General features: G+C 42.2%; 13 non-coding genes across 13 annotated transcripts; all 13 read left to right on the top strand.

The window, feature by feature from the left end:
* The first annotated feature begins 31,535 nt into the window (after nt 1-31,535).
* On the top strand, nt 31,536-31,632 carry LOC119296394. Its single transcript, XR_005145174.1, has one exon. It is a non-coding gene; the product is annotated as a small nucleolar RNA Z43 (small nucleolar RNA).
* A 202-nt stretch (nt 31,633-31,834) lies between these two features.
* Nucleotides 31,835-31,911, top strand: LOC119296899. The gene has a single exon (XR_005145445.1). It is a non-coding gene; the product is annotated as a small nucleolar RNA U83 (small nucleolar RNA).
* A 66-nt stretch (nt 31,912-31,977) lies between these two features.
* LOC119296169 lies at nt 31,978-32,071 on the top strand. The gene has a single exon (XR_005144959.1). It is a non-coding gene; the product is annotated as a small nucleolar RNA snR60/Z15/Z230/Z193/J17 (small nucleolar RNA).
* A 97-nt stretch (nt 32,072-32,168) lies between these two features.
* Nucleotides 32,169-32,264, top strand: LOC119296410. Its single transcript, XR_005145192.1, has one exon. It is a non-coding gene; the product is annotated as a small nucleolar RNA Z43 (small nucleolar RNA).
* An 89-nt stretch (nt 32,265-32,353) lies between these two features.
* LOC119297105 lies at nt 32,354-32,440 on the top strand. Its single transcript, XR_005145531.1, has one exon. It is a non-coding gene; the product is annotated as a small nucleolar RNA U31b (small nucleolar RNA).
* A 40-nt stretch (nt 32,441-32,480) lies between these two features.
* LOC119296727 lies at nt 32,481-32,584 on the top strand. Its single transcript, XR_005145362.1, has one exon. It is a non-coding gene; the product is annotated as a small nucleolar RNA Z107/R87 (small nucleolar RNA).
* Nucleotides 32,585-32,643: 59 nt separating this feature from the next.
* LOC119295879 lies at nt 32,644-32,739 on the top strand. Its single transcript, XR_005144444.1, has one exon. It is a non-coding gene; the product is annotated as a small nucleolar RNA R30/Z108 (small nucleolar RNA).
* A 59-nt stretch (nt 32,740-32,798) lies between these two features.
* LOC119297249 lies at nt 32,799-32,892 on the top strand. The gene has a single exon (XR_005145589.1). It is a non-coding gene; the product is annotated as a small nucleolar RNA snoR31 (small nucleolar RNA).
* Nucleotides 32,893-32,934: 42 nt separating this feature from the next.
* LOC119296616 lies at nt 32,935-33,031 on the top strand. The gene has a single exon (XR_005145343.1). It is a non-coding gene; the product is annotated as a small nucleolar RNA snoR31/Z110/Z27 (small nucleolar RNA).
* A 57-nt stretch (nt 33,032-33,088) lies between these two features.
* Nucleotides 33,089-33,169, top strand: LOC119296834. Its single transcript, XR_005145404.1, has one exon. It is a non-coding gene; the product is annotated as a small nucleolar RNA snoR77Y (small nucleolar RNA).
* Nucleotides 33,170-33,227: 58 nt separating this feature from the next.
* On the top strand, nt 33,228-33,408 carry LOC119296483. The gene has a single exon (XR_005145251.1). It is a non-coding gene; the product is annotated as a small nucleolar RNA Z112 (small nucleolar RNA).
* A 141-nt stretch (nt 33,409-33,549) lies between these two features.
* Nucleotides 33,550-33,670, top strand: LOC119295829. Its single transcript, XR_005144351.1, has one exon. It is a non-coding gene; the product is annotated as a small nucleolar RNA SNORD14 (small nucleolar RNA).
* Nucleotides 33,671-33,892: 222 nt separating this feature from the next.
* Nucleotides 33,893-33,979, top strand: LOC119297059. Its single transcript, XR_005145506.1, has one exon. It is a non-coding gene; the product is annotated as a small nucleolar RNA snoR8a (small nucleolar RNA).
* Nucleotides 33,980-72,089: the final 38,110 nt, after the last annotated feature.

Here is a 72,089-nt window from a genome sequence, read left to right as displayed (position 1 = left end):
GCATCCAGGTTCCGCTATTGGTTATTGACCGGAGATGTGTCTCGGTCATGTCTACATTGTTCTCGAACCCGTAGGGTCCGCACGCTTAAGGTTTCGATGACAGTTATATTATGAGTTTATGAGTTTTTATGTACCGAAGGAGTTCGAAGTCCCGGATGAGATCGAGGACATGAGGAGGAGTCTCGAAATGGTCGAGACGTAAAGATCGATATATTGGACGAGTATATTCGGACATCAGAATGGTTCCGAGTGATTCGGGTATTTTCGGAGGTACCGGGGAGTTACGGGAATACGAGGAAGAAGCAATGGGCCTTAATGGGCCTTAGTGGGAAGGACCAGGAGGTGGCGCGCGCCCCTCCCAAGCCCAGTCCAAATTGGACAAGGGGTTTGGGGCGCGGCCCCTCTCTCCCTTCCTTCCCCTCTTCCCCCCTTTCCCCCCTTCTCCTAGTTAGACTAGGAAAGGAGGAAACCTACTCCAGCTAGAAGTAGGAATCCTACTCCCTGGCGCGCCCCTCCTAGGGCCGGCCTCCTCCCCCTTGCTCCTTTATATACGGGGGCAGGGGGCACCCCTAGACACACAAGTTGATCCACGTGATCGTTTTCTTAGCCGTGTGCGGTGCCCCCTTCCACCATAATCCTCGATAATATTGTAGCGGTGCTTAGGCGAAGCCCTGCGATGGTAGAACATCAAGATCGTCACCACGCCGTCATGCTGACGGAACTCTTCCCCGACACTTTGCTGGATTGGAGTCCGGGGATCGTCATCGAGCTGAACGTGTGCTAAAACTCGGAGGTGCCGTAGTTTCGGTGCTTGATCGGTCGGGCCGTGAAGACGTACGACTACATCAACCGCGTTGTGTTAACGCTTCCACTGTCGGTCTACAAGGGTACGTAGATCACACTCTCCCCTCGTTCTATGCATCACCATGATCTTGCGTGTGCGTAGGAATTTTTTTGAAATTACTACGTTTCCAACAGTCCCACCTGTCAGTTCGCATAGGTAAAAGGTCAGGTAAACACAAATTTATGCAGGCGCGACAAGGATCCAACCTGTGTGCGGGAATCACCTGGTTGTGTATGTGTCTGTCAGGGCCTGATGTGTGCGCATGCACGTGTAGGTTGAGCACTTGAGCGTGAGAGTGTGTGTTGGTCGTGTGGTGTACTGGTGTGTGCATGCATGCGTGCGTGTGTGCGTGTGAGTGTTGCATGCGTGCGTGGCTGCGTGTGTACGTGTGAGTGTTGCGTGCGTGCGTGGGTGCATGTGTTTGTGTGAGTGTTGCGTGGATGCAGTTCGTGTGCATGCGTGCGTGTGTGTATAATCACCACACCAGCTCCTGTGTGTTAAAACAGACGGCTCAGCATACCAATACAAGGCTACCTTGTCCGCTGTGCCCACGGTCATGACTTCGAACCACCGTCCAAATATATTTTTTGTCGTTTGTTTTCATTCTTGCTAGCAAGATGCCCTTGCGTTGCACGTAACATCAAGATGCATTTGTATGACTTGTTTATCTTGTGAGAGAAAAGGATGAACGAGGGAAGGCCTTATTTGCAAATGTGGAGAGGTGTGTGGGTACCTTTTTGCAAAATTGCCATAGTTTCTTTCCTATCCATCAGATATAAATCGGACGGCCTATATTGCAGGATGGCAGGCACACCATCATCACCAACTCTGTTTTTTATAAGAGTGTATTTTATGTATTTTATAAGAGTGTAGATGTAGAGTAGATACAAGTCGACGGGTGGGCACGATGGTAGTGAGATAATGTGATGCAACACTAGAGGTGCCACATGGAGCGTTTAACTGGTCAACTAGTCATGTCATGAGAAAATACAGAGTTGTACGGTGAGCCCGTGACTGTATAATAACCACTAAACGTAAATGGCGACCGTAATGAGTGGATTCTGAACTCCAATGTACGTATCGTGCTTTCGCTTCAAATACAATGATCGTCATTGCATATATCGCGAGAGAAAGATGAAACATGCGTGAATTTTCTGGGGGCTTATTTTTAAAGGACCTAGAGATAGTTTTGTGTGCATACGTGAAAGGGGCGTACAGGGGGGGTATGCAAGGAGAGAGAGATGCTATTCGTTTCTCTTTATTATGACTAACTTTGTATATAGTATAAAAATATACAAATTCACAGTGCGGAATAAATATCATTGTGGGCACCATGCAATGCAAATTAGCGTTCATACTCCTCCATATAACTTTGTAATGTTGTATATATGTAGAAACTCTAAAATAATTTTTTAGCCACACTTTATTCAAAAGGAATGTTGTATGCGAAATAAACGTGAAGAGAGGGCTTTTTAGATCAATGGGGTACGTGATGTAACATGTGTGAATGTGTAGTTGATGCATTTGGCGAGGCCTAGAGAGGTATGTGCGTATTATGTATTTGAGAGAGGCATGGATAGAGGGGCCGACGGGGGGGGCGTGGGAGAGATAGCACGAGAAATGAGAGTGGTCTAGAGAGAGAGAGAGGAATATGACGTCACGACAAGAGATTCCATTCCCTTGAGTGTGTATATGCAAGGGGGGAGGGAACAGAGGCACCAGGAGAAATTTTCTGTGTGTGTGGTGTTTGTGTTGGTATGTGTGGGTGTGAGAAGATAATGAGACGTGGGGGCAGAGGGTGTTTCACCGCGTGAGGTCCGGTGGGTCGAGGTGAGGCCCTTGGTTCGGTTCCTTCCTGCGCCACATTGGTCGGCCCGTGACGCATTTAGGAAGACCCATGGATGACTAGTCGTACAAGACAAAGATAGCAGAATTATGAAGGACTCTGTGTCCACTGACAAAGCCAGCTAGGATTTGTGACCCTAGGTTCTCGGACTAAGGTAACCCCTTTATCTCTGATATTACTATTCATCCAACCTAACTTTAAGGGGCATCCTACAGAATGCTTTGCTAGAATCATACTTGTCGATTAGGAAGAGAGGTGTGAGACAATGCGTGAGAGACAGGCGTAAAGATAATGTGCGTACATGAGACACGTAGGCAGGTCCATGTATATAGAAAGGGTCGATGAGGATTGTGCGTGTGTATGTTTGCGAGAGGAAGAGTGCTTGTGATAAAGGTTAGTGGAAACAGTTGTAAATGGTTACGAGAGGGAGGGGGGTTATATCTAGAGCATGTGTGCAAGAAAGACACCTCGGGAGAGAGTGTGTGAGCATGTGTGAGAGACCACCTATGGAGAGTGAAACTACACATAAAAGACTGCTCTACACATTGATTAAAGATATAAATTGTATCCAAATATTAGGATGGGATCATGATATTTGCAATTCACATAAGGAGCGGTCATTGATCCATCAAACATCTAGATTCTATCGAATTTGAGCATGTCTATGTTATTATTCGACACAATTGATCCACATAGTTAGTATTTTGAACTCCAGACAATGCACCGCTTTAGCAATCGAATATAAACGTGAGTATAATTCATGTTGTGTGTGTAAAGCACATTATACATACGAAAGTTACACAATGGACATTATAAATAGATACCTATGAACTAGCATACATTTGAATTCAACTTAAGGTGGTTTAAAAAAATCGAATTCAACATGAAGTCCATTCAATTATTTGAATTTGATATCATGGCATTTGTAAACCATATCTAAATTATGGGGGCACCAATCTTTGCTCTGATTTTGTACATAATAGCATATGTAGTCGTGTACAAAATAGATTCAAATTTAGCTCCTCCATTCCAAAATAATCGTAGTTATAGGATTTTCAAGTGTCAAAATTTCAAAAAGAAGCGGATAATTTAATGAGGTTTTCAAACATACAAGGTCAAATATAACGTTGTCTATTTAGGTCAATCCTCATAGCTCAAGAGTACTCTAAACGTGAATGCTTGTGTTTCAAAATTTCGAACGAAGCGCCAAAAGAGTCTCTACTCGCCCGAAACCGCGTGAGACCAATGTTTGGTAGTACAAGGAAATTACTTTTCTAATAACTCCGACCCGTGAAACCTACCGGCCCGACGTCCAAAGGTCTAAACCGGGGTAGGTTTGTAGCTTCATCTAGACGCCACGCAACCGCATCCGAAAAACATTCATACACAATGGCCGCCTAAGCACACATGCACGCGGCTGAAATCGCTCCCGCCCACTATTTGGGACAACTGGGATTACCATCCTACCCCCGACCTGCAGTAGGTCCGAAATTTAAGAGGGGGGCAAAGTTTGTACTTTCCCCAAATTTCAAACAAGCGTGTCCCATCTTCTATTCAAAAAAGCCAAAAACAAGCGCGTCCCATCTTCTGTTCAAAAAAGCCAAAAACAAGCGCGTCCCAGACCGAAACATGGTCCCCCCCCACCCGTCTGATTCCCCATTCATACTCCGTGGGCGCCAAAACTACCTCTCCACCAGCCGCGAAACTCCGACGTCCTCCGTCCGCCACCCCATCCCACCCATCAACCGCCGCCCTCCTCCATCATGCCGGAGCCGATACCCCAACGTCGTCGTCCACCGCAACCTCAACCACAACGCCCTCCACGGCTAGTAGTTGAAGCCGAGGCCGAGCCGTCCGTATCCGAGCCAGTTCAACCACGCCGTCCTGCGCCTCACCCCTGCCGCTCCAACCTCGCCGCCCTCCACCGCACCGGAGTTGTTCCTGCTGCGCCGCCCTTCGCCGCCTCAGATCTGCTTCCCCCTGCCGACATACGGCCACGGCAACACAGTCAACAATTTGGCCATGGGTTCGTCCAAGCCTGCACCCTCCAGAAGATCGGTTTCCCCGGTAAAAAGAAGAAGACCGGCACGACATGTGGAGGTGACCACACCGGTAACCGAAAAAGGTACTCCTCTTCCCTTATTCGTGCAAATCTTACGTCTTTGCTTGCACGGTATTCATCCCACAGAAGGCACTAGTTGATCGCTTCTTCTTGATACTAGATGTTCCTAGTAACTCGCGATGCACAAGGTTTCTCCTCATATACTATTTCACCTTAGCTAGAGGTTCGTCGCCCCCCTGAATTTCAATTTTTGGCCAGTTGATTCCCAATTAACGGAAGCATTCCCCAGCGTAATAGGCGCTAGTACGCCTATTACGCCGGGGAAGCGGCGCCTTTGTGTTTATCTTAGGGGCGTGTGCGGCCTAGAGCTACTGGCGCCCGTCTGGAAGTCGGCCGGGATTAAAGGGATGGCCTGGGGGCGCTGCCAAGCACGGCGGTGGTGTGAGGTCGATGGGAGGGCGGGGCGACGGAGGCAGGGGTCTGGGCCGGTGGTCGCTGGCGGTTCGAGAAAGATCGTCAACAGTGACTGGCGGGAGGTAGGCAAAGGCCATCTGCCCATTCCTTATAGATCGGACGGTTCATTAAAAAAATTGACTGACCTATTTATTTTTAGTCGACTGTTATCTTAGATATGACCACATGTGGTGGTGTGCTAGAGGAGTACATGCATTTCCTGTGCTCATATATTACAAAATCATACGGAGTAGAATCTAATTTTGTTTGCCATGCAATGTTGTAGAGCTATCATATGTCTCCTGTCATTTATTTTTCAGCCACCTGCTATCTGCTACTTTTACAGTGCACTAGTTCTGCACAAACTTCACCCTTACTCTCACTATTGTGTTTTTATGCAAGGGTATTTCAGACTCTGCTGCCATGAGAGAAGCCAAAAAGAAAAGAGAGAAGTCGCTCCAGCTTCGTATGCGGGTAGGCAAGACACGTTACAGCGCTATAAAGGGTGCAGTGTCAGCAGATGGAGATGGTAAACGTAGCTCTAGAGTTGATGACCTCGCTCGCAATGAACCACCATCCCATGTGCTTGCTTTAACTTCGCGGTGTCATATGTGGTTGCATGTTCCATATGGTGTCTAGTTTGTATTCGAAAGGCCGAAGTCGGTAAGATAAGGAAAGCTATTTCTTTACATGAACCACCATCCCGTGAGCACCAAAAGACAAATAGCTAGTCAGGGCACTGGCCGAGCCAGTGACAAGCCCAGCAAAGATAGGCATCACCTAGAAGCCAACTAAAAAGCTGCGATGATGGCGAAGCAGCCCGCTTCCCACCAGGCTCTCAGGTCCTAGATGATCATGCTCACCACTCCAGCCGGATGTCTAGCTTGTATTGCTTCCAATTTGGTTAAATTGCATCTGCTTAGCTTACACATTATACCTTTGAATATGACATGCCTTTCTGTTTTTGGTACATACTAGTACATCTGTGTATTAACCATGTTCTTACCTCAAACTAATGTTCTTGTGTATCCCTCATCAAACACTTATGACGAGGCAGGCAGGCAAGGGGACTACTCATTTAAAGAATGTAGCGTCAGCCTCCCGACATGATTCTCAAGAAACAGAAATGCTAGATGAAGATAGTGAACGTAGCTCTATAGTTGATTACAGCATTTCCCCTACACTAGCATCGCAGGTGCTTGCTCTAACTTGGCAGCATGATATGTGGTTGCATGTTGCATATGGTGTCTAGATTGTAATTCTTCCAATCTGGTTAAACTGCATGTGCTAGTCTGCTTAGCTTATACATTATACATGTTAATGTGACATGCCTTCCTATATTTAGTACATAGTACAGCTATCTATTAAGCATGTCCTTACATAAAACTATTGTTTTTTTTGTATCCCACATCAATCAACATGACGAGACACCTTTAGTATATGCAATGCGATATTAGTTGCATCTTTCATATGATCTATAGCATATGCTGCTTCTAATTTGTTGAAATTCCATTTATGATGGGACGCTTTTAACTTGGAAGAGTCATATTGGTTACATCTTTCATGTGGTGTCTAGCTTGCATTGCTTCTTATTTGCTGGAATGGTTTCTGCTTAGTTTACACAAACAGTTGTGAACATGCCATGCCATCCTATTTTTCGTACATATATATTCCATCCTGGTATCATGTGTTTGCCTTACATCAAAGTAGTGATTATCAGTATCATGCATGAATGAGTTCTGAAGAGAGAATTTTATTGCTTTTTCTTGTCGGTTTTACTTGACAATTCAAAATCAATAAAGCGGAAGGAAGTTAGCAAGGCGGCGGATAAAGGTGCTCGTTCCGAAAGGAGGGCCTCTATAGTTTCTACTCCTCCACACCCCCAAGATGATTTCCAAGACAACACATGCATAGACACTCACCAAAGCTGTGTTTATGATGAGCACGTCTCCCCTAGTGCAGCATCACCAGTGCTCCCTCTAACTTGGCACTGTTATATGTGGTTGCATGTTATGTGTGATGTCTAGCTTGTATTGCTTCTAATTTTGTTGAATTCCAGCTGCTTACTTTACACATTATACTTGAATAAGACGTGTGTTCCTGTATCTAGAACATACAATATCTATCTATCACACCATGTTCTTACGTCAAATTACTATTGTTGTGTAACCTGCAACAATCACTTATCATAAGACACGTTTGACTTTGGAGTGTGATATAGGTTACATCTCACGTTCTTTTCTAGCTTGTACTACTAATTTGTTGAAATGACACTTATGACGAGACATTTTTAACTTGGTAGAGTGATATTCGTTGCATCTTTCATATGGTGTCTAGCTTTCATTGCTTCTAATTTGTTTAAATGTCTTCTCCTTAGTTTACACATCATAAGTTGTGAATATGCAATGCTGTGAATATGCAATGGCACTAATGACGAGAGACCTCTAACACGGTAGTGTGATGTTGTTTGCATCTTGCATATGATTTATTTCTTGTACTGCTTCACATTTGTTTAAACGTCATTTATGATGAGACATTGTTAACTTGGCAGAGCGATATTTGTAGCATCTTTCATATGGCGTCTACCTTCCATTGCATTGCTTCTAATTTGGTGAAATGTCTTCTTCTTAGTTTACACATCATAGTTCTGGTTATCTCTTCCATCCTGTTTTACATACATATTACATCCTCCTATCATGTGGTTGTCTAACATCAAAGTTCAGTTCATCTGCATGACGCATCAATTTGTTCTGAGGAACTAAATTGTTATTCATTTTTCTTGTTGGCTTGACTTAACATGGCACAGAGAAAGAGGAAGAAACATAGAATGGCAGGGAATGAGAAGCGGATGAATCTTGCAGATTCTGCTGGTACTGATGGTGCAATAGAAGGTCAAAGTCTAGCGGAAAATTCTACAAACACGGCACCCCATGCTACACGAGTTGCAAAAAAAGCCAAACATAAACAAATAGTTGCCACCAAACAAGTAGAGACAACCCTAGTTCTTGCAACACCTACCACAGTACTATCAGCTGCACGACTTACTCGTGCGTCAACTGAGCTAGTAGCACGTTCCCAAGCTCCCTTGCCACCTGACACTACTTCCCAAGCACTCTTGACACAAGACGAGTTGGCAATATCAGATGAACCTTGTGAGCTTCAACAGTAAGAAGGTAGTTGCTGGAGTCAAGTTATAGTTGCATGCTTCTTTATATGTAGTCTCACAGTTTGATGTACACTAACACTTCCTATGTTCGTTGTTGGACTAGCACGTAGGCGCAAGAGGAAACAAACATCAGGGATAATGCTCGATAGGTTAACTAAATCTAGAGGAGGAAGAATGGAGATCCGTTTTGAGGAAGGTTTAAAAAGGCCACGTGATGCTACAGAGTCAGCCAAGTTAGTATCAGAGGCAGCGGTTGCCGTTAGGTGTCATGTACGTATCCTCCCAACATGGATTCAGTACAAGAATGACAAAGACAAAACCCAGTTCAACACCTTCCTCGACCATTTATCTATAAGTATGGTTATGTATGGAAACTAGTAATATCGTCTTGCTCTGTCCATACTTTCTAGGTTGCTGATAATGAGACTCCCATAATTTTCAACAGATGAGCTTCAAGTTGGATAGCCAAGATGATGCAACCAGACAAGCTTGCACCCATGTTTTCAAGTCTGCTCTGCGACAGTATCGGTATAACTTGAGGAAAACTCACTTTGAAGGCAAGACTAACAATGAACTTTCCCAAACATCTCCAGTGGAAAACATATCGGATGAAGACTGGAGGGGCCTTGTTAAACACTGGTCTGATCCGAAGTATCAGGTACATTTTATATATATATATGTGATCAGATCACATGTTGAAGTCCTATTTACGCATGTGCCACACAAATCTATCTTCTTGTAGGTGAACTGTTCAAAGAACAAGGCCAACCGTACGAAAGTGAAATTCCAACAGATGACAGGATCTCGTAGCTATATTGCACACTGCGAGGCTCTTGTAATTAGCTGCAGTTTCACTCTTTTCGCTGTACCATATTATTAGATCTATATTGACTTCTTCGAAATGCATAGGAAAGCCCGCAAGGACCAAAAAGTACCTGAACCAAATGCTGTGGAAATCTTCAAGGGCTGTCACACCAGCAAGAATAAGGGCATGACTACACCAGTCAAAGCCGCTGTTGTAAGTCCTTAATCCTCATGCCTTTTAACTACTACTTACTCTGACTTGTGCCTTGAACTGCATGGTTTGCAGCCAATGTCTATTACTCTTTTCAATTTTATACACAATTGTCTTAGCGTATCATTGCACCTTACAAGGTTTAAAAGAGAGGAGTGATGTTACTTTGATCTTGACCCGTAATCTAGTTCCATGCTGGACTTGCCCACACAACGTTACAATTGCTTGTTTGTCTGTTCTCAGTTGTTTTGTGATATGAATGATGTCATACTATGCTTACTGTATTATAAACTTCGTCTCTTTATCCTTAGCCCTCAATACAATATGAAGAAATAGACAATACATTAGCGATGGTACATGGTCATATGTTCGGAACCTGGTTTTATTATGTACTTTGCAATAAAATACAACTAATATTTTACATGGGTTCACCAGAATAAGTTCTGTATATATACCAAAGCTATTTTGTTTGGTTTTGTTGCCTCCTTAATATCTTCTGTTCTGGTACTACTAATGTAAAACCTCAACTTTTCAGCGAGCTATGAAAAAATGATGGAACCGCCACCTTCTGAAGGTGGCGAGGCAACTATAACTGCAATGTCAGCTCTTGCTGCAGTGGGTCAGTACCTGTCCACTAACAGTGCCAAAAGCACGTTCCTGCGTAATATTGGGTTGGTTGTTAAGGCAATATCGTCCAAACTGCCTCATGATCAAGATATGCAAGCTCACAGCAATGTTGTATCTGCGCTCCAGACACAAGTCCATTCCCTAACAGAGACCCTTTGTGAAACAAGGAGAAACATTGCTCAATGTCGTCAAGATATGCATGGTTTTGAAACTAGACTATCAGACATTTGCTATGTTGTTCAGGAGCCTAGGGGAAATGAAGGCGAGGGTTATCATGCTCCATCAAACAATACAACATGAAAACATAACAGTCAGGTCAAATGAACTGAGCTTCTGAACTTCTGGTGGTGCATTTATCTGCTAGACTGTTAAGTTTTATGCCAACCTTCCTTTTGTTATATAGTTGTAAGTTGTTTTGGTGCGATACAAAATTTATTCTTAACATGCAGCCACCAGCTGAAGAAAACAGCAAGCCATTTTTGTATAGTGTAGGGTGTTCCCTATATTTGCATTGGTGGCGATCTTTGATGCCGAGTGGATGTAATCTGTGCAATCGCCTTAATAGCCTAGCGTTAGTTTTGGCCTTATTTATTTCCTAGTCTTCTTTTTCCCTGGTTTGCTAGTGGCCGCAACTACCATGGGCCATATACGGGCCGTAGGATCCATGGGTCTCCTACGGGCCATCGATAAATGGGCATGTAAACGGTGGGCCTTGGGTCGTCGGATAAATGGGTCTACATGGGCCGTAATCGGGCGTAATTGGTATCGGCCCAGCACGATAACAGGCCGTTTACAGGCCGTAGGATAGCAACGGCTTAATTCTGTCACAGGCATAACGGGTTGTTAATGGGCCAGAATATAGGACGGGCTGGAAACGGCACAACGGGTTAACAGGCCAGAAATGGGCCGACTCTTGCCATGGGCCGAATTTGGCCCATTAGGGTAACAGGCCAGTAACAAGTTGACTCTTGTCATGGGTCGAATTTGGCCCATTAGGGGAACAGGCCAATAACGGGCTGACTCTTGCCATGGGCCGAATTTGGTCCATTAGGGGAACATGCCAATAACGGGCCGAAAGTAATCGAGGGCCGAAAAGGAGCCCAAGAACGTATGGGCTGTCAATAGGTCAAAAGCTAACACGGGCTTGAAACAGCCCATGTAAATCACGGGCCGTTAACAGGTATAAAGAAAATTACTGTTCATTATGGGCTAGAGTCACCGTGGGCCTGTAAAGGGCCGAAAGATACGAAGGCCTCATATGGGCCGAAAGACGTCGTGGGCCATACATGGGCCAAAAGTGAAATGGGCTGGTGTTATATTCGACGGCCCACATGACATTGTTGGGCCGATTTCCTTTAGGGCCTAATGGGCCGTGAGTTAACGGGTCATAAAATGGGCTATTTACGAAGAGACCGTTAACAGGCTTTTCATGGGCCAGCCCGTTAACTTTTGACCAAGTCAAACGGGCCAGCTTTGTAAGCTAAATGGGCCAGTGGTGGGCCATGGCACGTGTCGACATATCATAGGCACCTATCTGACCCACTGACGAGCTGACACGTGTTTCGTCCGGCCAATAAGAATTTTACATGTGGAAATTTCCCATTGGTCGAGGCTGTTAACGGGTTATCGGATCCAAAACCCGGCCCGATAGCTTAACGGCGTTCCGTTACGGTGGATGCCACGTGTCGGTCACCCTTGACGAAAGCACTTCTGTGACGTGCGATTTATCGTCATGGAAGTGGACACTTCTGTGATGATAATTTTGGTAATGTCATGGAACACTTCTACGACAGCACAGGTATGACTATCTTGATGTTGTCATAAATTTGTCATGGATGTACATGCATGACAAAAAACGCGACCTACTGTGACAAACACGTATCATCACGGAAGTGTATTTTTTGTAGTGGGACGAGTAGCACATGCTAGGTACATCAGTGAACCAACCACTTCAGAGTATCTCAACTGATCTACAGTTGTGCCTTAGAACTTTCGAATCCGCACGCTAGGATCATATGGTGTTGCAGAAGTTTTGCAGTCTGAATATCCAAAACGGCTCAAAATCTTCTCAACATAGTGGGATTGCAAAAGTGTAATTCCACCCTCATAATTTCTCAGTAGCTTGATGTTCAGGATAACATCAGCCACACCCAGGTCCTTCTTCTCAAAGTTGTGAGATAGAAAAGACTGGACCTCCTCAATGACCTTGAGGTGGGTCCCAAATATCAGTATGTCATCGACATACAGACACAGTATAACACCTTCGCCCCCACCATAGCGATAGTATACACATTTGTCAGCTTTGTTCACAACAAAGCCAGCAGATGTGAGAGTAGTGTTGAACTTGTCATGCCATTGCTTAGGCGCTTGTTTCAGGCCATACAGAGATTTCACTAGCTTACACACCTTTCTTTCCTGACCATTTACTACAAAGCCATCAGGCTGTTGCATGTAAATTTCCTTGTCTAGCTCTCCGTTAAGGAAAGTCGTCTTAATGTCCATCTGATGAACGAGAAGACCATGCGAGGCAGCCAAAGCGAGTACCACTCGAATGGTTGTCAGTCTAGCCACAGGTGAATAAGTGTCAAAGAAATCCTCTTCTTCTTTCTGGGTATAACCCTTGGCCACAAGCCTAGCCTTGTAATTCTCAACAATACCATCGGGCCTAAGGGCATCTCTAGCCGCGCCCCCAACAGGCCCTCCCCAGGCGTTTTTGCCGCGCCGGCGCCAAAAAAACGGCCCAGTCGCGCCCCTAGAAGCCCGTTTTCCGCCGGCTCGGGCCCAAACTGGTGCCGGCGGACCCAGGCCAAACCCGGCGCCCTGGGGGTGCTTGGGGAGCCGGCATAAGCGAAAAAGGCGCGTGGGTCCGCCCTGGCGGCGACCCGAGGGCCTTTTCCCGCTGTTTCTTGATGCTTTTCCCTCGCATCCCTCCTGCTCGCTCGCCTTCCTCCCGCCATTCCCTCCCTTTCTCCCGCCAAACCCCCTCCCGCTCGCCTTCCAGTCGCCACCATGCCACCGAAGAAGTACGCCATGCCGCGCGCGGCGGCAACCACGACTGGCACCGTGGCCCAGCCGAAGCAGAGGAAGCCGAGGGTGCCGCCATTGAAGCCACCGGGCATGTCGAACGCCGAGTGGAGGGTGGAAGTTCAGTGACGTGACGCAGTCACCGCCGACCGGCGGAACAGGGCCATCGCCAAGAAGGCCCGTGACAACGCGGCGCGCGCGGCGGCGTCCTCCTCATTGGTCGACCACGCGGGGATGATGAATCCATCCGTCGTCAGCCACGCCCAGTACGCGCCCTGGGGACAGCAAGGCGTTGGATCTCCATGGGGATCATCGTCGCCCGGCTACACTGACGGCGACGCGCACGGTGGGTTCAACCCAAACATGACCTTCCCCAATGGCCACCCCGCGACGTGCACACCCTCGCCCGCCTTCATCGGCGTGCAGTACCCTCCATACAACTACTCGCCGCCCGCCTACGCGTCCACACCGACGCCCCATCTCCGCCGTGGACCGCTGCCCTTCTCGCACCTCGGCGACACTAACGACACAGGAGCCGACATGGACAACATCATCGCGACAAGATCGACCGTGGTCGCCTCGTCTCCCGGGTTCGCCACCCAGGACGAGGTAGTGGATCTCAACGGCGACATGGAGGCCGAGCTCGGCTACGTCTACAGCGAGGACGTGCACGAAGCGCAGGAACCCGAGGACGAGGAGGAGGAGGAGGAGGAGCCAGCTCCTGATCCGACGAAGGGCCGCCAGAAGAAGAAGCGGGCGGCTAGGCCAGGCGAACCGCGCATCAAGTGGATGTCCAAGGAGGAGGAATGCCTCGCCGAAGCATGGAAAGTCGTCTGCCTCGACCCGACCACCGGCACGAACCAGAGCTTCAAGACATACTGGGACCGCATCAAGGCCGAGTTCGACGAGCGGAAGCTCGTCGACCCCTACTTCAAAGGCGTCTACATGCAGCGCGGCTCCAAGGCGATGGCGAACCATTGGGGGCGTATCCAGGGGGCGTGCAACAAATGGCATGGAATCGTCGAGGAGGTCGCGGCTCGCTCGGAGAGCGGCGCCAGCATTGAGGATCCGGTACGCACGCCGTTCGCCCGCATCTCTACGTCATCTACGCCCGCCGCCTGCCAACTGTTTGTTCCTCCGCGCAGTTGTTGTGCATGTTCACCATGTATCGGCGCGACAACCTCGACGCCGACTTCAAGTTCCTCCACGTCTACAAGCGCATTGACAAGTGCGAGAAGTGGGCGGAAGTCTGACGTACCCTCGACAAGGCCAAGGAGACATACAAGCCGGACGCGACGACTCCGGGCGCGTCAGAGGGGCGGCCGGACGGCCACAAATTGGCAAAGAACGGGAAAAACGCCGACGCGGCAACCGCGCGAGTGCAGGAGTCCATCGAGCATTGCCTCGCCGACGCCCAGGCCCGGGCCGTCCTACGTGAAGAGAAGACCGAGGCGTGGTGGTTATCGCTGATGACGAACAGCGCCATCAAGCTCGACCTGCTCCGGACCAACGTCGACCTGCTCCGAGCGAACGTCGCCGCGAAGAAGAGGAACACCAACATGGCTTTTCTGATGGGCGGGGCGGACATGCTCCAGAGCAATGACGAGCAGCTCAGGGCGTGGTACATGGCGGAGCGCGGCCTCATCCTGAACCAGATGCAGACGGCAACGCCGACGACGCCAACGACGCCAACTCTCGCGCCCACAGCCACATGGACGCCAAGCCTGAACGATGCCTCTACATCGCCGTCTAGCAGTACCGAAGCCGCGCCGACACAGCCCAGCACCGAAGCAGCTCCGACACCGCCGAGCCCGCGCACGCCGACTCCGCCAACGCCTAGAGCCGACCCCGCCGAGTGATTCGTTGCGCACGCGAACTTGCGGCGTGCGGCGCTCTATTTTTTTGTAACGCCAGACTACGTCCGATCGCAGGATTTGTGGCGTCTTTTGTGAGCGGGAACGACCTAGTTCAAATTTCCCGCATCCTGGGGCCAGCGCTTGGGGGCGTGACTAGGAGCTAGGTCGCCCCCAGGGGCCGAACTAGCACCGGCACGGCCCCATGCCGCTCTATTTAGGCGCCCTGGGGGGCCGAACGGCTGGAGATGCCCTAAGCTTCCTTTTGAACACCCACTTACATCCTAATGGTCGATAACCATAAGGATGATCAGTGATCTCCCATGTCCCGTTTGCCAAGATGGAATCCATCTCACTACGGACCGCATCCTTCCAGTAGTCAGCATCCGGAGATGCATAAGCTTCTGAAATGGAGCTGGCAATATCATCATCCACGAGGTACATGAGGAAATCATCACCAAAGGACTTTGACAGTCCTCTGTCTCTTGCTCCTAACATGAGTTTCCTCGTCATCCTCCGTGGAACTCTTATCACTTTTATGTTCATAATATTCCATCGGAATAGCAGGTTCAGGAGTCTCATCAGATTCCCGTCTAGAATTGCTTTGCATATCTCTCATGGGGAAAATATCCTCAAAGAATGTAGCATCCCTAGACTCTATAATTGTACCGACCTTCTAGTCAGGTACCTCGGATTTCACCACTAGAAATCTATAGCCAATGCTATGCTTGGCATAGACAAGAAAAACACAGTCCACGATCTTTGGTCCCAACTTGAGCTTTTTGATTATCGGCATGTTGACTTTCGCCAAGCAGCCCCAAGTGCGCAAGTAAGAGAGTGTAGTTCTTTTCTTTTCCCATTGCTCATAGGGAGTAGTCTCATTATCCTTTGTGGGAACTTTATTTAGGACATGACAAGATGTCAATACAGCCTCCCCCCACCATGCCTTGGATAAACCCAATGTATCTAACATGGCGTTAACCAAATCAGTTAGAGTACGGTTTTTCCGTTCGGCAACCCCGTTTGACTGGGGTGAGTAGGGAGGCGTCGTCTCATGAATAATACCATGTTCCGCACAAAATAAATCAAACTCATTAGAAAAGTACTCTCCACCACGATCAGACAGGACTCGTTTTTATTTTCTTCTCAAGTTGGTTCTCAACTTTAGACTTATAGACTTTAAAGTAGTGTAGAGCCTCATCCTTAGTATTTAACAAATACACATAGCAGAATCTAGTGGAATCATCAATCAGAGTCATTAAGTATTTCTTTCCACCTTTAGTCAACACACCATTCATCTCACAGAGATCTGAATGTATGAGCTCTAGAGGTGCCAGGTGTCTCTCCTTCACGGGCTTGTGAGGCTTACGAGGTTGCTTAGCTTGTACACACGCATGGCACTTAGAGCCTTTGGCTAAAGTGAAACTCGAGATTAAATCCATCTTAGCTAGACGCGTCATACAACCAAAATTTATGTGACAAAGACGTGAGTGCCAAACCTCAAATTCGTTCACATTAGAATGAATTTGGTTCTCGGCTTTATTACAGAAATCCTCCAGGGAAAGGCGGAACAAACCACGACAATCATATCCTTTTCCAACAAATAGTCCATATCGAGATACGACTACTTTGTTAGACTCAAATACTAACTTAAACCCTTCTTTACATAGAAGGGAGCCACTAACGAGATTCTTTTTTATGGCGGGGACATGCTGCACGTTCTTCAGTTGCACGATCTTTCCCGAAGTAAACTTCAGATCTACCGTGCCAACACCATGAATAGAAGCATGCGAGCCATTCCCCATCAGGACGGAACAATCTCGTGTGACCTGGTAGGAAGAAAACAAAGACACATCAGCATATACATGAATATTGGCCCCAGTTTCAATCCACCAATCGGTGGACTGACAGGCTGAAAGTATGGTAAACAGATTACCATACCCAGATGCCGCATCATTGTTGCTCAGAGTGACATTCACAAACTTGGAGTCCTGCGCTGGCTTCTTGTACTTGTTTGGGCACTTGTTTGCCCAATGTTCATCTGAACCACAAGTAAAGCAGCCATCTCTCTTTTTGTCTTTCTTCTTACCCTTCTTCTTAAAGGTAGTATTCTGCTAGACAGAGTTCTTTCCCTTGAACTTGTGGAAGTTCTTCTGCACCACATTGGCGCTAGAAGAACCCTCTGCCCCTTTCACGTGTGAGTCCTTTGCTCTCGAGTTTTGCTTAACACTGAGATGACCAATGACATCCTCAACAGAGAATTCACGTCTCAAGTGCTTAAGAGAAGTAGCAAAGTTCCTCCAACTAGGAGGGAGTTTTGCAATAATGCAACCCGCGACAAACTTGTCCGGTAACTCACACTTCAGGAGCTCCAGCTCCTTAGCAATGCACTGTATCTCATGAGCCTAGTCCAATACAGAACGATTATCAACCATCCTGTAATCATGGAACTACTCCATGGCATACAGCTCACTGCCAGCATCAGTTGCGTCGAATTTGACTTCGAGCGCATCCCACAAGTTTTTGGCAATGCCCATATGAATATAGACGTCAACCAACTTGTCTCCAATCACACTCAGAACTGCTCCCAGAAAGATTGTGGTTGCCTCCCTAAACGCCTTCTCCTGTTTAGGAGCATTCGTTTCTGTGAGGAACACACCACCAACCCAGAACACATTCATCGTTGTGAGCCACAAGGTGGTCCTAGTCTACCAATGCTTAAAATGTGTCCCGGTAAACTTTTCCGATTTCAGAGTAGCAGCAAAGCCTTGAATTGAAAAGTGCCTAAAATAAGGTTTTTGGATTGTTGGAAATATTAGCACTTTTCCGATTAGACTTATCCACGAGTAAACAGTAAGCATGGCATAAAAGGTATGCATCTCATAGCGATACCTAAGCATACTAGCACGTACAGAACATAGAATCGAACCTTCTATGAGTAGCACACATACGGCTAGCATAAGTACGAGTAAACGAGGGATGAACATATCATACCCTCTGGTTGGCCAGGCCAACGCGGCGACGGCGGCAGCAGCAGCCTCGGCATCGTCTGTGGCCTTCTTCTTAGCGGCGGCGTCGTCGGCCATGGTGTCGATGCAGAGGAAATAGTGGAAGCAGAGGCGAACGGAGTTGGGGATGGATCAGGAGCAGTCGCATCGAGACGCTCCCCAAAAACCTTATTGTCGTTCTCCCGGGCAGGATCTCGAATGACAGGGTTTTGGAGGCACCTGCTCTCCCGACCAGCCATGCACGCGGGTCGGGATGGGATCACCGGAGGCAGCACAGAGTGAGGAACAGTGAACCGAACTGGGTTATTTCACTGGCCAGAGCCTTCTTATATAGTCCGTAAGGGAGAAAGTCGTGAGCCTTGCCAAGGCCCACGACCGAGTAGACCCACTCCCGGCAAGGGAGTCGACGAATTGGGTCCTGGCAAGTGTCGCACCCCCGGCAAGGGAGTCGACGAATCCCGGCAACGCAAGTCATCCCATAGTCCAATGTCTTGGACAGTGGCCAATGATATGTCTCCGTCGTAGTTACTTTTCCAAACACTTTTTGCCCTTGTTTTGGACTCTAACTTGCATGATTTGAATGGAACTAACCCGGAGTGACACTGTTTTCAGCAGAATTACCATGGTGTTATTTATGTGCAGAAACAAAAGTTCTCGGAATGATCCGAAACTTAACGGAACATCTATTCGGAAAATATAAAAAATCCTTGCAAAAGATGAAGACCAGGGGCCCACCACCTGTCCACGAGGGTGGGGGCGCGCCCCCTACCTCGTGGGCCCCCTAGAGCTCCTCCGACCTCAACCCCAACTCTATATATTTGGTTTCAGGGAGAAAAAATTCAGAGAGAAGAATTCATCGCGTTTTACGATACGAAGCCGCCGCCAAGCCCTAAAACCTCTCGGGAGGGCTGATCTGGAGTCCGTTCGGGGCTCCGGAGAGGGGAATCCGTCGCCATCGTCATCATCAACCATCCTCCATCACCAATTTCATGATGCTCACCGCCGTGCGTGAGTAATTCCATCGTAGGCTTGTTGGACGGTGATGGGTTGGATGGGATCTATCATGTAATCGAGTTAGTTTTGTTAGGGTTTGATCCCTAGTATCCACTATGTTCTGAGATTGATGTTGCTATGACTTTGCTATGCTTAATGTTTGTCACTAGGGCCCGAGTGCCATGATTTCAGATTTGAACCTATTATGTTTTCATCAATATATGAGAGTTCTTGATCCTATCTTGCAAGTCTATAGTCACCTATTATGTGTTATGATCCGCTAACCCTGAAGTGACAATAATCGGCATACTTACCGGTGATGACCGTAGTTTGAGGAGTTCATGTATTCACTATGTGCTAATGCTTTGTTCCGGTACTCTATTAAAAGGAGGCCTTAATATCCCTTAGTTTCCGCTAGGACCTCGCTGCCACGGGAGGGTAGGACAAAAGATGCCATGCAAGTTCTTTTCCATAAGCACGTATGACTATATTCGGAATACATGCCTACATTACATTGATGAATTGGAGCTAGTTCTGTGTCACCCTGTGTTATGATTGTTACATGATGAACTGCATCCGACATAATTCTCCATCACTGATCCATTGCCTACGAGCTTTCCATATATTGTTCTTCGCTTATTTACTTTTCCGTTGCTATTGCTATCATCACTACAAAATACCAAAAACATTACTTTTGCTATTGTTACCTTTTGCTACCGTTACCACTACTATCATATTACTTTGATACTAAACACTTTGCTGCAGATACTAAGTTTCCAAGTGTGTTTGAATTGACAACTCAGCTGCTAATACTTGAGAATATTCTTTGGCTCCCCTTGTGTCGAATCAATAAATTTGGGTTGAATACTCTACCCTCGAAAACTGTTGCGATCCCCTATACTTGTGGGTTATCAAGACTATTTTCTGGCACCGTTGCCGGGGAGCATAGCTCTATTCTTTGAGTCACTTGGGATTTATATCTGCTTATCATTTTGAAGAACTTGAGAGATCCAAAAACCAAGATTTATCCCTCAACTACGGGGGGAGGTAAGGAACTGCCATCTAGCTCTGCACTTGATTCACCTTCTGTTTTGAGTAAGCTTGCGACACCTAAACCTGCTTCTGCTATTCGTTCTGATATGTCGCATGTTATTGATGATGCCACTTCTGCTATGCATGATACTTATGATGAAACTACTTCTATGCTTGATACTACTGTGCCACTTGGTGAATTTCTTGATGAACAACTTGCTAGGGTTAGAGAGAATGAAAATATTGAACCTGATAATACTGATGAAAGTGATGATGAAGACTTACCCGTTATTCCTAAGGGTTATGCTTTTGATAAAGAAGCTTCTTTAGCTATTTTAGCATGCAAAGATAGATACGAACTCAAGAGGTTATTAGCTAAATGGAAGCAGCAATCTCTTAATGCTATAATAAAACCTGACCCTGCTTTTGCTACCTCACCTATCTGTGTTACTGATAAGGATTATGAATTCTCTGTTGATCCTGATATAATTACTTTGGTTGAATATGATCCTTTTCATGGCTATGAATCTGAAACTGTTGTGGCACGTCTTACTAAATTAAATGATATAGCCACCCTATTCACCAATGATGAGAGAACTCGTTACTTTTATATCCTTAAAATATTTCTGTTCTCATTAAAGGGTGATGCTAAGATATGGTTTAATTCTCTTGATCCTGGTTGTGTGCATAGTCCCCAGGATATGATTTATTACTTCTCTGCTAAATATTTCCCTGCTCATAAGAAACAAGCTGCTTTAAGGGATATATATAATTTTGTGCAAATTGAAGAAGAGAGACTCCCACAAGCTTGGGGGAGGCTTCTCAAGTTACTTAATGCTTTGCTTGATCATCCTCTTAAGAAAAATGAAATACTTGATATCTTTTATAATGGACTAACTGATGCCTCCAGAGATTACCTGGATAGTTGTGTTGGTTCTGTTTTCAGGGAAAGAACACCGGATGAAGCTGAAACTCTATTGAATAATATGTTGACAAATGAAAATAATTGGACACTTCCTGAACCAGTTCCTGAACCAACTCCTGAGCCTATTCCTAAACCAACTCCGAAGAAGAGAGGTATTCTATTTCTCAGTTCTGAAGATATGCAAGAGGCAAAGAAATCTATGAAAGAAAAAGGTATTAAAGCTGAAGATTTTAAGAATTTACCTCCTATTGAAGAAATACATGGTCTTAATTTACCGCCTGTTGAAGAAACATATGATCTTAATCCATTGCCTATTGAAGAAACTCATGGTTTTGATAACCTAACACAGGTAGTGAAGGTAAATTCTCTCTATAGATATGATAAAGCTGAAATCTCATTTACTAAGTTTGCTAGCCCATGCTTAGATGAGTTTGATAAATTTATGGCTAAGCAAGAAGATTTTAATGCTTATTTTGGTAGACAATTCAAATACAATTCAAATATGCTTGAACACTTGGGTGATTATATGGCTAATGTTAAAAGTGAACTAAAACTTATTAGTAAACATGCTTCTATGGTTACCACTCAAGTAGAACAAGTACTTAAAGCTCAAAATGATTTTCTCAATGAATTGAATAGTAAGAATAATGATAATGCTATTATAGTTATGACTAGAGGTGGTAAAATGACTCAGGAACCTCTGTATCCTGAAGGTCACCCTAAGAGAATTGAGCAAGATTCTCAGAGAAATAATATATATGCACCTAGTCCTTCTAAAAGGAGGAAAAAGAAAAATGATAGGACTTTATATACTTCTAGTAAACCTATTACTGAAATACCTAAGAATCCAAATGATATTTCTATCTCTGATGCTCAAACACAATCTGGTAATGAACCTGAAACTAGTGATAATGTTAATGATAATGTTCATGATGATGCTCAACCTAGCAATGATAATGATGTAGAAATTGAACCTGCTGTTGATCTTGATAACCCACAATCAAAGAATCAATGTTATGATAAGAAAGACTTTGTTGCTAGGAAACACGGTAAGGGAAGAGAGCCTTGGATTCAGAAACCCATGCCTTTTCCTCCAATACCATTCAAGAAAAAGGATGATGAGGATTTTGAGCGCTTTGCTGAAATGATTAGACCTAGCTTTTTGCGTATGCAATAACTGATATGCTTAAAATGAATCCTTATGCTAAGTACATGAAAGATATTGTTACTAATAAAAGAAAGATACCGGAAGCTGAAATTTCCACCATGCTTGCTAATTATACTTTTAAGGGTGGAATACCAAAGAAACTTGGAGATCCAGGAGTACCCACTATACCATGCTCCATTAAAAGAAACTATGTTAAAACTGCTTTATGTGATCTTGGAGCCGGTGTTAGTGTTATGCCTCTCTCTTTATATCGTAGACTTGATTTGAATAAGTTGACACCTACTAAAATATCTTTGCAAATGGCTGATAAATCAACTGCTATACCTGTCGGTATTTGTGAGGATATGCCTGTTGTAGTTGCAAACGTTACTATTTTAACGGACTTTGTTATTCTTGATATTCCCGAGGACGATAGTATGTCTATTATTCTTGGAAGTCCCTTTTTGAATACTGCAGGGGCTGTTATTGATTGCACTAAAGGCAATGTCACTTTTCATGTTAATGGTAATGAGCATACGATACACTTTTCGAGGAAACAACCTCAAGTTCATAGTATCAACTCTATTGGAAAAATTCCATCCATTATATTTGGAGGTTTTGAATTTCCTCTTCCTACTGTCAAGAAGAAATATGATATTCTTATTATTGGGGATGTGCATATCCCCGTTGAGGTAACATAGTGTTATTCGAAATTTCTCTGGTTCCATGTTATTCGAAATGAGTTCGTTAACAAGACCTGATCAACCTCGTTAGTGGATTCCTTTTGATGAGCATGAGATGGATGAAACTAGAAGGCACAACCTTCTGTACCCTCCTCATACTTTTTGTTATTTATAATAAATAAAATAAAATAGTATTTTCTGTCTGTTATCTGAATTATCCGTGCAATATAAAAATACCCCGAAAATAAAAGTTCTCCAAATGCCCTGAAATTTAAATAGGATTTTTTCTGGAATATTTGAGAATATTTGGCACTAAGAACACAGCAGGAGGAGCTGGCACCTGGCCACGAGGGTCAGGGGCGCGCCCTACCCCCTAGGCGTGCCCCCCTGCCTCGTGGGCCCATGGTGGCCCTCCTCCACTCATTCTTTCACCCACACACTCCTTCTTCCTCCCACAAACACGAATATCCAGCTCAAACCTGAGTCCAAGCTCATTTTGCTGCCATTTTCGATCTCCTTGCTCAAAGCACCTCTCACAAAACTGCTTGGGAAGATTGTTCCTTGGTATGTGACTCCTCCATTGGTTCAATTAGTGTTTGTTCTAGTGCTTTATTCATTGCAAATTTTTGCTGCCTAGGTGACCATGTTCTTGAGCTTGCATGTCGAATCTATATGGTTCCAAATAGTTTTGATGCATGATATAGGCTCTAGGCACTTGTAGGAGTAGTTGCTATCAATATTATTGAGTTTGATTCACTTTTCTTCTGAAGTTACTAAAAATATCAGAGTTTTTTTAGAGGAAGAAATATGCTTAGGAAAATGTTCCAAGGTGGTTCTTCAAGGAAGCAAGGACCCAGGCTTGCAATGCGCGATGCTGATGAAGAGCCACCAAGAGACGCTCCAGTGCGTCCTTGCGAATGGCCTTCGGAAAACTTTATGGATCGAGCAGGAATTAAGAAAGAATTTAACACATATTTGCGTAACGCGGATCTTGTGAGCTTCGAGGAAGAGAAGTGCAGACAGTATCACTATCTCACTAGTTCCTTTGTGAGGAGGTTTGAATTTTCATCTTCACGTAATTCTCCAACTGTCCTGTTTGATCTTTATGAAAATTCTTATACTATGGACTTAGAGGATTTTACCCCTGCTTGCAAACTTCTACAATGTGGTAGTATCAGGGAACCTCGCAAATCTGAATTTAGAGATTTTCTTGCTAGTATAACTGTGGGGGAATCCAGAGATATAACCCAAGCTACCATAGGGAGCATTCATTTTCCTGCTATACATTATTTTGCTCTCTTCATAGGTAGATGCATAAATGGTAAAGATGAAGCATGTCATATGTGTGTTCCTGACCTCAGTATTCTAAGGAGTGCTGTGTTAGGAGACAAATCCTATAATTTGGGAGCCATTGTTGCACGTAGGTTGCATCTTAATAGATTTAATGGAGATTTCTTTGGTGGAATTTATGCAACCCGCTTAGCTGATTTTCTTGGTGTAACCATACGCGAGGATGATATTGAATTGCCTCCCGCTTACCTAGATTTTAATGCTATGGTTCACCACCGGTTTGTTGAGAGGAGTGAATCACCTCTCCAGTATCGACTAATCTTTGACAGACGGCGTGCTGTCCGTATTACTCTCCCTGCTCCTGCCTTCTTTGATTATCAGGCAAAAGGAAGATATGTTATTATCAGAGAGGAGGCAGATGAGTACGAGAGGTGGGCTGAGGCTGCTCGTCGCCACGCTGCAGCTCAGGAGGCGATAGCCGCTGCATCTCAGTACGACCCCAACTTTTACTATGGATATCCGCCAGGCTAGCCGTGTCCATAGACCAACTTAGGCCAAAAGCCTAAGCTTGGGGGAGTACGTATTTCCCACCGACATTACATTCATGTTCACACACTTATTGCTAGATGTCGATGCTCCTACTTTTTCACTGTATCATCCATGCTAGTTTATTTTTCTTTTTATGCTTTCTTCTTGTGTATTTAATAAACCTTAAGAAAAACCAAAAAAAATAGTTGTAGCTTTTAGCTAGTTTTAATTTCCATACTTGTAGTAGTAATTAATAAGAAAACCCAAAAAGATTTCTTGTTCTTCTTTTGCTTGTTGGAAGCTTTCCCGTGTAAATAGTTTTATTTCTTCTCTTTTCTTTGGGGGGCGATAGGAGAAGACCATAATTAAATTGTTGAAGTAGCTCTTATATGCATTATTGTTGATCTGACAAAAGAGCCCATATTGTCTTGTCTTCTCATGTTTATTGAATGCTTGCAGATTCCAGCTTAGTCCAATGCACGCACACTATTATTATTATTCACATCGTTCGGTCGTGCAAGTGAAAGGCAATTATGACGATATATGATGGACAGACTGAGATGAGAAAGGCTGGTATGAACTCGACATCTTTTGTTTTTGTAAATATGATTAGTTCATCGTTCCTGATTCAGCCTATTATGAATAAACATGATTGCAATGACAACTAGAGATCATAGTTTCTTGTGCCATGCTTGATTAGCTGGGAGCTTGTAATGGTTTACCTTGCGTGCCAACATGCTGTTAAAATGGTTGTGATGTGGTATGATAGGGTGGTATCCTCCTCTGAATGATTTAAGTGACTTGACTTGGCGCATGTTCACGCATGTGGTTGAAACAAAATCAACATAGCCTTCACGATATTTATGTTCATGGTGGATTATATCCTACTCATGCTTGCATTCGGTGTTGATTAATTTTAATGCATGTTCATGACTGTTGTCGCTCTCTAGCTGGTCGCTTCCCCCTGTACTAAGCGGGAATACTGCTTGTGCATCCAACTCTATAAACCCCAAAGTTATTTCATATGAGTCCACCATACCTACCTATATATGGTATCTACCTACCGTTCCAAGTAAATTTATATGTGCCAAACTCTAAACTTTCAAATAAATATCCTGTTTTGTATGCTCGAATAGCTCATGTATCAACTAGGGTTGTCCGCATCTTCCATGTTAGGCAGGTTATTCTCAAGAGGAGTGGACTCCGCTCCTCACTCACGAGAAAGTGGATGGTCACTGGGATGCCCAGTCCCATGCTTTATGCAAATCAAATTAAAATAATTGCAAACAAAACTTCCCCTGGGACTCTTGTTAGTTGGAGGCACTCGTTGTTTCGAGCAAGCCATGGATTGATGCTTGTTGGTGGAGGGGGAGTATAAACTTTACCATTATGTTTGGGAACCGCCTATAATGTGTGTAGCATGGAAGATATCACCATCTCTTGGTTGTTATGTTGACAATGAAAGTATACCGCTCAAAATATTATTCATCTCTATTTCAAAACCGAGCTCTAGCACCTCTACAAATCCCTGCTTCCCTCTGCGAAGGGCCTATCTATTTACTTTTATGTTGAGTCATCATCCTCTTATTAAAAAGCGCCAGTTGGAGAGCACCGCTGTCATTTGCATTCATTGTTGTTAGTTTACATTAAGTATGACCTGACCGGATCTCTTTTACCATGAATTACAATGTCTAGTCAGTCCTTGATCTTTAAAGGTGCTCTGCATTTATGTTTTGCGGTCTCGGAAAGGGCTAGCGAGATACCATCTTGTTATATCATATTATGATTGTTTTGAGAAAGTGTTGTCATCCGAGATTTATTATTTTTGCTCGCTAGTTGATTATGCCATTGATATGAGTAAACTTGAGACCTAAGCGTTATTGTGAATGTGGTTAGTCATAATCTTTGCTGAAAACTTGAATGTTGACTTTACATATTTATAACAACAAGAGCAAATAGAGTTTGTAAAAGTTTTTCTTTATCACTTTTAGTTTATCAACTGAATTGCCTTAGGACAAGCAAATGTTTAAGCTTGGGGGAGTTGATACGTCTCCGTCGTATCTACTTTTCCAAACACTTTTGCCCTTGTTTTGGACTCTAACTTGCATGATTTGAATGGAACTAACCCGGACTGACGTTGTTTTCAGCAGAATTACTATGGTGTTATTTATGCGCAGAAACAAAAGTTCTCGGAATGACCTGAAACTTCACGGAACATCTATTCGGAAAATGTAAAAAATCCTTGCAAAAAATGAAGACCAGGGGGCTCCACCACCTGTCCACGAGGGTGGGGGGCGCGCCTGCCCCCCTAGAGCGCGCCCCCTACCTCATGGGCCCCCTGGAGCTCCTCCGACCTCAACCCCAACTCTATATATTTGGTTTTGGGGAGAAAAAAATCAGAGAGAAGAATTCATCGTGTTTTACGATACGGAGCCGCTGCCAAGCCCTAAAACCTCTCGGGGGGCTGATCTGGAGCCCGTTCGGGGCTCTAGAGAGGGGAATCTGTCGCCATCGTCATCATCAACCATCCTCCATCACCAATTTCATGATGCTCACCATCGTGCGTGAGTAATTCCATCGTAGGCTTGCTGGACGGTGATGGGTTGGATGGGATCTATCATGTAATCGAGTTAGTTTTGTTAGGGTTTGATCCCTAGTATCCACTATGTTCTGAGATTGATGTTGCTATGACTTTGCTATGCTTAATGTTTGTCACTAGGGCCCGAGTGCCATGATTTCAGATCTGGACCTATTATGTTTTCATCAATATATGAGAGTTTTTGATCCTATCTTGTAAGTCTATAGTCACCTATTATGTGTTATGATCCGTTAACCCCGAAGTGACAATAATCGGGATACTTACCGGTGATGACCGTAGTTTGAGGAGTTCATGTATTCACTATGTGCTAATGCTTTGTTCTGGTACTCTATTAAAATGAGGCCTTAATATCCCTTAGTTTCCGCTAGGACCCCGCTGCCACGGGAGGGTAGGACAAAAGATGTCATGCAAGTTCTTTTCCATAAGCACGTATGACTATATTCGGAATGCATGCCTACATTACATTGATGAATTGAAGCTAGTTCTGTGTCACCCTGTGTTATGATTGTTACATGATGAACCGCATCCGGCATAATTCTCCATCACTGATCCATTGCCTACGAGCTTTCCATATATTGTTCTTCGCTTATTTATTTTTCCGTTGTTATTGATATCATCACTACAAAATACCAAAAACATTACTTTTGCTGTTGTTACCTTTTGCTACCGTTACCACTACTATCATATTATTTTGCTACTGAACACTTTGCTGCAGATACTAAGTTTCCAGGTGTAGTTGAATTGACAACTCAGCTGCTAATACTTGAGAATATTCTTTGACTCCCCTTGTGTCGAATCAATAAATTTGGGTTGAATATTCTATCCTCGAAAACTGTTGCGATCCCCTATACTTGTGGGTTATCAGCCCACATGTTAGCGACTCGTTAATTAATTCATTAATTAATTCGTTCCCGAGCGGCAAAAATAAGCTTCGGCTCATTCCCGCAACCCGCGGCGCGCGCGCGTCGTGAAGAGGCGAGGCGGGCGGCGGAGGAGGAGGAGCGCGCGTGCACCACTCCTCTTCCCAAGCTCCCAATGGCAAGTGGTAGAGCAACCCTTATAAAGGGGTCTCAACTCTCCTCAACTAGTAAGGTGGGACTAAACTTCTCACCACCCGCCATCTCGTACATGGGCCTCAAGATTAACTAGGGATTAGTGTCTTATATGGGCCTAAGCCCATCCGTATTCCAACAATCAGTTCGTTCCATGGCATTTACTTGTATCCTTCATGGTGAACTCAAAGGATGTCATAAGGCCCAATCTTTCTGTGCGTGAAGGCATCAGTAGTTCATACACTCTCCTCTCAAAATCTTGTTTGATGAGCTGCTTCAGAAGTATATGAAAAGATGTTGACATATTTCCAAACTATTTTGTTGCGGTCGATGTGTCTGGTGGTACGTTAATGCTCCAGATTTTGTCGACCCTTGGATCCACATCCACACTTGCAGGAAATCCACACAGACTGCGATGGAGCGAGCAGAATCTGAGACAAACTTCTTGCATACCCGTTCGTCGATACCAAGTAAAAGTTTCAACACAGATCACACCAGTTTGGCAAACAAGATCCCGACCACGATGCACTAGCAATATGTCACACCTGAGGATCAAATGATCTATAATTAAGTAGGTGACTCACACGCGTCGCTGATCCGATGGATTTCGTACTATTGTCTTGGACTTTGTCTTTGTACCACCGTCCCGGATGCTTCTTAGTTGTACTTGTATTTTCTTACTATCGTTTAATTGTTTTCTGCTGTTTTGGGGTCAAAATTAGCTTGCGGCATCATCAATGTCTACTGAGCTGCCTTGCTGTAATAGAAAACAAAGCTTGCATGAGGTGTCTTACATTGAATTCTTGGACTAATTGACCTCCTATTGGTCAGCCGATTGTAGATCATAGACCAACAATGGTGGAATCCCTGACTTTGAAAGACTCACTCGAATAATTAGCTGATAAACTTTGCACAGTTTGACGCAAGTGGCAACAACCTAGGTGTTTTCAATGGACGATTTCATGGCATTCTTATCGTTTTTGCATGCATGGTTCACCAATTCGGGTGTAACTGCCCGGTATACAAATGACTTTCTCCTGCTGCACACACAACATTCATCAATTCGTTCCCAACATGGCTTTGAGAACCATGGTTGTGTTGTACATGATCGTGACCTCTCATGTTCATCGCATAGGACGTGCTTGCCACCAGTGATCAGGTCACTCTAACCAACATCAGAGGTGTACTGGAGCCATTGATGTTAGCACTCACATATCTGGTATTCCCTCCGTCCGAAAATACTTGTCCTAAAAATGAATAAAATGTAGAATTAAAATAAGTCTAGATACAAGCATTTCGAGGATAAGTATTTTCAGACGGAGGGAGTATATGTGTAAAGAGGACACGGAGACGTGGTGGACTAGTAGGCGCGACTCTACTCGTTGTACCAAAAATATTTCGGGTAGCCATTGTTTCAGTTTATGCACCGAGTGCTGGTAGTTGGATTGTATTTCCCAACGCCGCTAATTCCTAAAGCATAATCACTCCCAATTAGCAATTACAACAGAGTTTTCCCACTTAAAGATATGAAGTTGGACGAGCAGATGAACCAACCTATATTTGTATGTCTGACTATATGGTCATGACACCACTCACATCCTAGTATTTATAAAGAGGAATCAAATACAAATGTGACTAGTAGGTGCGACTTTACTCGTTGTCCCAAAATTATTTGCGTAGCCCTTAACTTAGTTTTTTTTCATAGAGTGGTGTATGCATGGCTTACCAAAAAAAAATGAATTCTTACAATCCTGTACAAGTTACCACACACGAAGTTGATATCAAGGACGTCTACACTAGTCTTTTTCTTTGGGGAAGGCCAACACTGGTAGCTTTATTGATATCAACTACTATTTACATTGAAACTTCAGAAAAACTAGGTGAATCCAATTGCACTTGCATTGATACACACTCGGAGGTACACGCCACAAAGGACTCGATCACCCCCTCTTAATCTCTCCCCTCGGTATCTTATTTGATATTTTGCTTTAGAAACATGTGAAAAAGATGTTGACGTATTTTCAAGTTGTTTCGCAAAGATCATTCTATATGGTGGCATGTCAATGCCCCTGACTTTATCAACCCTAGATTCACATCTATATACAATCTAATCAGACTGCACGGGAGGGAGCAGAGTCCGTGGAAAACTACTCGCATACTTGTTCATTAATATCAAATAAAACTTGTAACACATACCACACGATTGTGCCGAACAAAATCATGGACCCAATGTATTGACTGATTTATCGTGCATGAGGATCAGGATGACATGTAATTAAGTAGAAGTAGGTAATATGTACAATTGGTCTGTACTTTGTCGTACCACCCTATATTTTACCTAGTTGCCCTTGCATTAGTTTTTACGGCTGTGCAATTGTTTATACTTATGACTGTTTGGAGTATCACTTAGCCTTCAACTTCAACAAAATGTGTCACTTTTTTTGCGAGAACAAAAAGTCTTATTGGGATGCCTTACTGTCCGAGGTGTCTTTCCACATATTCTTAAGACTAATTTACCTTCTCACAATGACTTTCTTGAAAAAATTCCAGCATTATTTCGCCCTCTTGCTATTGTATCATTGTTGTTGGTGATCATGTGGACGGTTTTCTGCACACCTAGTAATCTTCGTCGCAATTCTATTGTGACACCGACCACAGATGATGTGCGAAAAGTCTAAAGGCCATATACAATTTTGGGTGTGTCTAGGGCATATCTAGATGTGCTCTAGTTATTGTATATCTAAGTGAGTGAATCAAACATAAAGAAAAAAAGAAAAAAGAAAAAGAAAATGTCCACACGAATCTCGACGTAAGATCAATGACATAGAATTTAGATGCGCGATATTTATGGCACATCTAGATGTGCTTTAGCAAAACTGTACAATTTTACCTTTCTACCTGATACTTTAACTTCCCTTTCTTTGCCTATAATATCTTCATCTCCTCGTGAATTGCGCCCAGGCAAATTTTGGAAAATATAAGTTTTTTCTTCTCTATATTTGAGAAGAAAAAAAAGAAACAGTCAGTTTTTTTATTGAGAAAAGAAAGAAACAGTCAGGCGGAACTAGCGGATTGGATGGATGGGTTCGTCAGGCCCGTTAGTTCTGGGGCTACGGGCCGAGCAGATCACACCGAACGCAGCCACGACCGGCCATCCAACGGCACAAGTCGGCCCGGCGCCCCAGCCAAACCCTAACGCCCCAGAACCCCTCTATATAAGCAGCGGCGAAGATGCCCTTCTTCCCCACGCCGCCACCTCCCATCCATCCCAGCAAACAGGTTCTTCCCCCGTCCTCACCCTCTGACCCATCATATCTCGATCTGCCTTCTTGTTTTGCAACCCGTTTTCGGTTTTGTTCTTCCCGTGTGGATCTTGCATCTGTCCTGAGGACGGTGACGATTGATATTTGGTCTCGTTCGTCGTAACTGGCAATCTCCTTGCCTTGCCGACCATCCTGCAATATCACCACCCATATTCCGAGTCCTCTTCTCGATTAGAATCGCCGTCCCCATGCAGCTGCTCTTCTTGTTTTATTTCTCGTTTCTTATCGCTGGCCGAGGATTAAATTAATTATGACAAGCATATGTCCGAAGTTTCTTCATGTGGAACGATCTAATCTTCTCTATGAGGCCAATGATGCTGCTCATCCCTTTGTCCTTTTTGATGTTGATTTTGTGGGTTCGTGCTGCTGCTGATGATTAGTGTGAACCTTTCTCAATGAATCACTAGTGATTACATAACCTACTGCCTTCCTTCTGAGGCATCACGATCCCTTGAATCCTTTTGTATTTTTTCTTGTCGCTTTTTTCTCTTGAAATTATTGGTTTGCGAAGGTCGAATGATGATCCCAAGTGCATAGTTCATATGATCAAATCGTGATTACTTGAACAAAAATAGTCTTTCGCTCCTATCTGATGACCTTACAACCTTATCTTCTCCCCGAGAATTGCACAATCTGTGTGTTTGTTTGTTTGTTTGTTCGTTATATCTTTGTATCCTCATGTATGAATTTGTTGTAGAGGACAGTGAAGATTGATATTTGGTCTCGTTCGTCGTAACTGGCATTTATTTGCCTTGCCGACCATCCTGCTATATCACCACCCATATTCCGAGTCTTCTTTTTACACATTATCCATTGAAATCATTTAGACTTAAATAATTTTGTATAGCAAAAGGTACATACGTTAGCAGATCTCTGTAGTTGTGAGGATGATGATTTCAAATTTGTCGCCCCAGTCTTAGGGTCTGCTTAGGTGGATCTGTGCTGATTGACATACTATTAAATCTGACTCAGCAAATGAAACTCAAATAGTTGGTTTGATTTTCTTGGGTGATGGCAGTGACGATTTGCAAATATTCAAGCTCAACAGACCAAATCACAGGTCTTCTCTCAGGAGTTGTTTTGTATGCCGATTATCCCGCTGAACCGAGCCATCTGATAGCCTTTATTTTTAATCTGCCGTTCATTGTTTGTCTGTCTGTTTCCTTTGGAGAGTGTAGTTGCAATGAGGATAACAAGCTCCCTCTTCTGAAAGCATTGACGACATTGCTGGCAGAATCGAACCAATTAAACATTGCCACCACTGAGCAACTATATCTTTCTTTGATCTTTTTGGCTGTTGTTTTGCTTTTCAATTTAGGTTATCTCTTTGGATTATGAGGAGGTATTGATGCATAATCCAACACTTGATCCGAGGGGTGGCATGAGCTGCCTGTGTGATGCCATCTTTGCAACTGAATCCATTAGAGATTAGTTTTAATTATTTATGTTCTGCATGATTTCGTTGGTATCATGTGATGAAACCTTATTCAATCTTAGGACACCTTCTGACACAGTGCCTATTTTCCTGTGGATGAGAAGGCTTTTATATTCTGATGATACGCCATGTTTTCTTATGTATTTGCTTTTACGATTACACCAGAGACCTGCAAAGTAGTTGAAGCCTATGATGATCAGCTTTATGTTGGAATTACCGTCTGATTCTGAATGACGATATTTTTGCGGCTTTCTGAGGCACAAAACCAATGGCGAATGCTTTTATTTATTTCATTAGTGTTAATTTTGATCAAACTTAAATTATCCCGGTGAAGATTCTTTGACCAGGAAGTGCCGTATGACACTGTAAACAACAGCTGTTTCTTACCACTGCAGGTGTCCTCCTTTGGCTATAACCTTCGTGGTTTGGGCAGGGCTGGAATGTCCATTTGCACCTGGTTTGGTTCTGCTGTGTGCATGATTTTAAATGGGTCTCTGAGGGATTCTCTGTTTGATCTTTTTTTTTTGTTAATTGTAACCTGTGTCTGTATTTTAGTTGGTCATTCTATAGAGCTCGTTATTGTGGTTAAATTATTTTTCCAGTGGCTTTTAAGTTGTCAATATGATTTGGTTAGTTTGGGAATATGGCGATGATGATAAATACAAGGCTTGTTTCTCAAAACATTCGCAGATGCCGCCTAAGAGCTTTCGCCCAGCCAGGCTTGAGAGCTAATGCTGCTAATTCCTTCCTTGGATGTCTGAGCCTTATTAACAATGTCCCTGTGCTTTGTTTTCTTTTATTTGATTTTTTTCTATGTGGGTGCACAGTTTGAATGTTTTAGCTGATGTTCTTGCATCCAGAGTTTACAATGCTCCTGAGATTATTCAGGTGGCGCTTAGAGCACTAATCCGTACAGATGGATGTTGGGTTACGCTCGCCCCCATATTCTAAGCTCTTCTCTTTCTTATTTTTTGGAATTGATCCTTTTTTGGTGCAGTGATTATAGAACATTCCTCGTACTGATGGGAAAATCCCTATGAACGACATCTATACACCCATAGAATCTGAGCACCAATGTGTATTATTATGTTGTTTTACTCTTTGTTTTCCTTTCTACGGCTCCCATATTATGTGAGAGCTAATGCTTTTACCCAGCTGAGCTGTCACCAGTTCATGCGTGGTGCCCTGTTCATTATCTATATAATGTTCGGAGACCGTAGCAATAGATGATCAATCTAAACTCCACCGTGAGTGATTGGCCTTGCTCTGTGTTTGAAGCATTGAAACAGTACCTGGTGAATTGTACATGTTATTGATCTGAATTTCACTCTTTGGTTTCTACAGATGTACATGTTGAAACAGAGATTTTTTAATGAGATTAATTGCTGGTGATTGATCTATGGTCATGAATTTCTCATGTAAATTCCTCTTTCATAATTGGTATTGAAGGGCGAAAAGCCTTTACTCTTTTTCTTTGAATATAGCATAATATTGACTGCGCACTTCGAAAGATGATGGTGTATTCCGAGGATCAGTCCGTTTTTTATTGAATTCGCTGATAGATCTGGATGATTCAAAGAATGATTCTTCCCTGGGTATTTCCCCGGTACCATTATTTAAATTGGAGCTTTTCAATTCCGTTTTTGAGATTGAGGTGAGGGTTTAAGACAAGTTATTGAAATTTGCTGCAGCCTTAATAAACAGAAGGTTTAAACAGCAGCCTGAATGACGATCAAACTGATTAACTATCATTCTGAACCCTGAATGTCCTGAACCTACCCGCCTGACAAATTGCTACTATGATCGGACTATCTGCAATCCATTGGACTTAAATTGCTAGTATGACTAATGATCGGACTATCTGCATCAAAACCGGACGTGATTACAAGCTCGCCCAGTACACTGTAGCCTCATGGTAACACAGCCCTGATCAGTGGCAAAATTGAAAGGTGGTTCCAGCCAGGAAACATAGATATGCTTTCAGCATAAAACACGTGTTTCCAACAAAAAATTGAAATGATTCTAGCAAAATTGGATGTGGTTCCAGCAGAAAATATGTTCGTCCTAGCAATCATTGTTATGGTTCCAACAAAAAAACATGGTTTCAACAAAATTAATTTGGTTCTAGAAAAAAATTGAAAAGAAGTACTCCCAAGGAATTCCAGCAAAAATTCATGGAATAGTTTTGCTCTTTTCGCTGTTGGACGCAATAGTTTCCGCCGCAGGTCGGCTGCTCCACTGCCTTGCATCAACGGGTGCATCTCGCCGCGCCATGAGGGCATGTCATTGCCGGTGGTGTTGCTTAGAAGGGGTGCTGGGGCAGGCCATGGCCGACCGGCACTGCCTTGCGGTGGTAGCAGATCTCGTCGAGGAGACAGGGGTGAAGTGCAAGCGGCTGGCGGAGCAGAGGATCCACTCCCACAAACGTTTTCCAAATTACATTGCGAAAACCACCTGCAAAAAACAGAGCCTATCCAACATTATCAGTCCACCATAACGGGCGGCTGGTGGGTTTTTCTCGTTTCACCTTTTCTCCTGCAAGAGATGACTCAACTACTCATGAACTATTTTGGCATGTACAATGGTGCTATCTTACAGCATCTCCAGCCGTTGGCCCCCCAAAAGGCTTAAAAATTGTTGCCTGGGCCAAGTCGGCTCTGGAGGCGATTGGGTTCCTAGCCGTCGGCCCTAGGCATCGATATTTGCCCCTTTTTTTATGCAAATGTGCCTGTCTTTTCGATATTTGCCCATTTTTTAATGCAAATGTGCCTGTCTTTTGGCCCACACTTGTCTTGATATCGACGCAAATCAGCCCATATTCGCCATGGTTTGGCGCAAATTCAATAAAAGTAATTTTTTTTATCATAGTTCATCACAAATAATATAGTTCAATACAAATTATATAGTTCAACAAATAAAAACTCATATTTCATCACACGTCGAGCTAGGTGTTGCCCTTGAGCCTTCATATGTGCTCCACTAGATCCTGTTGCAGTTGTTGATGCACCTGTGAGTTTCAGATCTTCTGACGCATATTAACTGGTGATCAACTTGCGCAAGAGGACACTGGCTCTTCTTGCTCGCTCTCAATGATCATGTACAAAATAACACAGTGATACGCCTTCAACGTATATATAATTTATGATTGTTCTATGTTGTTATATTATCATTCTTGGATGTTCTATAATTGTTTTATAGTCATTTTATATCATTTTTGAGACTAACCTATTGACATAGTGTAAGTGCTAGTTGATGTTTTTGCATGTTTTTTACATTGCAGGAAATCAATATCAAACGGAGTTCAAACATTGTGAAACTTTTTATGGATTTTTATGGACTAGAAGACCACCAATGGGCCAGAGCAGCACCTCGGGGGTGCCCCGAGGGGGGCACAACCCACCAGGGTGCGTCTGCCCCGAGGGGGGCACAACCCATCAGGGTGCGCCTGGGGGCCCAGGTGCACCCAGGTGGGTTGTGCCCACCTCGGTGGCTTCCCGCACCCCTCTTTACCCTATAATTTCCTAAATATCCCGAAAACCCTCAGGGTTAACCTAGATCAGAAATTCCACCGCCGCAGGCCTTTGTACCACCGAAAATCAATCTAGACCCGTGTCGGCACCCTACCGGAGGGGGGAATCATCTTCGGTGACCATCTTCATCATCCCGGCGGCCACCACGATGAGGAGGGAGTAGTCCACCCTCGGGGCTGAGGGTTTGTACCAGTAGCTATGTGTTTAATCTCTCTCTCTCTCTCTCTCTCGTGTTCTTGAGATGACACGATCTTGATGTATCGCGGGCTTTGTTAATATAGTCGGATCATATGGTGTTTTTCCCTCTCTATCTTGTTGTGATGAATTGAGTTTTTCCCTTTGAGATTTTGTTGTTATCGGATTGAATACTTTTATGGATTTGAGAACATTTGATATATGTCTTCAATTGAATACTCGTGGTGACAATGGGGTATCGTATTGATCCACTTGATATATGTTTTGGCACTCAACTCGCGGATTCCCGCAGTGACACTGGGGTAATCTATGCATAGGGTTGATGCACGTTCTTGTCTTTGTTTCTCCGGTAGAAATCTTGGGGCACTCTTTGTAGTTCTTTGTGTTGGATTGAATATTATGAATCTGAATTTGCTTTGGTGTTATTTTTGTATGAACTCTTGGTTAGATCGATTGGAAAGAATAGTTTCGTGTTATTTTAGTACGAACTCTAGGATAGATTCATCGGGAAGAATAACTTTGAGGTGGTTTCGTACCCTACAGACAATTCCGTCTTATGTTCTCCGCTAGATAGGAGCTTTGGAGTGATTCTTCGTTGCACTTTGAGGGACGGTTATATGATCCAATTATATTAGCATTGTTGAGAGGTTGCACTAGCAAAAGTATGGACCCTATGCCTCATTTTCAAGCATTGCAATACCGCTTTTGTGCCCGTTTACTATTTGCTACCTTGCTGTATTTATTTATTCAGATTATAAAAATATATTTCTACCATCAATATTACACTTTTATCACCATCTCTTCACCGAACTAGTGCACCGATACAATTTGCCATTGTATTAGGTGTGCTGGGGACACAAGAGATTTCTTGTATTTGGTTGTAGGGTTGTTCAAGAGAGACCATCTTCATCCTACACCTCCCACAGATTGGTAAACCTTAGGTCATCCACTTGAGCGAAAATTGCTATTGTCCTACAAAACTCTGTGCTTGGAGGCCCAACGCGAGTCTACAAGAATAAAGTTGCGTAGTAGACATCAAGCTCTTTTCTGGGCCGTTACCGGGGAGGTGAGTGCTTGAAGGTATATCTTTAGATCTTGCAATTGAATCTTTTAGTTTCTTGTTTTATCACTAGTTTGGTTTATAAAAGAAAACTACAAAAAAAAGGAATTGAGGTTGCATCATATTATTGACCATCTTTATAATATATTTTGTGAAAATGATGGAAAATAAAATTGTGCTCAATTGATAGAAGATGAATTCAATAGAATGTTTGGTATAAATGATGAGCATGATTGCAATGTTGTTAGTATGGATTCTTTGAATATCCATGATGCTAATGATATGCAAAGCCATAAGCTTGGGGATGATATATTTGATGAATATGATATTTTTAGTCCCCCAAGTTTTGATGAGAAAATTTATTATGATGATTGCATGCGTCCTATTTATGATGATTATATTGATGAAATTGGATTTGGAGAGGTCATGACTTTATTTAGTGATGAATCCACTATTTTGGATGAGGCTTCAATTGACTATGAGAACAAAGTTGCTATCTATGATGACTATGGTGATGACATGTATGCTATAAAAAATAATGATAACCATGAAAATTGTCATCATCATTTTAATTTTCAATCACATGATAGTTATTTTGTTGAGTTTGCTCCCACTACTATGAATGAGAATAAATTTGCTTATGTGGAGAGTAAGAAAATTTCTATGCTTATGCATCATGAAAAGAGTTCTTTATTTGATAGTTATATTGTTGAATTCATTCATGATGCTACTGAAAATTATTATGAGAGAGGAACATATGCTTCTAAATATTGCAATAATATCAAGTTTCCTCTGTATGTGTTGAAAATCTTGAAGTTATGCTTGTTTTGTCTTCCTATGCTAGTTGATTCTTGCTTCCATGAATTGTTTGATCACAAAATCCCTATGCATAGGAAGTGGGTTAGGCTTAAATGTGCAAGCAATATTCTTCATGATGCTCGTTTTCATGTTTCAATCTGTATCTTTTATGCGAGCATCATTGAATTCATCATGCCAAGCTAAAAGGCATTAAAGAAAATCGCTTATTGGGAGACAACCCAACACTTTTACCTACTGTTTTTGTGTGTCCACATGATTAGGCTACTGTAGTAATCATGTTTTATTGCCTTTCTTTCAATAAAGTGCCAAATAAGACCTTTGGGATGGCTTACGGTTATAGTTGATTTGATCTTGCTGAAAACAGAAACTTTTGCGCTCAGGAAAACAATTCTCATTTTTAACAGAAGCATGATAAAATGCTGATCTTTTTGCAGAAGATTAATAGACAAATTAATAGGTTTTGCTATTTTTTCAGAATTTTTGGAGTAGTAGAAGTATGGTTGGAGTACAGATTACTACAAGCTATTCTGTTTTTGATAAATTCTGTTTTCAATGCATAGTTTGCTTGTTTTCTAATTTTCATGGCTTATATTGCTCAATATAAATTGTGGAAATAATATGCTACAGTAGGAATTGTGTGAGAACAATTATGAATCTTTTCTTTGACAGTACCAAAAGTGAAATGGTTTGCTCTTTATCATACTAACCTATCTCACAAAGTTCCGTTAAGTTTTGTGTGATTGAAGTTTTCAAGTTTTGGGTGAGATGTCGATATGAGGAGAATAAAGAGTGACAAGACCCTAAGATTGGGGTGCCCAAGGCACTCCAAGGTAATATTCAAGGAAGATCTAAGTAACTAAGCTTGGGGATGCCCCGGAAGGCATCATCTCTTTCGTCTCCAACATTATCGGTAACCTCACTTGGAGCTATGTTTTCATTCGTCACATGATATGTGTTTTGCTTGGAGTGTCAATTTATTTTGTTAGGATTTTCTTTCTGTTATTTAGAATAATTTTTTGCCTCTTTTATTTCAATAAAAGTGGCAATGATAGCCTTTTCCATGCTTATTTTGCAAGTATACATGTTGCTGTTTGAAAACAGAAAGTTTACCGTTGTTGCGAACATTCCCTAGAAAAGTCAGAATGTGATAAAATGTTGAAACTTTTTGCAAAATAAGCTATGATAAATTTTATAGTGTGGTAAAATTTCATAATCTTTGGAGTTTAAGAAGTATTGATACTCTTGCATTTTTGACAGTCTGTACTGTTTTGGCAGATTGCTGTTATGTTTGCATTGTTTGCTTGTTTAATGATTCTATTTGAGGATAGGAGTATTAAATATGCAGAGGCATTTAGTATGCAATGTTGAATAATAATTTTAGTGATTTGCTACAGTAGAGAATGATAAGGTTTCTGCATTGGTTTATACTAACTTATCTCACGAGTTATTGTTGAGTTTTGTGTGGATGAAGTTTTTAAGATTTAGGGAAATCGTGAAATAAAAGGAATTAAGGAGACAAAAAAGCTCAAGCCTGGGGATGCCCAAGGCATCCCAAGATAATATTTCAAGAAGTCTCAAGCATCTAAGCTTGGGGATGCCCCAGTAGGCATCCCACCTTTCTTCACCAACAATTATCGGTTAGTATCAGTTGATCCTAAGTTTTTGCTTCTTCACATGATGTGTGCTATCCTTGGAATGTAATTTTATTTTGTTTTGCTTGCTGTTTTAATAAAGTACTTAGATTTGAAAGTTTTTCAATAAAATAGAATCCTTAAATAGTTGCCAGGGAGGCTAGGTAAGCGGCACGCACATCCCGTCAACGAAGCTCTTTTCTATGGAATTGCTCTAGTGCTTCACTTATTTCTTTTTTAGCACGGTGTTGCTTCACTTAAATTAATTTGAGAGAAAGAAATGTTATGCTCATGATCTTCACTTATAGTTGTTTGAGCTTATCAAAAGCACCACATGAACATTAGTCGCAAAGTGATAGATATCTAAGAAGGATATAATAAAAACTTTCATGAAGATCATTGGACAAAATGAACTTGCTTCTTAGTAATAGTTTTGAGATATGATGATGTGATATGTGAGTCATCTTGATGAGTAATTATGCTTTAGTAAGAATATTGGTGTTAAGGTTTGTGATTCCCTATGCAAGCACGAAATTCAATAGTCATGCAATGAAATTATATCCTACTTGTTGTGCATTATTCAGTGTTAATTATGCTTAATGCTCGCTTATGAGATTATTCATTTCTTGGTTGGTCGCTTCTCAATCTTTTGCTAGCCTTCATTTTGCACTAAGTATGATCACTACTTGTGCATCCAAAATCCTTTAAACCAGTTTTGCCACATGAGTCCACTATACCTACCTATACACGGTATTCTTTTGCCGTTCTAAGCAAATTTGTATGTGCCATCTCTAATATTCAAAATAAATTTCACTTTTTTGTGCTTGTACCGCTCGCGAGGCGGTGAGGGGTGGCTAATATTTTCCATGCTGGATGTGTTATTCTCACGATGAGTGTTTATTCACTTGTCATTGCACGAGAGTAAGGCAAAGGTATTAGGGATGCTCAGTCCCGAAATGAAAAGTGAATTTACTTTATGTTGTCAAATAATAAATTCCTTGAAAAGTGTTGGTATGGAAGGCACCCGTGGATACAGTTAGCCATGGAAAGTGAAAGTATGGTGGAAAAAGGAATAAACTTTAATTTTTGTTTGGGAACCGCCTATTATATATCTAGCATGTATAGTGTTGGGAACTCTAAGCCGTTTTCGTTGGTGGGAAAAGTATGCCTCTCAAAATGTTTTTATCTCTCAATTTTCGGTTTGAGCTCTGGCACCTCTACAAATCCCTACTTCCCTCTACGAAGGGCCTTTCTTTTACTTTATGCAATTTTTATTTTTGAATTTGAGTCTCCATATTCTCTTATAAAAGCACCAACTAGGAGGCAGTACGATCGTACTTGAGCATTGGGTGCAGTTAATATGCGAGTGTGTTTCATGAATGGATCAATGGTTGAGCATGATGGACTAGGGATAGCTTATTTTAGTGTTGATATTTCGAAAGACGTGGTTGCTTGTTGATATGCTTGAGTATTTAAGTTATCATGTCAAAACTAGACTATTGCTTTGAACAATATAAAAGTCCAAATGTCCATGCTATAAAGAAAAGAATATGAGATGACATGTTAGGCAGCATTCCACATCAAAAATTCTGTTTTTATCATTTACCTACTCGAGGACGAGCAGGAATTAAGCTTGGGGATGCTGATACGTCTCCAATGTATCTATAATTTTTGATTGTTCCATGCTATTATATTATCATCCATGGATGTTTTATAATAATTTTATAGTCATTTTATACCATTTTTTGGGACTAACCTATTGACATAGTGCCAAGTGTCAATTACTATTTTCTTCATGTTTTTTTACATCACAGGAAATCAATATCAAACGGAGTCCAAACACCGCAAAACTTTTTGTGGATTTTTTATGGACGAGTAGACCACCAATGGGCCAAAGCAGCACCTCAAGGGTGCCTCGAGGGGGGGCACAACCAACCAGGGCGCGCCTGGGGGCCCAAGCGCGCCCAAGTGGGTTGTGCCCACCTCGGTGGCCTCCTACACCCCCTCTTTACCCTATAAATTCCCAAATATTCCGAAAACCCTCGGGATTAACCTAGATTAGAAGTTCCACGGTCGCATGCCTCTGTAGCCACCGAAAACCAATCTAGAGCTATTTCGGCACCCTGCCGGAGGGGGGAATCATCTCCGGTGGCCATCTTCATCATCCCGACGGCCACCACGATGAGGAGGGAGTAGTCCACCCTCGGGGATGAGGGTTTGTACTAGTAGCTATGTGTTTAATCTCTCTCTCTCTCTCTCTCTCTCTCGTGTTCTTGAGATGACACGATCTTGATGTATCGCGGGCTTTGTTAATATTGTCGGATCATATGGTGTTTCCCCTCTCTATCTTGTTGTGATGAATTAAGTTTTTCCCTTTGAGATTTCGTTGTTTCCAGATTGAGTACTTTTATGGATTTGAGAACACTTGATATATGTCTTGCAATTAAATACTCGTGGTGAGAATGGGGTATCGTATTGATCCACTTGATATATGTTTTGGCACTCAACTTGCGGATTCCCGCGGTGACATTGGGGTAATCTATGCATAGGGGTTGATGCATGTTCTTGTCTTTTTTCTCCGATAGAAATCTTGGGGCACTCTTTGAAGTTCTTTGTGTTGGATTGAATATTATGAATCTGAATTTGCTTTGGTGTTATTTTAGTACGAACTCTTGGTTAGATCAATCGGAAAGAATAGCTTTGAGGTGGTTTCGTACCCTACAAACAATTCTGTCTTATGTTCTCTGCTAGATAGGAACTTAGGAGTGATTCTTCGTTGCACTTTGAGGGACGGTTATATCATCCAATTATATTAGCATTGTTGAGAGGTTGCACTAGCAAAAGTACGGACCCTAGGCCTCATTTTCAAGCATTGCAATACCGCTTTTGTGCTCGTTTACTATTTGCTACCTTGCTGTATTTATTTATTCAGATTATAAAAATATATTTCTACCATCAATATTACACTTTTATCACCATCTCTTCGCCTAACTAATGCACCTATACAATTTGCCATTGTATTGGGTGTGTTGGGGACACAAGAGATTTCTTGTATTTGGTTGCAGGGTTGTTCGAGACAGACCATCTTCATCCTACAGCTCCCACGGATTGATAAACCTTAGGTCATCCACTTGAGGGAAAATTGCTACTGTCCTACAAAACTTTGCGCTTGGAGGTCCAACACGAGTCTACAAGAATAAAGTTGCGTAGTAGACATCACACATCAAGTCATGATGTCCCACATTTGATCTTTCGACCAGGTTGAGCAGGGTACCGGACAATAGCAAATCGAGATTGGAGCACACCAAATGCCCGCTCGACATCCTTCCTGCAAGCCTCCTGAAACTTCGCAAAGTGAGAGTTCTTGTCTCCTATCACAGGGTTTGAGATAGTCTTCACAAATGTAGACCATCTCGGATAGATGCCATCAGCTAGGTAGTACCCCTTGCAGTAGTGCCGCCCATTGACCTCGAAGTTCACCGGAGGAGAATGGCCTTCAAAAAGCTTGGCAAAGATAGGGGAGCACTGCAACACGTTGATGTCATTGTGAGTTCCTGGCATACCAAAGGAGGAGTGCCAAATCCAGAGGTCCTATGTGGCCACTGCCTCAAGTACCACATTGCAACCGCCTTTGTACATCCCCTGCTAAGAAAATGGACAGTTCTTCCATTTCCAATGCATGCAGTCGATGCTTCTAAGCATCCCAGGAAATCCTCTTGCCGCACTCTATGCTAGGATTCGAGCAGTGTCTTCAGCATTGGGTGATTGCAAGTATTGCGGTCCAAACACTGCCACTACTGCCCTGCAAATGCCATGCGCCCATAGTCGCCGAGTGAATCACCGTTAGCTCCGTATGCAAGCATCCTCATCGCCGTCGTGCACTTCTAGATTGAGGTGAATCCAAGTTTGCTGGTGCAATCCTTCTTGCACTTGAAGTACCTGTCGAACTCCCGGATGGAATTCACAATCTTGAGGAAAAGCTTTCGGCTCATCTGATAACGGTCCCGAAATACTTTGTCGCCGTGCAATGGAGCGTCGGCAAAGTAGTTAGAGTAGAGCATGCAATAGCCTTCCAGACAATGCCGGTTCTTTGCTTTCAGCCGCCCCGACGCGAAGCCGCCTGGCCGCGGCTTTTCATTGCTCGCGAGCAGGCTGGCGGGGGCGACGAGGACCATGAGATGCTCCTCGTCGTGGACGTCGGCATCGGCTTCCTCCTCCAGCAATGTCGCAAGCGCCTCCTCATCGTCTGAGTCCATCGCCGAGCAGACAAATCGCCGAACACCTAGCGGGCGCGGTGGGAGCAAAGCCACCGGTATACCGCCCTGCGCGGCCGGAGCACCGGAAAACTTGCCCGGAAGGTAGTGGAAGGTTGCCGCGGCGAAACCTTCTATCTTTTTCGATGGGGGAATGGCCCATCTAGCGGTGCTGGGCGGCGTCGGGATCGGCGGGGTGGTGGCTGATACGTCTCCAACGTATCTATAATTTTTTATTGTTCCATGCTATTATATTATTTGTGGATGTTAATGGGCTTTATTTTACACTTTTATATTATTTTTGGGACTAACCTATTAACCCAAGGCCCAGTGCAAATTGCTGTTTTTTTGCCTATTTTAGTGTTTGGCAGAAAAGGAATATCAAACAGAGTCCAAACGGAATGAAACCTTCGGGAGCGTGATTTTTGGAACAAACGTGATCCAGAGGACTTGGAGTGGACGTCAAGAAACAAACGAGGTGTCCACAAGGCAGGGGGCGCACCTACCCGCCTGGGCGCGCCCTCCCTCCTCTGGACCCCTTGTGGCTCAACCGACCTACTTCTTCCTCCTATATATGTTTACATACCCCGAAAACATCCAGGAGCACCACGAAACCCTATTTCCACTGCCGCAACCTTCTATACCCAAGAGATCCCATCTTGGGGCCTTTTCCGGGGCTCTGCCGGAGGGGGCATCGATCAGGGAGGGCCTCTACATCAACTCCATGGCCCCTCCGATGATGTGTGAGTAGTTTACTTCAGACCTTCGGGTCCATAGTTATTAGCTAGATGGCTTCTTCTCTCTCTTTGGATCTCAATACAAAGTTCTCCTCGATCTTCTTGGAGATCTATTCGATGTAACTCTTTTTGCGGTGTGTTTGTGGAGATCCAATAAATTGTGGGTTTATGATCAAGTCTATCTATGAACAATATTTGATTCTTCTCTGAAATCTTTTATGCATGATTGGTTATCTTTGCAAGTCTCTTCGAATTATCAGTTTGGTTTGGCCTACTAGATTGATCTTTCTTGCAATGGGAGAAGTGCTTAGCTTTGGGTTCAATCTTGCGGTGCTCGATCCCAGTGACAGAAAGGGAAACGACACGTATTGTATTGTTGCCATCGAGGATAAAAAGATGGGGTTTATATCATATTGCTTGAGTTTATCCCTCTACATCATGTCATCTTACCTAATGCGTTACTCTGTTCTTATGAACTTAATACTCTAGATGCATGCTGGATAGCGGTTGATGTGTGGAGTAATAGTAGTAGATGCATGCAGGAGTCGGTCTACTTGTCACGGACGTGATGCCTATATACATGATCATGCCTAGATATTCTCATAATTATTCACTTTTCTATCAATTGCTCGACAGTAATTCATTTACCCATCGTAATACCTATGCTATCTTGAGAGAAGCCACTAGTGAAACCTATGCCCCCCGGGTCTATCTTCCATCATATAAGTTTCCAATCTATTTTACTTTGCAACCTTTACTTTCAATCTATATCATAAAAATACCAAAAATATTTATCTTATCATTATTATCTCTATCAGATCTCACTCTCGTAAGTGACCGTGAAGGGATTGACAACCCCTTTATCACGTTGGTTGCAAGGTTCTTATTTGTTTGTGTAGGTACGAGGGACTTGCGTGTGGCCTCCTACTGGATTGATACCTTGGTTCCCAAAAATTGAGGGAAATACTTACGCTACTTTGCTGCATCACCCTTTCCTCTTCAAGGGAAAACCAACGCAGTGCTCAAGAGGTAGCAAGAAGGATTTCTGGCGCCGTTGCCAGGGAGTCTACGCACAAGTCAAGACATACCAAGTACCCATCACAAACTCTTATCCCTCGCGTTACATTATTTGCCATTTTCCTCTCGTTTTCCTCTCCCCCACTTCACCCTTGCTGTTTTATTCGCCCTTTTTCCGTTCGCCTTCTTCCCGTATGTACCTTTCTTTGTGTTTCCATGTGCCTTCTATTTGCTTGCATCTTTGCTTGCTAAAAATCTATTGATATGTATCCACTTAAAGTGTTCTACTTGGATCATCTTCGATCCTTATGCGCTCGTTCTGAAACCCCAACTAGCCTAGTTGATAGGAAATCTTTAAATGAGCATGCTCATTTTGTGCATCACCGTCTGTCTGAAAAAGGGAGACTCTTATGGGATCAAATAAACAGATTGCTATGTTATGCTTGGAATCTTTGTGAAATTTCTGATCTTACTTGTTTCTCTAAGAACCCTAAAAACACCTCCCCTGCCTATGTGAGTTTAATGATAATTAAATCTTATCTTCTTATGCAAAGGGTGTTTATAGTTACTACGATATCGAACAAATTGAAGAATCTGTGCTTTTAAGGGTGCTTATGAAGTTGCTTCTTTGATTGAAAAGTATGATATTACTCTCTACGAATCTGAAAATTTTGACATACTTAAATATTGCTATGAAAACTATGCTCATAATGTCTATGCCAAAGAATTTATTGAAAGAATGACCATTGCTTCGGAAGAAAATAATGATATGCATGAATCTACAGGTAATTATGATTCTGATGATTTGATTGAAAAATCCCTTGATGAACATGATGCTTGCTATTCTTGTGGCCATGATGCCAATATTTATGAAGATGAATTTGCTATAGTTCCTTATGTTAAACATGAGAACGTTGCTATTGCACCCATACTTGATAGTTCCTTCGATGAAAAGCATGATTGTAGTGATGTTATTATAAATTCTCTTAATGTCAATTGTGCTTGTAATATGCAAAACCCTAAGCTTGGGGATGCTAGTTTTGCTATGTCTACTACTTGTTGCAATGATCATGATTGGGGTGATTCTTCTTTTGATCTTGAAAATTTATTTAAGCCCCATGATGAACATGAGATTGATTATAATGTTTGCAATAATATCGAAAGTGGGTTTTGAAGAGTGTCAACTTTAGATCCCACATATTTGGAGAATGTTCAATCTTATGAAGTTTTTGATAAAAGTGGGTTTGGAGAGGTCATAACTTTAGTTAATGTTAATCCCACTATTTTGGAAGAGTGTCAACTTTGCATACATGTGGATCTTGTTAAGAATATGTTTTGTGACAACTATATTGTTGAATTTGCTTATGATCCTACATGTAATTATTATGAGAGAGTAAAATATGGTTGTAGAAATTTTCATGTTACTAAATTACCTCTCGTTATGTTGAGATTGCTATTGTTTCTTTCCGCTTCCTTGCATATGCTAGTTTTTGCTTGCCTTGATAATTTGTTTGCCTATAATATGCTTATGCATAGGAAGTATGTTAGATTTAGATGTGTTTGTCACGTGTTTCATGATGCTCTCTTTTGTGCTTCAATTCTTGTCTTTCGTGTGAGCATCATTGAAATTATCAATGCCTAGCTAGGGGCGTTAAACGATAACGCTTGTTGGGAGGCAACCCAATTTTATTTTTGTTTCTTGCTTTTTGATTCTGTTTAGTAATAAATAATTCATCTAGCCTCTGTTTATATGTGGTTTTATGCTTTTAATTAGTGTTTGTGCCAAGTAGAACTTTTGGGAAGACTTGAGGAAAGTCTTTGCGATCTTGCTGTAAAAAACAGAAACTTTAGCGCTCACGAGATTTGCTGCCATTTTTTTACTAGAGAGTGCTATTTAGTTAATTATTTTTGCAGATGATTAATAGATAAATTCCTCACTTCCAGAAATTTATTTTATAATTTTTGGGGTTCCATAAGTATTCGAAACCTACAGATTACTACAGACTGTTCTGTTTTTGACAGATTCTGTTTTTCATGTGTTGATTGCTTTTTTTGATGAATCTATGGCTAGTAATAGAGTTTATGAACCATAGAAAAGTTGGAATACAGTAGGTTTAACACCAATATAAATAAAGAATGAGTTCATTACAGTACCTTGAAGTGGTGGTTTGTTTTCTTTTACTAACGGAGCTCACAATATTTTCTTTTAAGTTTTGTGTTGTGAAGTTTTCAAGTTTTGGGTAAAGATTTGATGGATTATGGAACAAGGAGTGGCAAGAGCCTAAGATTGGGGATGCCCAAGGCACCCCAAGGTAAAATCCAAGTACAACCAAAAGCCTAAGCTTGGGGATGCCACGGAAGGCATCCCCTCTTTCATCTTCGTCCATCGGTAACTTTACTTGGAGCTATATTTTTATTCGCCACATGATATGTGTTTTGCTTGGAGCGTCTTGTATGATTTGAGTCTTTGCTTTTTAGTTTACCACAATCATCCTTGCTGTACACACCTTTTGGGAGAGACACGCATGAATTGGAATTTAGTAGAATACTCTATGTGCTTCACTTATATCTTTTGAGTTGGATAATTTTTTCTCTAGTGCTTCGCTTATATCTTTTAGAGCACGGCGGTGGTCCTATTTTATATAAATAATTGATCTCTCATGCTTCACTTATATCATTTTGAGAGTCCTTTAGAACAACATGGCGATGACCCACAAGTGTAGGGGATCTATCGTAGTCCTTTCGATAAGTAAGAGTGTCGAACCCAACAAGGAGCAGAAGGAAATGATAAGCGGTTTTCAGCAACGTATTCTCTGCAAGCACTAAAATAATAGGTAACAGATAGTTTTGTGATAAGATAATTGGTAACAAGCAACAAGTAACAAAAGTAAATAAAGTGCAGCAAGGTGGCCCAATCCTTTTTGTAGCAAAGGACAAGCCTGTACAAGCTCTTATATGATGTAAAGCGCTCCCGAGGACACATGGGAATATCGTCAAGCTAGTTTTCATCACGTTCATATGATTCGTGTTCGGTTCTTTGATAATTTGGTATGTGGGTGGACCAGTGCTTGGGTGCTGTCGTTACTTGGACAAGCATCCCACTTATGGTTAACCTCTATTGTAAGCATCCGCAACTACAACAAAAGTATTAAGGTAAACCTAACCACAGCATGAAACATATGGATCCAAATCAACCCCTTACGAAGCAACGCATAAACTAGGGTTTAAGCTTCTGTCACTCTAGCAACCCATCATCTACTTATTACTTCCCAATGCCTTCCTCTAGGCCCAAATAATGGTGAAGTGTCATGTAGTCGACGTTCACATAACACCACTAGAGGAGAGACAACATACATCTCATCAAAATATCGAACGAATACCAAATTCACATGACTACTAATAACAAGACTTCTCCCATGTCCTCAGGAACAAACGTAACTACCCATAAAGCATATTCATGTTCATAATCAGAGGGGTATTAATATGCATAAAGGATCTGAACATATGATCGTCCACCAAATAAACCAACTAGCATCAACTACAAGGAGTGATTAACACTACTAGCAACCCACAGGTACCAACCCCGGACTTAGAGACAAGAACTGGATACAAGAGATGAACTAGGGTTTTGAGAGGATATGGTGCTGGTGAAGATGTTGATGGAGATTGCCCTCTCCTGATGAGAGGATCGTTGGTGATGACGATGGCGATGATTTCCCCCTCCCGGAGGGAAGTTTCCCCGGCAGAACAGCTTCGCCAGAGCCCTAGATTGGTTCCGCTAAGGTTCTGCCTCGTGGCGGCGGAGTCTCGTCCGGAAAGATGGCTTATGATTTTTTCCTCATCGAAAGACTCCATATAGCAGAAGATGGGCATCGGAGGGCCACCAGGGGGCCCACGAGGTAGGGGGGCGCGCCCCCACCCTCGTGAGCACGGTGTGCCCCCCCTGGTGAACTTCTTGCGCTCAGTGTTTTTTATATATTTTGAAAACGACTTCCGTGGAGTTTCAGGACTTTTGGAGCTGTGCAGAATAGGTCTCTAATATTTGCTCCTTTTCCAGCCCAGAATCCCAGCTGCCGGCATTCTCCCTCTTTATGTAAACCTTGTAAAATAAGAGAGAATAAGCATAAGTATTGTGACATAATGTGCAATAACAGCCCATAATGCAATAAATATCGATATAAAAGCATGATGCAAAATGGACGTATCACATGGTAATTTACTTTGGTTATAAATTTTAAATGCTAAGAGAAGTTGGATGCTTGATAGTTGTTTTGAGATAAAAAGGTGGTAATATTAAATGTGTGCTGGTTGAGTAATTGTGAAATTGATGAATACTTGTGTTGAAGTTGGCAAGTCCTGTAGCATGCATGTATGGTAAACATTGTGCGACAAATTTGAAGCATGAGGTGTTCCTTGATTGCTTTCCTTATGAGTGGTGGTCGGGGACGAGGGATGGTCTTTTTCTACCAATCTATCCCCCTAGGAGCATGCGTGTAGTGCTTGGTTTTGATGACTTGTAGATTTTTGCAATAAGTATGTGAGTTCTTTATGACTAATGTTGAGTCCATGGATTATACGCACTCTCACCCTTCCATCATTGCTAGCCTCTTCGGTATCGTGCATTGCCCTTTCTCACCTTGAGAGTTGGTGCAAACTTTGCCGGTGCATCCAAACCCCGTGATATGATACACTCTATCACACATAAGCCTCCTTATATCTTCCTCAAAACAGCCACCATACCTACCTATTATGGCATTTCCATAGCCATTCCGAGATATATTGCCATGCAACTTTCCACTGTTCCATTTATTATGACACGCATTATCATTGTCATATTGCTTTGCATGATCATGTAGTTGACATCGTATTTGTGGCAAAGCCACCATGCTTAATTTTTCATACATGTCACTCTTGATTCATCGCAATCTCGATACACCGCCGGAGGCATTCACATAGAGTCATATTTTGTTCTAAGTATCGAGTTGTAATTTTTGAGTTGTAAGTAAATAAAAGTGTGATGATCATCATTAGAGCATTGTCCCATGTGAGGAAAGGATGATGGAGACCATGATCCCCCCACAAGTCGGGATGAGATTCTGGACGAAAAATAATAAATAAAAAAATAAAAATAGAGAAAAGAAGGCCCAAACAAAAGAAAAGAAGAGAGAAAAAGAGAGAAGGGACAATGTTACTATCCTTTTCCACGCTTGTGCTTCAAAGTAGCACCATGATCTTCATGATAGAGAGTCTCTTATTTTGTCACTTTCATATACCAGTGCGAATTTTTCATTATAGAACTTGGCTTGTATATTCCAATGATGGGCTTCCTCAAATTGCCTAGGTCTTCATGAGCAAGCAAGTTGGATGGACACCCACTTAGTTTCTTTGATGAGCTTTCATATATTTATAGCTCTAGTGCATCCGTTGCATGGCAATCCCTACTCCTTGCATTGACATCAATTGGTGGGCATCTCCATAGCCCATTGATTAGCCACGTCCATGTGAAACTTTCTCCCTTTTTGTCTTCTTGCACAACCTCAATCATCATATTCTATTCCACCCATAGTGCTATGTCCATGGCTCACGCTCATATATTGCGTAAAAGTTGAAAGAGTTTGAAAAGGCTAAGTATGAAACAATTGCTTGGCTTGTCATCGGGGTTGTGCATGATGGGAGCATTTTGTGTGACGAAAATAAAGCATGGCCAAACTATATGATTTTGTAGGGATAAGTTTTCTTTGGCTATGGTATTTTGATAAGACATAATTGCTTGATTAGCATACTTGGAGTATTATTATTTTTATGTCAACAACAAACTTTTATCTTGAACCTTTCGGATCTGAACATTCATGCCACAATAGAGAAAAATACATTGAAGAACATGCTAGAAAGCATTCCACATCAAAAATTCTGTTTTTATCATTTACCTCCTCGATGACGAGCAGAAATTAAGCTTGGGGATGCTTGATACGTCTCCAACTTATCTATAATTTTTGATTGTTCCATGCTATTATATTATCTGTTTTGGATGTTAATGCGCTTTATTTTACACTTTTATATTATTTTTGGGACTAACCTATTAACCGAAGGCCCAGTGCAAATTGCTGTTTTTTTGCCTATTTCAGTGTTTCACAGAAAATGAATATCAAACACAGTCCAAATGGAATGAAACCTTTGGGAGCGTGATTTTTGGAACAAATGTGATCCAGAGGACTTGGAGTGGACGTCAAGAAACGAATGTGTGGCTCAACCGACCTACTTCTTCCTCCTATATATGTTTACATACCCCGAAAACATCCAGGAGCACCACGAAACCCTATTTCCACCACCGCAACCTTCTGTACCCAAGAGATCCCATCTTGTGGCCTTTTCCGGAGCTCCGCCGGAGGGGGCATCAATCATGGAGGGCCTCTACATCAACTCCATGGCCCCTTCGATGATGTGTGAGTAGTTTACTTCAGACCTTCGGGTCCATAGTTATTAGTTAGATGGCTTCTTCTCTCTCTTTGGATCTCAATACAAAGTTCTCCTTGATCTTCTTGGAGATCTATTCGATGTAACTCCTTTTGCGGTGTGTTTGTCGAGATCCGATGAATTGTGGGTTTATGATCAAGTCTATCTATGAACAATATTTGATTCTTCTCTGAAATCTTTTATGCATGATTGGTTATCGTTGCAAGTCTCTTCGAATTATCAGTTTGGTTTAGTCTACTAGATTGATCTTTCTTGCAATGGGAGAAGTGCTTAGCTTTGGGTTCAATCTTGCGGTGCTCGATCCCAGTGACAGAAAGGGAAATGACACGTATTGTATTGTTTCCATCGAGGATAAAAAGATGGGGTTTATATCATATTGCTTGAGTATATCCCTCTACATCATGTCATCTTACCTAATGCGTTACTCTGTTCTTATGAACTTAATACTCTAGATGCATGCTGGATAGCGGTCGATGTGTGGAGTAATAGTAGTAGATGCAGGCAGGAGTCGGTCTACTTGTCACAAACGTGATGCCTATATACATGATCATGGCTAGATATTCTCATAATTATTCGCTTTTCTATCAATTGCTCGACAATAATTCGTTCACCCACCGTAATACATATGCTATCTTGAGAGAAGCCACTAGTGAAACTTATGGGCCCCGGGTCTATCTTCCATCATATAAGTTTCCAATCTATTTTACTTTGCAACCTTTACTTTCAATCTATATCACAAAAATACCAAAAATATTTATCGTATCATTATTATCTCTATCAGATCTCACTCTCGTAAGTGATCGTGAAGGGATTGACAACCCCTTTATCGCGTTGGTTGCGAGGTTCTTATTTGTTTGTGTAGGTACGAGGGACTTGCGTGTGGCCTCCTACTGGATTGATACCTTGGTTCTCAAAAACTGAGGGAAATACTTACGCTACTTTGCTGTATCACCCTTTCCTCTTCAAGGGAAAACCAACGCAGTGCTCAAGAGGTAGTAGTGGCCGAGCGCGCGGGGGTGGGGGGGGCAAATCTAGATGATTGCCTTGACTTTTCGCCTGACAGTATGGCCCAGGTGTGTTTTCCCCTTCCGTCGGAGCCGTCGAGCGCCCCCAGTGCGTTGGGTTCGGCTTGGGATCACCGGGCCCAAAACGGGTCGAGCTGGCGGATTTCGGCGTCTTGGGGTGCGACTGGGGTTTTTTTCGGCGCCGACGTGAAAAATTCGTCCTGGGGGGCCTGTTGGGGGCGCGGCTGGAGATGCTCTTAGGAGTGCCACGTAGGATAATTGATGAGGTGGAGGAGAGAGAATTCATAAGGAAAAGTTTGTCTTCTCTTTCTTCTCTTATTTAAGAGAAGACAAGAGATGACCTCTTAGCACAATATGTCTCACCATGTTTTTAAGAATAGCTAGTTATTAAAGATAACGCTAAGAAATGACCCATTGTAGACATGTTTTTTTGTCATCTCTAAATTACATGACTATATTATCAACCATTGTAAATGCTCTTACAATTCGCACGATAGCTCGGAGGTTAGATGAAGGGTTTTCCTCATAAAGATAGATTAGTATATGGACTGGCTGAAATATTCAATGGGATAAACAAAAATATGCAATCCATGAGAATAACAAAGCCTATCTCTGAAAAATAAGAAGATATATAGGTCCATGAGTTGAGACATCGAAGTTCTAAATAATCAAATAGGACGCATGAGAGTCAGAGGCATCACCAAAGGGGCAGAGAAACAATTCAGAAGCATTACGGCCTGAAGAGAAGGGCATGAATGAACAGAACCAAGGTGTTCCAATTTATCCATAGTAAGGACAACAGTCGAGAAGGGACAAAAAGTAGACTAGATCATCCAAAGAGCTCTTTGCCATAGATTATTATGGATCTGATTGGTAAGCCAACATCAAGCAACATAAGTTCATACATGTTGTAACAGTTTCTTCCAACGAGTGAACAAGCTCCATACCCTCCTCGGTTGCTCGAGGTTTCCTATCCTTTCTTTCTTGATCCCGAGTCAAAGTATGTACATCTTATTCTAACGAACTTGTCCATGCTCTCCATATGTTACAGTCGAGCATAACGGGGCCCTATATAAGGAGTTCATACGTGTTGTAACAGTTTCTTGTCAGTGCATCTAGTGCCATGATACGTCTCCAACGTATCTATAATTTTTTATTGTTCCATGCTATTATATTATCTATTTTGCATGTTTAATGGGCTTTAATATACTCTTTTACATTATTTTTGGGACTAACCTAAACTGGAGGCCCAGTGCTAGTTTTTGTATTTTTGCCTATTTCAGTGTTTCGCAGAAAAGGAATATCAAATGGAATCCAAACGGAATGAAACCTTCACGAAGATCTTTCTTGGAACAAATGCAATCCAGGAGACTTGGAGTGGAAGTCAGAGACACAACAAGGCGGCCACGAGGTAGGACGGCGCGCCCAGGGGGTAGGCGCGCCCCCACCCTCCTGGGCCCCTCGTAGCTCCACCGACGTACTTCTTTCATCTATATATACTCTTATACCCTAAAAACATCCAGGGGAGCCACGAAACCACTTTTCCACCGCCGCAACCTTCTGTACCCGTGAGATCCCATCTGGGGACCTTTTCCGGTGATCTGTCGGAGGGGGATTCGATCAGGGAGGGCTTCTACATCAACACCATAGCCTCTTCGATGATGTGTGAGTAGTTTACCACAGACCTTCGGGTCCATAGTTATTAGCTAGATGGCTTCTTCTCTCTCTTTGGTTCTCAATACAAAGTTCTCCTCGATGTTCTTGGAGATCTATTCGATGCAATATTCTTTTGCGGTGTGTTTGCCGAGATCTGATGAATTGTGGATTTATAATCAAGTTTATCTATGAACAATATTTGGTTCTTCTCTGAATTCTTATATGCATGATTTGATATCTTTGCAAGTCTCTTCGAATTATCGGTTTAGTTTGGCCTACTAGATTGATCTTTCTTGCAATGGGAGAAGTGCTTAGCTTTGGGTTCAATCTTGTGGTGTCCTTTCCCAGTGACAGTAGAGGCAACAAGGCACGTATTGTATTGTTGCCATCGAGGATAAAAAGATGGGGTTTATATCATAGTGCTTGAGTTTATCCCTCTACATCATGTCATCTTGCCTAAAGCATTACTCTGTTCTTATGAACTTAATACTCTAGATGCATGCTGGATAGCGGTCGATGTGTGGAGTAATAGTAGTAGATGCAGAATCGTTTCGGTCTACTTAACACGGACATGATGCCTATATTTCATAATCGTGCCTAGATATTCTCATAACTATGCGCTCTTCTATCAATTGCTCGGCAGTAATTTGTTCACCCACCATAATACATGCTATCATGAGAGAAGCCACTAGTGATACCTATGGCCCCCTGGTCTATTTTATATCATATAAGTTTCCGATCTATAATTCTAGTTTACTATTTATTTTATTTCGCAATCTTTACTTTTCAATCTATACAACAAAAATACCAAAAATATTTATCTTATTATCTTTATCAGATCTCACTTTCGTAAGTGATCGTGAAGGGATTGAGAACCCCTTTATCGCATTGGTTGTGAGGTTCTTGATTGTTTGTGCAGGTACTAGGCGACTTGCGTGTAGTCTCCTACTGGATTGATACCTTGGTTCTCAAAAACTGAGGGAAATACTTACGCTACTTTACTACGTCACCCTTTCCTCTTCAAGGGAAAACCAATGCATCTGCAAGAGGTAACAAGAAGGATTTCTGGCGCCGTCGCCGGGGAGATCTACGCTCAAGACAAGACATACCAAGTACCCATCACAAACTCTTCTCCCTCGCGTTACATTATTTGCCATTTGCCTCTCGTTTTCCTCTCCCCCACTTCACCTTTGCCATTTTATTCGCCCCTTTTTCGTTCGCCTACTTTCGTTTGCCTCTTGTGTGCCTGTTTACCCTGATGGCCTTGCCTAAAAGCGTTGATCGTCACCTTAGAACGTTGGAAGAAATTGAGAATAACGTTAGAAGCTTTATGTCTTTGCAATTTGAGCATAATAACTTCTTCAGAAACGAGCTTAAAGACAAAGGCTTTATGGAGTACATGAATAAAGAGCTCGATGATATGTCTGAAGAATTTTATGGTTTGAAATCTCAGTTTGCTCATCTTGAAAATTTAGTGGGTCAAATTTCGGATAAGCAAGCCACCTTAGTTAATAAGATGGCCCCTAAACCGGAGGAACTACATAATAATAATAATGAAGATCTAAAAGTGATTGATGTGTCTCCTATCAAATCTTTGTTTTCCAATATGAATCTTGGTAAAGATGGGACTGGAGATGAGTCAACTTTAGTTAAAGGGCGTCCCAATGATTCAGAGTTTTTAGATCTTGAAGTTAAAATTAATAAAAGTGGGATTAAAGAGGTCAAAACTTTACATAGCAATGAACCCACTATTTTGGATTTCAAGGAATTTAATTATGATAATTTCTCTTTGATAGATTGTATTTCCTTGTTGCAATCCGTGTTAAATTCTCCTCATGCTTATGATCAAAATAAGGCTTTTACTAAACATATCGTTGATGCTTTAATGCAATATTATGAAGAAAAACTTGAATAGAAGTTTCTATCCCTAGAAAACTTTATGATGAGTGGGAACCTACTATTAAAATTAAGATCAAAGATCATGAATGCTATACTTTATGTGATTTGGGTGCTAGTGTAACATCCCAAAATTCTAAATTTTGGAATGTTATATTAAATAAATTATTATGATTTTTTGTTTGATTTTTGTGTGATTGATTGTGTGAAAATGTTTGGAAATTGAAAACTTTTTGAAAGTTGAATGAGAGGGAATAAAAGGACTTTCCTGAAACTTTCATCTTCCATTTTGATCTCCATGAATTCAAATTCATTTCATCACAAAACCCTAGAGTGAAGATAATATGACTTCTTCCATTTAAAGAAATGAAGAGGGGTTTGAAATGATTTGAATTCCATTTGAGATATTCAAATATAGAAACTTTAAGCAACTCAACGAGTTCATGAGGGAAGATAAATTGACTTCTTCAAAATTGAAGAAAGAGAGTTGGGAGTTTCAAAGAAATAAATTGGAAGTCACTTTGAAGTTATTTGAAACTCATTTTCCAATTGAAGTTGTTTCAAATTCCAAATTCAAATCCTCTTGGAAGTTATTTAGTTTTAATTCAAATTATTTTTCTCCTAAAAATAAATAAATGGAAATAAGGGTAAAATGATTCCCTTCAATGGAAAATTAGGAGAAAATAAATTTGAAATCATTTTGCTATTTAAAAAATGATTTTTATTGATTTTAAATGCAACAGTAGCACTGTTTGACTTTTATGAATTTTTATGGAATTTAGTTGAACTTGAAAAATAGTTCATCTTATTTGGGGTATTTTTCTGAACATTTTAGTATATAATATTCCTACGTAAATATTTTAGTTATTTTCCTATGTTGAAGTTTTTGTTTCTGCAAAAAAAAAAACACACGCACACTACCTGGACCGAGGCCACTTCGGCCCAGGAGCGCAGCCAACTGGCCCATGGCCAGTTTTGGCCAGGCTAGCCCAGCGCCCGAGCGCTACTCGCATCGCTCGCCCGCGCCCCTCTTCGCTCGCTCGCCTCCCGCCGCTGCCGTTGACTAGCGGGGCCCATCCCCGGGTCGCCCCCAACCTCCCGTCGCGCCGCTCGGAACGAGCTCGCGCGTGTGCCGCCCGCAACTGCCGGCCGCTCCGCTCGGGATAGAGCTCATCCCCTCACCACCGGAGCACCAGACTGCGCCTATAAATGCCCCCGACTCCCCTCTGTCGATCCCGCCGTATCACATCTACCCACGCCGCTTGTAGCCGCCTCCTCGTCGTTTTGCATCTCGCCGGAGCCGAGCTCCTCACCGGACGAATTCGTCACCGGTGAACCCTTTCGATCCCTATCTCCGTGCTCATCCGGACCCCCGTGCTCCTTCGCGTCTTTGTGATGTTTTTCTTGTCGCCTAGGTCGCCCGGAGAAGCCGCCCCGACGACGCGTGCCCTCGTCGGAGCACAGATACGTCTCCAACATATTTATAATTTTTGATTGCTCCATGCTATATTACCTACTGTTTTGGACTATATTGGGCTTTATTTTCCACTTTTATATTATTTTTGGGACTAACCTATTAACCGGAGGCCCAACCCAGAATTGCTGTTTTTTTGCCTATTTCAGTGTTTTGAAGAAACGGAATATCAAACGGAGTCCAAACGGAATAAACCTTTCTCGAACGTGATTTTCTTCCCGAATATGACCCAGGAGACTTGGACCCTACGCCAAGGAAGCTTCGAGGAGGTCACGAGGTAGGGGGCGCGCCCTATACCCCCAGGTGCGCCCCCACCCTCGTGGGCCCACCGAAGCTCCACCGACGTACTTCTTCCTCCTATATATACCTACGTACCCCCAAACGAACAGAGACGGAGCCAAAAACCTAATTCCACCACCGCAACTTTCTGTATCCACGAGATCCCATCTTGGGGCCTGTTCCGGAGCTCCGCCGGAGAGGGCCGTCATCACGGAGGGATTCTACATCATCATAGCCTCTCCGATGAAGTGTGAGTAGTTTACCTCAGACCTTCGGGTCCATAGTTATTAGCTAGATGGCTTCTTCTCTCTTTTTGGATCTCAATACAAAGTTCTCCCCCTCTCTCGTGGAGATCTATTCGATGTAATCTTCTTCTTTTTGCGGTATGTTTGTTGAGACCGATGAATTGTGGGTTTATGATCAAGTCTATCTATGAATAATATTTGAATCTTCTCTGAATTCTTTTATGTATGATTGGTTATCTTTGCAAGTCTCTTCGAATTATCCGTTTGGTTTGGCCAACTAGATTGGTAGTTCTTGCCATGGGAGAAGTGTTTAGCTTTGGGTTCGATCTTGCGGTGTCCTTTCCCAGTGATAGAAGGGGCAGCAAGGCACGTATTGTATCGTTGCCATCGAGGATAACAAGATGGGGTTTATTTCATATTGCATGAATTTATCTCTCTACATCATGTCATCTTGCTTAAAGCGTTACTCTATTTTTAACTTAATACTCTAGATGCATGCTGGATAGCGGTCGATGAGTGGAGTAATAGTAGTAGATGCAGAATCGTTTCGGTTTACTTGTCACGGACGTGATGCCTATATACATGATCATGCATAGATATTCTCATAACTATGCTCAATTCTGTCAATTGCTCAACAGTAATTTGTTCACCCACCGTAGAATACTTATGCTCTTGAGAGAAGCCACTAGTGAAACCTATGGCCCCCGGGTCTATTCTCATCATATCAATCTCCATCACTTTAATCTTGCTTTGCTTTTTTACTTTGCCTTTTACTTTTCACTTTGCATCTCTATACCAAAAATACCAAAAATATTATATCTATCAGATCTCACTCTCGTAAGTGACTGTGAAGGGATTGACAACCCCTAATCGTGCTGGTTGCGAGTAGCTATCGTTTTGTGCAGGTACGAGGGAATTGAGCGTGGCCTCCTACTGGATTGATACCTTGGTTCTAAAAAACTGAGGGAAATACTTACGCTACTCTACTGCATCATCCTTTCCTCTTCGGGGAAATCCAACGCAAGCTCAAGAGGTAGCAAGAAGAATTTCTGGCGCCGTTGCCGGGGAGTCTATGCAAAAAGTCAACATACCAAGTACCCATCACAATCCCTATCTCTCGCATTACATTATTTGCCATTTGCCTCTCATTTTCCTCTCCCCCACTTCACCCTTGCCGTTTTATTCGCCCTCTCTTTCCCAATCTCCTTCTCCTTCTCCACCTCTCTTTTCCGTTTGCCTTTTTCTCGCTTGCCTTTTTGTTTGCCCGTGTGTTGGATTGCTTGTTTGTCGCGATGGCTCAAGATACTACCAAATTGTGTGACTTCACCAATACCAATAATAATGATTTCCTTAGCACTCCGATTGCTCCTCTTGCCAATACTGAATCTTGTGAAATCAATATTGCTTTGTTGAATCTTGTTATGAAAGATCAATTCGCCGTCCTTCCTAGTGAAGATGCCGCTACTCATCTGAATAGCTTCGTTGATTTATGTGATATGCAAAAGAAAAAAAGATGTCGATAATGATGTCGTTAAATTGAAGCTATTTCCTTTTTCGCTTAGAGATCATGCTAAAGCTTGGTTTTCGTCTTTGCTTAAAAATAGTATTGATTCTTGGAACAAGTGCAAAGATGCTTTTATCTCTAAGTATTTCCCTCCCGCTAAGATCATCTCTCTTAGAAACGATATTATGAACTTTAAGCAACTTGATCATGAACATGTTGCACAAGCTTGGGAGATAATGAAATTAATGATACATAATTGCCCTACTCATGGTTTGAATTTGTGGGCTATTATACAAAAAAAATTATGCCGGATTGAATTTTGCTTCTAGAAATCTTTTAGATTCGGCCGCGGGAGGCACTTTTATGGAAATCACTTTAGGAGATGCTACTAAACTCCTAGATAATATTATGGTTAATTATTCTCAATGGCGTACTGAAAGATCTTCTAATAGAAAGTGCATGCGATAGAAGAAATCAATGTTTTGAGTGGAAAGATGGATGAACTTATGAAATTATTTGCTACTAAGAGTGTTTCTTCTGATCCTAATGATATGCCTTTGTATACTTTGATTGAGAATAACAATGAATCTATGGATGTGTATTTTGTTGGTAGGAATAATTTTGGTAACAACTCTTATAGAGGGAATTTTAATCCTAGGCCATATTCTAGTAATCCGTCTAATAATTATGTGAATTCCTACAACAACTCTTATGGAAATTATAATAAGATGCCCTCTGAATTTGAGAATAGTGTTGAAGAGTTTATGAATTCACAAAGAATTTTAATGCTTTGCTTGAAGAGAAATTGCTTAAAGTTGATGATTCGGCTAGGAACATTGATAGAATTTCTCTTGAGGTTGATTCTTTAAAGCTTAGATCTATTCCTCCTAAGCATGATATCAATGAGTCTCTCAAAGCCATGAGAATTTCCATTTATAAGTGCAAGGAAAGAACCGCTAGGATGCGTGCTTCCAAAGATGCCTTTATTAAAGCGTGTTCTTCCAATTCCTATGAAAATCAAGATGAAGATCTAAAAGTTATTGATGTGTCTCCTATCAAATCTTTGTTTTTCAATATGAATCTTTATGAAACTGAATATGATCTTCCTTTACCTAGAAGGCGTTCTAAAAATTTGGAGTATTTAGATCTTTATGATGAAATTGATGAAAGTGGGATTGAAAGAAATAAAAATCTAGATGTTGCTAAACCCACTATATTGGATTTCAAGGAATTTAATTATGAAAGTTGTTCTTTAATTGATTGTATTTCCTTGTTGTAATCCGTGCTAAATTCTCCACATGCTTATAGTCAAAAGAAGGCCTTCACCGAACATATTGTTGATGCCTTGATGCAATCTTATGAAGAAAAACTTGAGTTGAAAGTTTCTATCCCTAGAAAACTCTATGATGAGTGGGAACCAACTATTAAAATTAAAATTAAAGACCATGAGTTTTATGCTTTGTGTGATTTGGGTGCTAGTGTCTCCACTATCCCCAAAACTTTGTGTGATTTGCTAGATTTCCGCGATTTTGATGATTGCTCTCTAAACTTGCATCTTGCGGATTCTACTATTAAGAAAACTATGGGAAGGATTAATGATGTTCTTATTGTTGCAAATAGGAATTATGTGCCCATAGATTTCATTGTTCTCGATATAGACTGCAATCCTTCTTGCCCTATTATTCTTGGTAGACCTTTCCTTAAAACGGTTGGTGCGATTATTGATATGAAGGAAGGGAATATTAGATTTAAATTTCCATTAAAAAAGGGCATGAAACACTTTCCAAGAAAGAAAATAAAATTGCCATATGAAACTATCATGAGAGCCACTTATGGATTGCCTACCAAAGATGGCAATATCTAGATCTATCCTCACTTTTATGCCTAGCTAGGGGCGTTAAACGATAGCGCTTGTTGGGAGGCAACCCAATTTTATTTTTATTCCTTGCTTTTTGCTCCTGTTTAGTAATAAATAATTTATTTAGCCTCTGTTTTGGTTGTGTTCTTTGTGTTTAATTAGTGTTTGTGCCAAGTAGAACCGTTGGGAAGACTTGGGGAAAGTCTTGTTGAACTTGCTGTAAAAAACAGAAACTTTAGCACTCACGAGAACTGCTGTCATTTTTATTTGGAGAGTGATATTTAGTTAATTCTTTTTGCAGATGATTAATAGATAAATTCCTCACGTCCAACAATTTATTTTAGATTTTTGGGGTTCCATAAGTTTGCGTTAGTTACAGATTACTACAGACTATTCTGTTTTTGACAGATTCTGTTTTTCGTGTGTTGTTTGCTTATTTTGATGAATCTATGGCTAGTAAAATAGTTTATAATTCATATAGAAGTTTGAATACAGTAGGTTAAACACCAATATAAATAAATAATGAGTTCATTACAGTACCTTGAAGTGGTCTTTTGTTTTCTTTCTCTAACGGAGCTCACAAGATTTCTATTGAGTTTTGTGTTGTGAAGTTTTCAAGTTTTGGGTGAATTCTTTTGATGGATTATGGAACAAGGAGTGGCAAGAGCCTAAGCTTGGGGATGCCAATGTCACCCCCAAGATAATCCAAGGACACCAAAAAGTCAAAGCTTGGGGATGCCCCGGAAGGCATCCGCTCTTTCGTCCACTTCCTTCGGTAATTTACTTGGAGCTATATTTTTATTCACCAACATGATATGTGCTTTGCTTGGAGTGTCTTGTATTATTTATGTCTTTGTGTTTTAGTGTGCCACAATCATCCTTGCTGTACACACCTTTTGAGAGAGTAATACATGAATTAAAATTTGATAGAATACTCTATGTGCTTCACTTATATCTTTTAAGCTATGTAGTTTTGCTCTATGTGCTTCACTTATATCTTTTGAGCGTTATAATTTTGCTCTATGTGCTTCACTTAGATATTTTAAGAGCACGGTGGTGGATTTGTTTTAAAGAAACTATTGATCTCTCATGCTTCACTTAAATTATTTTGGGAGTCTCTTAATAGCATGGTAATTTGCTTAATAATAATATGCTTGGTACTCAAGATTTGTGAAACTTTCTTTTGAGTGCATTGAATACTAAGAAAAGATTGAAGCATGATAATTGTTTTGAGATATGGAGGTGATAATATGAGAGTCATGCTAGTTGAGTAGTTGTGAATTTAAAGAATACTTGTGTTAAAGTTTGTGATTCCCGTAGCATGCACGTATGGTGAACCGTTATGTGATGAAGTCGGAGCATGATTTATTTATTGATTGTCCTCCTTATGAGTGGCGGTCGGGGACGAGCGATGGTATTTTCCTACCAATCTATCCCCCTAGGAGCATGCGCGTAATACTTTGCTTTGATAACTTCTAGATTTTTGCAATAAGTATATGAGTTCTTTATGACTAATGTTGAGTCAATGGATTATATGCACTTTTTCCCATCCTTCCACCATTGCTAGCCTCTCTAATACCGTGCACTTTTCGCCGGTATCATACACCTACAATATACCTTCCTCAAAACAGCCACCATACCTACCTATCATGGCATTTCCATAGCCATTCCGAGATATATTGCCATGCAACTTTCCACCGTTCCGTTTATTATGGCACGCTCCATCATTGTCATATTGCTAGCATGATCATGTAGTTGACATCGTATTTGTGGCAAAGCCACCGTTCATAATTCTTTCATACATGTCACTCTTGATTCATTGCATATCCCGGTACACCGCCAGAGGCATTCATATAGAGTCATATTTTGTTCTAAGTATCGAGTTATTGAGTTGTAAGAAAAATAAAAGTGTGATGATCATCATTTTTAGAGCATTGTCCCAAGTGAGGAAAGAATGATGGAGACTATGATTCCCCCATAAGTCGGGACGAGACTCCGGACGAAAAATAAAAAAAGAAAAAAAAGAAAAAAAGAGGCCATAAAAAAGAGAGAGAAAAGGCCCAAAATAAAAAAACGAGAGAAAAAGAGAGAAGGGACAATGTTACTATCCTTTTACCACACTTGTGCTTCAAAGTAGCACCATGATCTTCATGATAGAGAGTCTCTCATTATGTCACTTTCATATACTAGTGGGAGTTTTACATTATAGAACTTGGCTTGTATATTCCAATGATGGGCTTCCTCAAAATGCCCTAGGTCTTCGTGAGCAAGCAAGTTGGATGCACACCCACTTAGTTTCTTTTGATGAGATTTCATATACTTATAGCTCTAGTGCATCCGTGGCATGGCAATCCCTACTCACTCACATTGATATTTATTGATGGGCATATCCATAGCCCGTTGATACGCCTAGTTGATGTGAGACTATCTTCCACTCTTTTTGTCTTCTCCACAACCACCATTCTATTCCACATATAGTGCTATATCCATGGCTCACGCTCATGTATTGCGTGAAGATTGAAAAAGTTTTGAAAAAGTTAGAGTATGAAACAATTGCTTGGCTTGTCATCGGGGTTGTGCATGATTTAAATACTTCGTGTGGTGAAGATAGAGCATAGCCAGACTATATGATTTTGTAGGGATAACTTTCTTTGGCCATGTTATTTTGAGAAGACATAATTGCTTTGTTAGTATGCTTGAAGTATTATTATTTTTATGTCAATATAAACTTTTGTTTGAATCTTTCGAATCTGAATATTCATATCACAATTAAGAATATTTGCATTGAAATTATGCCAAGTAGCACTCCGCATCAAAAATTCTCTTTTTATCATTTACCTACTCGAGGACGAGCAGGAATTAAGCTTGGGGATGCCTGATACATCTCCAACGTATCTATAATTTTTGATTGCTCCATGCTATATTATCTACTGTTTTGGACTATATTGGGCTTTATTTTCCACTTTTATATTATTTTTGGGACTAACCTATTAACCGGAGGCCCAACCCAGAATTGCTGTTTTTTTGCCTATTTCAGTGTTTCGAAGAAACGGAATATCAAACGGAGTCCAAACGGAATAAACCTTTCTGGAACGTGATTTTCTTCCCGAATATGACCCAGGAGACTTGGACCCTACGCCAAGGAAGCTCCGAGGTGGTCACGAGGTAGGGGGGCGCGCCCTACACCCCCAGGCACGCCCCCACCCTCGTGGGCCCACCAAAGCTCCACCGACGTACTTCTTCCTCCTATATATACCTACGTACCCCCAAATGAACAGAGACGGAGCCAAAAACCTAATTCCACTGCCGCAACTTTCTGTATCCACGAGATCCCATCTTGGGGCCTGTTTCGGAGCTCCGCCGGAGAGGGCCGTCATCACGGAGGGCTTCTACATCATCATAGCCTCTCCGATGAAGTGTGAGTAGTTTACCTCAGACCTGCGGGTGCATAGTTATTAGCTAGATGGCTTCTTCTCTCTTTTTGGATCTCAATACAAAGTTCTCCCTCTCCCTCATGGAGATCTATTCGATGTAATCTTCTTCTTTTTGTGGTGTGTTTGTTGAGACCGATGAATTGTGGGTTTATGATCAAGTCTATCTATGAATAATATTTGAATCTTCTCTGAATTCTTTTATGTATGATTGGTTATCTTTGCAAGTCTCTTCGAATTATCCGTTTGGTTTGGCCAACTAGATTGGTAGTTCTTGTGATGGGAGAAGTGCTTAGCTTTGGGTTCGATCTTGCGGTGTCCTTTCCCAGTGACAGAAGTGGCAGCAAGGCACGTATTGTATCGTTGCCATCGAGGATAACAAGATGGGGTTTATTTCATATTGCATGAATTTATCTCTCTACATCATGTCATCTTTCTTAAAGCGTTACTCTGTTTTTAACTTAATACTCTAGATGCATGCTGGATAGCGGTCGATGAGTGGAGTAATAGTAGTAGATGCAGAATCGTTTCGGTCTACTTGTCACGGACGTGATGCCTATATACATGATCATGCCTAGATATTCTCATAACTATGCTCAATTCTGTCAATTGCTCAACAGTAATTTGTTCATTCACCATAGAATACTTATGCTCTTGAGAGAAGCCACTAGTGAAACCTATGGCCCCCGGGTCTATTCTCATCATATCAATCTCCATCACTTTAATCTTGCTTTGCTTTTTTACTTTGCCTTTTACTTTTCACTTTGCATCTCTATACCAAAAATATTATATCTATCAGATCTCACTCTTGTAAGTGACAGTGAAGGGATTGACAACCCCTAATCGCGTTGGTTGTGAGTAGCTATCGTTTTGTGCAGGTACGAGGGACTTGAGCGTGGCCTCCTACTGGATTGATACCTTGGTTCTCAAAAACTGAGGGGAAATACTTACACTACTCTGCTGCATCATCCTTTCCTCTTCGGGGAAATCCAACGCAAGCTCAAGAGGTAGCAAGCACCGGAGCCGCCGCCCTTCCTCCTCCCGCCCGGACGCTGTCGACGCCCTGCACCACCACTCCGAGGATGCCCTCGACACGCCGGACCCCGCCGCCTCCTTCCCTGCCATTGAGGGCCGCCGCAGCCGCCACCCCACCGACGGAGAGCCCTGCCGGAGCACGGAGCTCCGTCATCCTCGCGCCGCCCATCCGGACGCCCCGAGGATCCTCGCCACCACCACCGCGACGCCCGCGCCACGCCGCACCCCTCCGTCCACTTCACCGCCGTCGAAGCCCGCTGGAACAGCTGCCCCGTTGATGCCGAGGTCCTGGCCAACGCCGGTGCCGCCGCAGTTGCCCTCTGTGAGCCACCCTGCCTCCTCATTCTTTTCTAAGTCTAGGTTTTTTTTGTGAACCGTTATACGAAAAAACCACCGGTTTTATTTTTAAACCGGTCGGTTCACTTAGTTTAGCCGCGGTAGCCCGTTTTTCTTATATGTTGACTGTTCACCGGTTAAGCTCCGCAACGAATGGGTATGCACCAGTAGGAATTTGCCACGTGTCAGGGGCCTGTTTGCGATAGTTTTGTTCACTGTTTAGTCCCTGTAATTAGCAGATTAGTCCCTAAACTTAGAATAGCCACAACTTTTTAACCGTAAGTTCAAATTCGACGAAACCAGCGGCAAAATGTTCGTCTCAAATAGCTTTATCCAGAGAACCAGCTTTGAAAACTTTTGGCCAATTTCAAATTTGAATTTATTCAGGTTTGAATTCAAACTTCAACTGGCCATATCTCCTAAATTGTAGCTCCGATTGATGTGATTCTTTTTGCACCGTGTCACCGTTGCCAAATCCCATCACTTGGACCTACCTCGCGATATTTTTCACACATTAGGATCTGTCCATAGTAGTTTTACTCGTATGCCTAGTATGCACTATGGTCCACGTCACAATTTTTGGCACCCATGCCCTATGTTGTTTTGCACTTAGTATTTTCTTTTGATAGTTAAGTGTGTTGTGTGTTCATTTGGATTTTCCGAGTCTTTTCATGTTGCGTGTTATTTGGTTCTCTGAAATGATTGCTTATGTGAATGCAATGTTTGACCTTATAGATTTTCATCGGAGAGTGATGAATAGCTCTATTAAGTAAATTTCTGAGAGCGATATAATCTTCATCAACTATTACCAGGCAAGTTCACATTTGACCATTCTTCCAATTACCTATGTTTATATTATGCACTTAGTCCTTTTGTGGTAGGATTGCATGGTAGGATTTATTGTTGCCAGATGGCTATGCCGTTACCTAGTAGTTCATTTGAGATAGGTCTGATCTATACAACCTTGTCACCACTGTGTAAGTTTATTTCTGCCTCGCAAATGTAGACGTGGAATGGGAAGTGTTCATGGTGAGACATGAGTGACAAAGTAGTAATTAGGACCAAGACTTGTAAATGAACTACCTGAGCGGTATTTGGTTTGAATGGTGGCCAAGTATAGTGGGAGCATGCATGGTTAATCCATGGTGGTGCACCACTAGTGGTCGGCCGCCCAGGCTCAAAGAGATCAATCGTATTCTCATGTCTAGAAGCTTACGTGTGCAGCCACAAGCCAATATGGGCTCTGGCTTAGTTGAGTAGTTAGTGTGACCCCTTCCGGGATGGGCTAACAGATGTAGAATGAGTAGGTGTACCGGCCTATCCGTGGCTTAAGGGGGAATACTTTCGAAAGACTATGTCTCGGTCATCCTGTTCTCAAATGCCAGGCAGTGCGAGAACTTCAAGGGAGGCGATCGATTGTTGTGGGGAAAAGTGCGCAAACCTCTACAGAGTGTTAAAACCTAATCGATTAGCCGTGTCCCCGGTTACGGACAACTTGAGCATCTAGTAGTGGAAATGCTGGGAGATCTCATCACTCTTAATTAAATAGTTGGGTTTTAAATGAAACCTTGGGAATGGATTGAGTTGGGTTTGCCAACTCATCCTATGCTATACAGTAGTGGTAGAATAATATCTTTTATTCTAGGGGAAAACTAGCTTTATGCAAAAACTAAACTTAGAGCTTTCCACCGGCCAAATTACATGTACAATAGGTTCATTATTCTTATGATGTGACTTGCCAGTACATTCAATGTACTGACGTACAGGGCTGCAACGTCTTATGTTGCTGGAATTTTCTACGACGAGTAAGAGTTACGTTGTAGGGTTACGGTCTACACTCAACTTGCCGTTGGCGTTGATGGACTCCACACCCTTATGTTTGTTTTCGCTGAGACTTATGAGGTATATATCAGTTTTACGTTATTTATACATGTGATTGCACTTTGATATATACATTGATGTACTGTGTGTGCCAGCATACCGTTCCAGGGATGGCACGGATACACAGAGGCTTGACCGTTTGAGGTTGGGTCACTACAAAGATGGTATCAGAGCACATGTTGACTGTAGGACGTGACCCTAGAAACTAGAAAGCCCTTAGGAAAGGATTTCTCTAAAACTTTATTTTTAGAAAGATCATTTACCTCTCTTCTTTTCTGAGCTTTATCAAATCTTTCCTTTTACCTCAAATATTTAGACAATACTCTTTTCCCCTTTGACCACACGGAGGATCAATTGATGAGACCCCTCCGAGAAGGGCAAGATATCAGACTTCACCATACACTGGAAGAATTGAAGCTACAACAGTTGAAGCCTTTGAAGAATTGAAGAATTTGAAGACACCGACAAATTCCAAGATTTATATGACCTTTAGAAGACCAAACCCTTGTTGTATATTCACGTTAGATGCGATGATTTGTGAGCTGTCATATTTGGTGTGTGTTTTCCGACAACAACAAATAAAACTTATTTTCAAAACTATATTGTTTGTATTGTGTGTATCTCTCTCTATCCCTCTCTCGTATCTCACCAGAAAACCCTTGGACCCAATAGATGAAGAATGAAGATGGACTTGTATTCTCTGAACCGATCACTCAGTTGGAGGCAGAGCTATGGATTCAAAACATGGAGAATCACTTCAGGAGCAATTTGGTTGCAAGGAAGTATGAGGTTCAATACGCTCTTTAGTACTTTACAAAAATGCTGCAACTTGGTGGAAAATGCATCAGGCCATACAAGGATGTAACGGAGCAAAAACTTGGGAGGAATTCAAGATGACTCTAGTGAGGTCTCGTCTTATTCAGAAGCCATATGGCAATAAAATGAAGAAACCTTGTGCATGCAAGATTTGTGGTGAGATAGGACATACCCATTAAGAACACAAGGATGGATGCCCTCATTGTGAAGCAAATCACCGAGTTGAAGAATGCCCAACTAGGCAGGTTACTTGTTTCTTGTGTGAAGGAACTACGCACTACCCTGCCTAGTGTCATATTTACCCCAAGGTACAAGAAATTACCAAGCAGCATAAGGAAGCAGTGAAAGAAGCCCTCGGGGAAAGTTTAAGAAAACCGGTGATGAAAGAAGATGTTAACGACCCTGATGGAGAAAGCCTAAACATATTTTACTCCAATGCTTGCTATTCATGTGGAGAAGAAGGACATTTTTCATAGTATTGCACGAAGGAAAGCTAAGAGTATCTGGGAAACTTCCCGACGGAAGAAGTGGAGTTTTATCGACAAGAGATAGAGGAATTGATCAGAACGAAGAAGTCGAGGAAGAGAAAGAGCATGTATCCCCAGAAGAACCCAATTTCTACAGAAAAGAACCCGAGTCAAATCACTTGTTACGGGTGCAAGGATTTAGGTCATTACGCTAGCAAATGCCCAGCAAGGAAGCTAAGAACCCAAGGAGCCAAGATAACCACCAGGAAGCCCCTGGATTTGTCTGAAGTCATTTGTTTATGCTGCAAAGGAGTAGGACATTTTGCCAGAGAATGTTCAGACTCGAGGAGAGCTTGAGCAGAGTAGTTGAGATCTTGATATTGGAATAAAGCATGTAATAAAGTTGGAATGCACTTGTATTTTCATTGGGGATATTGAGTTCAGTTGTGAAATGGAAATTGTAATAGCTCATGAAGCAATAAAAGTTGAGGTGTTTGGAATATCATATGAAATGTTATGAGTTGTTTGTTGATTGTGAGTACCTCTCTCGCTATCTCGCCCAGACTAAAACCTTGAACCCATGGAGAAGCTGACCCCAAACCTTTCCCAGAAAACATAACCACATTTCACCCAAGGAAATAGATACATTATCCTGAGTACCCCTTCTATCTTATACCTGCAAATGACAACCCTTTACGAGTCTTTTCTAAAGGGCCCAGAAACGATCATGACCCTGACCAGTAATCAGGATTACCCGAAGATCTTGAAGGACATGATGAAGCATATTAATCTTGAGGGAGATGCAGTCTACAGGGGTTATCCTTTCATGGAGAAGGGAGTTGAACTTTGGTATGTGGAGGTACACCTCCACCGTGTGAAGGGAGTTTGCTCAAAGACTATGGGTCGATACTTTTTCATCTCTCGAGTACTGATGTCTACTACACAACCTTCTTCTTGTAGACGTTGTTGGGCCTCCAAGTGCAGAGGTTTGTAGGATAGTAGCAAATTTCCCTCAAGTGGATGACCTAAGGTTTATCAATCCGTAGGAGGCATAGGATGAAGATGGTCTCTCTCAAGCAACCCTGCAACCAAATAACAAAGAGTCTCTTGTGTCCCCAACACACCCAATACAACGGTAAATTGTATAGGTGCACTAGTTCGGCAAAGAGATGGTGAAACAAGTGGTATATGGATAGTAGATAAAGGTATTTGTAATCTGAAAATATAAAAACAGCAAGGTAACTAATGGTAAAAGTGAGCGTAAACGGTATTGCAATGCTAGGAAACAAGGCCTAGGGTTCATACTTTCACTAGTGCAAGTCCTCTCAACAATACTAACATAATTGGATCACATAACTATCCCTCAACATGCAACAAAGAGTCACTCCAAAGTCACTAATAGCGGAGAACAAACGAAGAGATTATGGAACGGTACGAAACCACCTCAAAGTTATTCTTTCCAATCAATCCGTTGGGCTATTCCTATAAGTGTCACAAACAACCCTAGAGTTCGTACTAGAATAACACCTTAAGACACAAATCAACCAAAACCCTAATGTCACCTA

This window comes from Triticum dicoccoides, chromosome 1A, assembly GCF_002162155.2.
Source record: "Triticum dicoccoides isolate Atlit2015 ecotype Zavitan chromosome 1A, WEW_v2.0, whole genome shotgun sequence".
NCBI lineage: Eukaryota > Viridiplantae > Streptophyta > Magnoliopsida > Poales > Poaceae > Triticum > Triticum dicoccoides.
This window is presented reverse-complemented; position numbering and strand designations above follow the sequence as displayed.